This window comes from Apteryx mantelli, chromosome 14 (assembly GCF_036417845.1).
Source record: "Apteryx mantelli isolate bAptMan1 chromosome 14, bAptMan1.hap1, whole genome shotgun sequence".
NCBI lineage: Eukaryota > Metazoa > Chordata > Aves > Apterygiformes > Apterygidae > Apteryx > Apteryx mantelli.
This window is the reverse complement of record NC_089991.1, coordinates 3486567-3558019: the sequence shown is the minus strand read 5'-3', so window position 1 is coordinate 3558019 and position 71453 is coordinate 3486567. Positions and strand designations below refer to the sequence as shown.

The window sequence follows — 71453 nt, the reverse complement described above, 5'->3', positions numbered from 1 at the left end:
CATAGGCGGGCTGTGTCTATAGGAGCATAACTAGTATTTGCGACAGAGGTCTTTCCAAGAGCTTTTCTGTAAAGAAGGCAGCTCCACATCTTTATTGAAACTATAGGTGCTCTGTACCTGGGGAAAACAGCGAGCCGGCCCACCCAAAATCTAATACCCACCTTTCTTTCAAGGAGCATTTTGAAGGGTACAAACCCAGGATTACCGAAGCCTGGAAAGGAAGAGACCCCATAAGCTGTGTCTTCCCGGAGGAAGGTCCCAGCTCTGACACAGGCGCTGCGCACTGACTGCTCAGGGCCAGGCTGCAAAGGTGCTTAAGTGCTGGTCACGTTTGAGAGGCTGGTCTCTAACCTCTTAATCTTATTTTCATAATAAAATGGGAGCAGTGGCAGGAACTTGCACTTTTTTGTATGTGGATTTTGCCGATTAATTCAAATGCTTCTTTAACATGCGTGGATATTTAAGGCCTAACATATGTACTATTAATACAAACTACTTGTAACGAAGTGAACACCTTTGGATAGATCAGTACTGACACCAGGACACTGCTGATTCCAGGAGCTTTAAAAGACTGGTCACAGTGTCCAGTGCATGTTGTGGTTAGATTTTGAAATGGTGAAACTGCAAGCTTTACTGCTGTCCGGTTGTTGACAAAAAGAGCAATGGTAGGTGGTAACAACAGACAACACCCCGCGTAGCAGGGTGTAGCGGGAGTCCCGTGCCACTCGGAGGGGCATTGGGCACCTACATCTGTTACTCGGCTCTGAAACACCTTGTTCCTGGACGGTCCCTCCTGACGGGGCAGACCCAGGAGGAGGTGGTGGTGGCTTCCTGCGCTCTGCTTGGACACGTACCGTGGAGCCCTGGCTGTTGTCCAGGGAGAGGATCTAATGCAATAGGATTTGCCTCCGATAGATAGATGCTGCAAAGATCAGAACAAAACAAGTCCATTTATAGCAGCGGTTGTTCTTTTGCTCTGTATCTCGTCCTGTCTAAGGCTGTCATGTATGCTGCGGAATTGAACCTCTCGGCATTCCTAAGTGCCCGCTGGTAATTGTTGCCTCTATAAATAAGGAAGCAAGTACGGAGAGATAAATGGCTTACCAGAAGTCACGCTGCAAGCTAATGGCTCCTGACGTTCGTTACTAAGTGGCACGACACAGCAGAGAAGGGCAGTGGGACCTACTTCTCTCGGATCCAGGAACCAGATGATACAATGACTAAGTCGTGGCTGGTAAATGCGTGCTGAGTACCTCAAATAGACGTCGGCAGTGCTGGCCTCGGCACAAAACCCAGCAACCACGGTGGAAACTTTTCTTGTAACAGCCCATTTATTTGCTATGGGTTGGGAGACTTGGTTTCCGTTCAAATCCAAGTGCCCGCACCTAGGAATACTCTGACCAATAAGAGGTACAGATGCAGACTGGCAAGAGATGAGGGGGATGAAAGGCAGCCAGAAGGAGCTCTTGTCTTCCTATTAGCACATGTGTTTTGAGTCGGGTGAAGCAGCCTGATACAGAGCCGCTCTTCTGTAAAGACTACAGTTGCACCCAGCCCTGCTGACCTACAGATGGGCCCTATTTCTTGATCAAATTGAATGGAAACTGCTCGGTAGCTCCTAAAAGCCTGCAAAGACCGTGTACCACTTAAGTTGCAATTACTTCTCCCACTCACAAAGGTAGTATATATAAGGGTCTCGACAGTTCTTCGCTAGCTAGTTTAAAGGGAGAAGCTGGATTTGCTACATAAATAAGACACGTAGTAGATTTCACAGACTGATTAATTCTCTGAAGAAGATTGATCTCTGAGCTTTTCTCCATATCACTAGAGATAGTCCTATTACTGTTAAGCACAGAAAAACAGATCACTCCTTTAAGTACTTAATTTGAATATTCAGAAGCAAAAGGAAGAGTGGGAGGATGATGTAGGTCAAATGCTTCAGGAAGATGCCAAGTGAATGTTCAAACAGCTGCAAGATTGGTCTCTGTTAATGTCAAAAGTAACTTCGTGCACTTCAACTGTTTCTATGGAATTTTGCTCCCATTAGAGGAAATCTTGGGTGAGGGAGGAATAATAAATAATAAGCTCAGTTCCTCTGGGACATGTTGCACATCGCGTGCATGCCCAGCAAGCCTGGCCCTGAGACCAAGAAACCTCGAGTCAGCACAGGGTTATGCAGTTCTCGCTGCAGTCTAGCTGGCCTCCCTGTTCAGGAGTCCCCACAGGTGAGGACATCTTGCAGTGCAGCCCTGCAGGGCTTTCTCTAGCTCAGGACGAAGCTCGTAAATGGAAACAAGTGTAGCTGCTATTCATTTCAAGCTGAAGCAGACCCCCATTCAAAACCTTGATGCAAACAGCTCTTCTTCCCAGAGACCCTCATGGCAAGTCCACCATCCCATAAGGTGTCATACACCTAACCCTGGATATGCTGCCATCACTGTTGTTCTTCTTGACCACCTTGGTCACAACCCAACTTGGTGGATTGCATTTCCTACTTTAAGAGCTTCAGTAGCTGAGGCCAGCAGTTGGCAGGAACAATTGCTTTCTCCTCCTTATAAGTACTGTGAAGGAGTAAGACTGTACGACTGATTTCCCTGATTTCAGAGGTATTAAAGGATGTTTGTAAGCCTCTGTGTGACAGGGGAAATTTGGAACGCTGGACAAAATCTGCTCCTTAATCGTTTTTCTAAGAGGCTGAACAAAAGACCTTTAAACCTTGTGGGACAGTCAGAGTCAAGGGCACAGGAGAACCCATCTCGGCCGTAATGTAAAGGGCACTGGCAAGCAGGACTTCAGCTTTGCCTCCATGAGCTGGCAGTCTCAGCCTATGGAAAGCTTCACAAATGCAATAATTTTACTTAGTGGCTGGAGAGACCTGCTGTTTATAAGGGAACTCTGCACAGACGCTGCTGTCTTTTTTTTTTTTTTTTTTTTAATGAGGAAACCCACCAAATAACCATCATCAAAATGAATTGATTTTGCTTAGTCTGACTTTAAAAAAACACCTTCTTGCTATAAAGCTAAAGGCTTCTAGCCTCTTCCTTTTAAGATGGCATTTCCTCTGAAAATGGTTGCAAATGTAAGTTTTGCCTGGCAAGCCTGTCATATGACGTACTATGCTGAAAAAGCTGCTTCCACTGTGTGTTCCTTGCCCACATAAAGAGCACACAATTCTTCTTTCGAGAAGAGAAAAATCTTGTGTTCTTTTTCTTGCGACCTACTTGAGTTTTAGAGGCTCTGTGTAGAGCAGTGTTCTGCAGGTTCACTTTGATGTTATGCAAGTTACATGGCTTGCAGAGTTTCTGGGGCATTTTTGGGTGGCTCTTGCAAGCCTTTTGACTACTGGCTGTGCTCATCATAGTTTCTAGCTTGGAAGTCCAGCCCAGTGGGGCGACAGATCAGCAGCAAATAAAGGAAGTGGACTGATAAGGGAAGTTGGGTGAACAGCTAAGATCACACGTTGTGCAAGTCGGATGATATAGCTGTGTGCTAGCTGAGTTTGAGGAAGAGGTGTGAAGAGTCAAGTCTAGAGGGGAGGCTGGCCTAGAGAGAGATGCTGCAGAGCCAGCCCTATAGTTTGAGGCTTTGGGATGGAAGGAAAGGACAGTAGGTTGGGAGGAAAAGAAAGAGAAAAGAAAGAGAAAGGAAGACCTAAACTAGGTCAAACTTGCCTTCAAAGAAGAACCAAATGCTAATGCCTTGTGTGTGATCTGTGCTGGGAAAGTTCACAACCTGTTTCCACTCTTGGGTTGAAATAGTAACCTATATGCAGAGCACATGTTCACTGCCGAGCTCCTATTGAAGGTGATCTGTGAGAGCCTGTAAACAGGATACCTTCCAGGAAGGCTGGGGCACAAAGTTTGATGTTGGTGTCCATCTCCAAAATTTGTCTCAGAAGGTGCCTTTTGCACAGTAATCTTTGGGGGGGGAAAAGGTTAGGTTAGTCTTTCTTCTCTCATGCACGCTATAAACTGAAACAAGGAGGAGTTTGTACCTCCTGGGAAATGCCATCCACGACTCTGAAAGTGGTGAATGTGAGTTTTACTCTTTGGGGAATTTCTAAATTGACAGCTCTGAATTATGAGGGCTTCTATTTAAACTCAGAGCAGATACGGAGATACCTAGCAAATGTGGGGAGCTGGCAGTGCAAAACCTAGTCTGGTCTTAAAATGGGAATGAATTCATTTTTTACTCGTGTCTCCCTCTACTCAGAGCTTAATGAAGGAGAGCTATGAGAGCTAATCTCTCCAAGGGAGGTAGGAAAGCTAAAAGCAAAGTAACGTTTTCTTCCCAGAGCATGAGTGGTTGTTAATTGGCAGGATATACGGCTCTGGTCACAGTTTTTCAAGGCCTGGCTCATTTTTACAGTTCGTCTTATCACATTCTTGCATTTCATAGTTCAAGAGACAAATCTTCTTGCTGAAGTCTTGAAATCGATTTAAAAAGGGACGAGACCTAATAAAATCTGGTGACATAAAAATATTGGCTGGAAGTCAGAAGTTCTGGGAGTCATTCTTGCTTCATACCACTTCGCACTCCAGTGAAGGTCTTGCTTTGCCCTTTTCAAAGCATTTTCTATATCCCAGTAATGAAGGTAGGAAGCTAGACTAAACGGTTTAATCTCTTCTGTGACAAATTTTAGGGTCCAGCATATGTGGTGTTGAAAATCAGGAAGGGAATTGCTAGAGTTGCAGAGGGCACTGGTCTCTGAATAAATGAAAAAACAGGTAACAGCTCCACTGGAGCTAAATCTCTAGAAACGTGGACTGCAGTTGGAAGAGATTTAAGCAATGCTTCACTCTACAAATGATGGCTGTTTGTGGGAATGAATCCAGTCACAGCATGTCCGGTTCAAATGCATTTTATGTATTTAAAAATTAACTCAGAGAGTGATGTTGAACATAAACCTGTAGTACAAATATTTGAGGAATACCAGCTACCACTGGAAACAAGCAGGATGTTTTTCCTCAGAGTGCACAAAACGAAAGAGAAACTATTTCTGAGTTTGTGGCTAGCCTGTGACAGAAGGGCCAAACTTGCAGTTTTATGGGTAACCCAAAGCTCTCCACTAAGAGACAAGATTTCCGCAAGAGGAGAAACCTGAGGCAGAATAGAGCAAGGTCCCAAAGTCTAAGTCAAGCAGCAGTGATGTCATCTATTGCTGCGCTGACTGGGTAACTATCACAGTCAGAATAATGTCTGATGGAAAGAGAAAAGGTATGGTCCCGGCCCCCGGCGAAGCAACGGAGCATAGACCAACAGGGTGCTGACAGAGCCACGTTTTTCAGAGAGGAAGAGACACCACTGCAGCAGAGATGGGTGGCCTATCAAAATATGAAAACAAATGGGATATTTTTGGCTTTTAGGTTGGCAACTGCCGAACACCTTAATGTCATGCCAGAAACAATGCTCTTTAATGTTAAAAGTAAAGCTTCAGCCTATGAAAAGTAAGCAAGAAGAATTTAGGCCTTTCAGGGGTAAACTTAAAGAAATATGAGGGTAGATGTACAGAGAAATAAGTGATAAAATCTTTAGTTGTTTCAGAGAAAAAGGCAATCATCTGGGGTTTAAAAGTGAGTCAAACTATTAATCTTACTACTGAAGAAGCAGAGGATTAAACAGTTTAGGAAGAATCTGGAGGTGTCTTCCAGGTCATGGGGGAGTTCTCAACAAACTACAGATTCTGAACCAGCCAAGAGCGAGGTCAGACCACATCCCCAGGCGCTTCTCGGGAAGGCCCTAGTCCTAGTGCTAAGATAGTCTGAAAGAGGACTTGAATAGGCAAATTCCTCTGAGACTCACAGACCGAGAAGAAGAACAAGTGGAATACGTGTGTGTGTGTGGGGGGGGGACAGGGACTTGTTTCCCTTGTGTATGAGCTCAAAATTATTAAACATTTTAAAAGGGAATATTTTCCACTGCTTATAAGGGAGGAAATTTTGCAGGATGTGACCAAAGTCTCTCAGTTGTGCAGGTCATCAGGGTGGTGGCAAGTGCTCTTTCTAAAAGAGAGCTTGCATTTGCCCTTGGTTCAACTGCTAGTTGGGCTGTGGCTGGCTCATGAAGGTATTTCACTAGAAAATACAACAGATCTGCATAGTTTGGAGCAACTGGTGGCCTTGGGGCCAAGTTGAACAGGAATGACCAACTGCCCACACCCACGGCTGTAGGAGGATGAAGGAGCAGTCTGGGCTGGCCTGGGGAGTGTCTGCCCTGCTCCTGCCACTGTAGGGTCTGGTGTCTGCGCTGGTCCAGGGCTGCCTCGCTCTCTGAGGCTGCTGCGTGGGCTCCAGCCAGCATTTTAGGAATGCAGTGGGAAGCATGGATGCCGGGAGGCACTTTCCCGCTGAGTCTGGAAGCTGGTGGTAATTCCCACATGGTGACACGGCTTCAACCCAATGCAGCAGCATGACCCCAACACCTGTGGGAAGAGATTCCCCTCTCCTGTTCTCCTAGGGTCGGGACTAGGAGGTTCCAGGCAGGGCTTAGCTCCCCCTCCTGCAGGGGACATACCTCCCACTCCGATACCCACACTCCTTCTGGTGGGGCTCCAGGGAATATAGAGCTTCCCCTCCCCTCTCCCATCCTGGAGCTGAGACTAGCCTGTGAAAGGCTAGTCCAGATCATTAAGGAATAGAAAATAAAGAAGAACTAGATAATCTTTGCATTTAGTTCTGGCCTCAGATGACTACCAGTCCTGAAAAACTTAGCTAGGCTTGTCTTAAACGCCAAAAAATAAATGCCAAGCCAAATGAAAGATCCCACGTCAACAGTTTTCTCCCCTTCCTCTATTTGTAAAAGGAAAAATACTGGGAATGGTATGGGGTTAATGCCAAAGTGAGGAGGTCTAGGGAGAGGCTGGGACAGCACATGTCCTGCTACACAGAGGCCCCCAGAGCCAAGCACTGACCAAAGAAAATTTCTTTTACGCACTCTGGGTCCAGAGGGATTCCTGAAACCCCAAGTTTCAATAAGGCTGTATGGTAACCATGGAGTGTCCCATTCCTGATAGAAAAATGGAGTTTTCCTCCTGCTTGTGTCAGAGAGAAACTATGTCAATAGAAAATAATTAATGAAGCTTTTTGTTTCTGAGCTGGTTACATGGCGAATGAGGTTGGGATAAGCCCATGTGAAGAATCAGGGTAGCTAAAGTCATGTGTGAGAAAGTAGTTTTCCATCCTTGAGAGGCAAAAATTGAGTACTACTTGTAATGAAAATCTTTGAGAATGTATTTCGGAAGGTAAATGTTGATCCATTATTCTCCCCTTGCCTTGTGCTTTGAAAAAGGTATTTCTTGGAATAAGAGGTCAGCTATAACAATTAAGCATGAGACATAACTGCCTCGACTAGGGTTGAAAATATCCTGCAATAAAGGAGGGTAAATGGGAGCATGAAACAGAGCAGTTATAAGTAAATACGTAAACTTGCTTAGACAGATTGGACACACACACATTCACACACAAAAAAAAGCAATTGTGTCACAGCTTAAATTAATTTCGGGGATTAGAGGAGCCCCGGGCAGGAGCCTTGTCTCCGTCCCTTCAGCGTAACTGGCACTCGGGCCGACCTGCACGGCTCGCTCCCAGCTTTACCACCCGTGAGCAATAGCGCCCGGGCTTGAATCCGGATCGGACCGAGCTTCCCGAGAGCCGGCGTTTAGTGGCAGCTGAACTGACCGTGCAGATTCACTTCCCTCTGATATCTGCCCCCGGGCGAGCCCGAGCCTGCTCTCATCGCCTGGTACGGGGAGACTCCCGGCAGCTTCGTGGGACGGAGCCGTTCCCTCTTTCTCCTCCCTGCCCTTCCTGGCTCCGTTCGTGCGCTCCTGGCTGGGCTGGAGCACGCTGCTCGCCCCATTGCTTTTTAATAAGCTCTTGAGGAAGCTCCTCTTTGCCAGTGCCTAGCACGGAGTTCAGCGGTTCCCCTTCCCTTGCCACAGTGGCATAAAATTGTCCTGAGAACATCCGCATAGGAAAGCGCCCTGGCTCCGTGGAGTCTCTCCGCCTGTCTCCCTCCAGAGCCCAGATGGGAAACTCTGCTTAACTCGTTCTACATCTAAAAGACAAACACAGTAATAATAATACTGGCACAAGGCACTTCCATTTTTCTTTAACGATTATTAACTCGTCCTCCTTCAAACCGTGCCCAGGGATTGCCTCTATTCTGTGCCCTTAGAACCAACTTCCAGCAATTAAAATGGTAATCAGAGCTCCTGTCATTAGTTTGCATTCTCTGTTACTTTGCCCTTATAAGTCCTATACAGCCCCAAGGCTTTGATCTGCGTGTATCCTCTACCCCTGGATAATGGTCCCAGAACACACTTAACATATTTTTTTAAATCTTGTTTTTTCCTCAGATTTGAGAAATGGTGCCCTCCATGCTATTTCTGTCTAGCTTTTCCAGACATATTTTTCATACATGTGCATGAAAAAGTTGTATGGATTTGAACACAAGCCTCGTACTATATTTGTGAATTGAGTTTTGTCTTTCTTGGTCTAGATTCATATAACTTCTATGTCCAAGTGCAGCTTGGGGGTAGACTGGCAGCCTGGCGCCTGTCAGATAGGGCCGGTTGCTTAGGGAAAGCACCGTGCGAGGTGGGACCTGCTCTCGGGCAGCCTCCCCGAACGGTGTCCTAGCAGGAGCAAGCCAGAGGGAACAACGAGATCTGTAGGCTCAACAGCAAGCTATCGAGGGAGAGAGGAAGAGGATAAAAGTTGCCTGTGATGACGCTAGGAGAGAGACGAGGCTGGCAGCGATATCGGTGCTGGAATACACGGGTCCAGAGAAGGCAAACCCAAGGTGGCTTCTTCAGCAGAGGAAAAGGCTGTGTGCAAGACTTGCTAGCTGATGGAGGCTTTGATCCAGGGTGATATCAAGGGCTGAAAGAGCATGAAATGCTGGGCCCTGCATCTGTTTCCAATGAGCCTGTTCTTCTCAGAGAGAGTAAGAAGAAAAGAGCTGGAAATGGACTCTAGTTTGAAGGACAAATGAAACTAGAAATGCTGTGTAGGTGAAGAGGGAGAACTCTGACTGGGGCTGGTTTTCCTTGCTGAGGGAGCATGGACGTTTTGTCTGGGGGGGTGACCATGTGGAAACCGGAGAGAGCTTACTTATCTGTCGAGGGAAGACATTTCAGGAGACATCCCAGGGCACCAAAGGGAATGTGATCCTAGTACAGGGTCCCTAATTTCAGTGCTCGAGACGGAGCACCCACATTCCCTGCTCTAAAAGGTTTCACTCTGATTTCATTTTTTAAACAGGTAGAGCTAGTTCAGTCAACCGAAACAACAATTATTCCAGCAGAACCTCTCCCTTCACTCTGATTTTTATTTCTTGGTTACATGAACTGAACCAAACTGTTTGAGATCTATTCCAGAGCCAACGAGAACCGTGAGAGAAGGGCTCATTATGCTCTGGATCAGGCTACAGTTGCACGGAGTTGAAAATATTAGGAAAAATGGTATTAAACCCCATGAATTTCTCTAGCAAAATGCTTCACAATAGGGGAGGACTAACTTCGTCTCTGCGCATCTGCAATACTTAAGAATGGGAGAAAAGGAGCAAAAAAGAAAGATGGAGGTGAAGAATCCGAGATATGGATAAGAAAGTGGTAGAGACAGAAGACAGGTGAGATTCTGGTGTAGGCTAAGTGTAGACACTTATCTTCTTTGCTGCTACCCAGTTTAGGAATAACAGTACTTTCCTGTTTCAGATGGGATCAGGATGTAACCTGGCTAACACACAGGGCTTTCAGACTCTGTAGATGCAATAACGAAAGCCTGCATGTATGTTCTCAGTCCTCCCTTACAGGGAAGAGCTGGCTAATGGGTTTGCCCAGCTGCTCCCTGTCTTTGAGACGTCTTACGCCTGTTGCCCGAGAGGTGCTAGGAAGCTGCTGCGCCGGGCAGCAGGTCCTGGCGGAGGAGGCATTGCCTTGAGTGCTTGTAGGGCGCTTAGCAAAATTGAGACCAGTCAACTTTTTTCTCAGCACCTGTCGCGTTCAGACTGTCAGCAGGACTCGCATTGCCTCCTCGGGAGTCTCCCAGCACAGCTCTGCAGCGCCCTGCCATGGGCCAGGGCTCTGCCTGTGCCATCTCAGAGGCTTCTGAGGGTTTTTGGTCCTGCTCTGAGAGCTCACGCTGCACGAGATACTAACTCACTAGATGGCACATGTGAGCTGTTGTCAGACTAGTGCAGGCTAAGCCAAGCATTAAGGCTGAGCCCTTCAACGTTATTTTTTATACTTCTGTGACTGCTTCTGGCAGCAGGTTAAACACAGCTTGTCTGAATCTGCGCTGTAGTCCTATTAAATAGCATATTGCTCATCAGGGTGGTCCTGCCGCGTTCCTGTTCCTGCACTTCTGTTCCAGGGAGGGACCAGGCTGCAGCTATTACTCTGCTGTCCTTTACAAGCACTAAATATAAGCCCAAGAAATACCATGAATGAAACAAATGCTTGATCTTTTCAAAGACAGTCTTTAGCATATCTTATTAATTTTGCCTTTGTATAATAACTTTCTGCAAAAATACTAGTAATCAGAGGCTTTTTGCCACTACGCATATGTTACAAGCAAAGCTGATAAAGCCCTTCTTGGTTGGATCATCTTGTATCCACTGCCTTCCAAACAGCTTTACGTTAGCTTCAATTCCAACATATGGCCAGTCGTTCGCATTAATTTGAATCATACAAACAGTTCCAGTGTCAGAAAGTGTTTGAAAAAGTAAGGAATCTCAGTTTTAGAAGTTTTTTTCCTTTTTCTTTCTTTCTTTCTTTTTTTTTTTTTAACTGCAATGCAATTAAACCAGGGATTGCATCCTCGCGTCTGGCTAGTGGAGACCAGAGCTGCGCACGTCATTGCTTAGGCAGCCCAAGCTGGGGGCCCACGGAGCTAAGTGCAGTCAGAGGCACTGCTGGCAACAGCGGGGCGTACCAGCGACATCCCCTTGCCTCCAGCACACCGCTCCTTAGGACCTGCTTTTCCCTTGTTACTCCTGGAAATCAGGCCTCCCAGCATTCACCCATTAGTACCTATCATCTTTTAGGAAGATTAAGAATTAACTGGGTGTGAATTATTTTGGCCCTTTGGGATTAAAGCCAGGACTTCAGAGTTGTTATAAAACACAGTGTAACTGTGGCAAAATGGTCTGTGATGGGCATAGGAGTAGGGACCTGTCCCTGTCCCACCACGTGGCCCTAAGGAGCTGGGACTTCTTTTCCCCCGTCGCTAGGGGTGATGATGTGCATCTGAGTTATGGCTTCAGGTCTGTGCCTGAAACCAAATGTGAAGTGTGCTCCTAGACTGCACACAGGCCAGTGTTAACATCTCCTGATTAATGGGATTTTTGTCACTTCCACTAAGAGGTATTATTCTTTTTATTAGGTGCATTTTTCAGGGCTTAATGTGCCAAGTGCTGAAGTATTGGACAACTTCTCTCACTAAAGCTTTCAATCAAAGTTTAAGACCAAAGATCAAAAAGATGCCTTTGGACAGGGACATAAAACACTTTGATGATCAAAAGAGAATAGCTACTGGTAGCACTAATTATTATCAATGAAATAAAGAGCTTAATATATATGTGTGTGTGTGTAGTCTAAATTCAGTGGGGTTTTTTTGACTTCTGCCTTATTTTCTTTCAGTATTTTCACAGGAAAACATTTTATACTCTGCTATGTGTTTTTTGGTATTTGGAATTTGCTCTGTTTAGGCTTCTGTTCCCTTTTTATGCTCCAAGTCAGAAGAAGCAATTCAGGACTTTCTGAAGCCTCTCAAACTACTTTAAGGAGCACGCTGTGAACGCACAGTGGCAAAACCATCAAAGATTTTCCCACCTCTTCTTGGGGTACCGTGTATGCATTGAGTCTCTTATAATAATGTAACTGTATTTCCACACTGCAATTGATCTTTCTCAGAGCAGAGACGAAAATTGGCTTTTCCTTCTCTGAGGTGGAGCACATCAAAGGGCAGTATTTCTTCCAAAAGAGGAAACCCACATCCTTACAGGATGCTCTGCAAGCCGTTATTAGTGTTCTTCTTGCTGGATTTAATCCAGGCTGGATGCAGAAAGGAAAACAGATCTCTGCAGTGCTATAGAGGTCGGCATCCCCCGGGACGAAGGGCTGCTCTCAGCTTCAGCAGAAGTGCCAGACATCAGGTAATACTTTGACTTCGGCTCAGGAAGTAACGTCTGCTCCAAAACCCACTGGGATCAGTGAAAAAACTGCCCCTGAGCTCAGCTTACTGCGTTGATGCCTCTGAACCATTTTCTTACCTGTTTCTGAGCGAGTAGGTGGAAGTTTTGCCAAAGGTTTCTGTTGCTGAGGATGGTGCAGCAGTGGTCCGGGGGTCTGACTTGCACTTGGTCTCCAGCTGCCTCAACCAGGGCATCTGCCGGAGCACGTTGTGGCTCCTCTCTGCTCCCACGGTAAGTGACCCATGGCACCAAGTGACATATGGAATAAATGTGCACCACCTACTTCCCACCCAGTGGTTGCCTTCATTTTTGCATAAACAACAGACCACAAAACTTAGCTTCAGGCTTCATGGCTTGAGTCACCCCCGATCATCCTTGTATTGGATGCACATCCAGCATACTGTATTGCATGCGGGTACGAATGCCTGTGTACGCTGGGAATTAAAAAAGAAAGAAAAAGGGGGCAAACAGAGCTGCAGCCAGGAATGAACACAGCTAGCCAGTAAAAGGGGAATGATAGCTGTTTCCAGAAACTGGCTAGAGTTGGGATAAGATGGCTTCCCATCAGGAAAGGCTGAGCTGGCTGGACCGAAAAGCTTCATGGGAATGCACCAGTTTTATTGACTTCCTGGGGAGAAATTACTGTTAGGTTTTGTTTAGGCTTTATCATGTTAATTTTATACATTATAAACAGAAGAGCTGTTGACATGAAACATTTAAACTGTATTGAATCTTTGCGCTCTGAATGCAGTTAGGGCGTTAGCATTAGCTACCCGTCTCTGCGAGGCTCTCGAGCTCTCCGGGGGAACAGCATACCTGGCGTTAGCCAAAGGGTTAATGTGGTTATCCACAAGGTGACCGGCAGGTCCCAGCAATGCTCATCACCAGCTCTAGAAAAAAATTTCTTTAGGAATAAATCCCTTTTCGATGCAGTTCTATAAATTCAAATAGCCGGAAAGGGAGAGCTCCCAGCCAGCACTTTGAGTGGGAATCTTGGCTGCAGAGCGTGGATTGCAGTAACTATAAAGAGCTAATTTCTGCAGAGTCTAGAGCAGATGTGGCGACAGACTTTCTCAGCAGCATGGCATGGCCTGCTCCTCAACAACGAGGATCTGTGCCCTCTGAGGAATACTTCTTCACAGCTGAGCCATCTTTCATCTTGGAAAAAAAAAATCCTTCACAGAACAGCCCCCCAGCTTTGATTGCAAATGGATATTTGTCTTGTGCTAACGTCGTCTTCCCACTCCTGCAAGGGATATGGTTACAAGGGCACTTGATACCTAACTTTAATCCGGTGCCAGGACTTGTTCTAAAGACCGTGAAAGGTATTTTTCTCTTGCAGTCTCCTGACTATATAATCCTGCCTCTTGAGTTCCTGCTCTTACATCTGTACTATCCTTGCCAATCAGCTAAAGCTTTAGTTGGCCAGTCATAATATTTTGAGTTTTTTTGCCCAGGAATACTGTGTGCTGTGGAATTAGAACGAGAATTTGGGCTAATCCTCTGTGAGGACATCGGCAGGCACAAAGCCACAGCGAGGCAGGAAGGACTCCAGGGGCTGGCCTGTCCTCCCGGGGCACTTTGCTTCCCTGCAATACTGTGTAGGAAGGAAACCAAAAAACACGGCTCTTTGGCCATAGCCTTGCTTCCTTAAGACATAGATGTTCCTTTTTGGCAGGGGAAGAAGTAGCTGGAATGGAAACTATACATTAAATAATATACACCCCCATGTACACCCTTCTGCATGGGTGCATCTATCTGCTTTAGGACAACCAATAGTTTAATGAATGCTATTTAATACTCTAAATAGCTCCTGTTATTCTGCTATCCTCTTCTGGTGGTAGTTACTCTACTACTTCAGTGCCAATCACAGTCGTATTCACTCAGCAAAAGCAGAAACATTTTGTTGCAGCTCTTAAAGATACAGAAGATCTTACGTTATATAGTCGTGTCTGTCCAAAAGAATTTAAAGACCTGTAGACTAAACCGTGTCCTGTTTTATTGGCTACTGAAACTGCAACTCCATTTTAGGCTGAGGATGCAGACACATAGTCCAGTCACATTTAAATTAGATCTCATGAATTCTGTTAGGCCTTAACGTGCAGAGAATAAACACTGCAGCTGATGAACAGATGTTTATTTTGTTTTACAAAAACAATGTTACATTGATTCAGTGGTTCAGTCAGGCAGCCTAAATATGACTTGATTAAATGATCACTTAAATACAGCTGAACCCCTTGCTCCTTTCATTTTTTTCGGCAAATCAATCTATCTGACGTGAATATTTTGGTGACAAGCCCATATTTGTTTCCAGCAGCGTTCTAGCGCTTAAATTTTGCTTGCGAAAATGACAAAAACGAGCAGCCTTTTGGCTCCAGTAGTTCTTATTTGCCAAGGTGAAGCTTGACTGTCCATTTTACATAGCTCTGAAATCTTCTGCCCCGCCAGAGGCAGCGTCCGGCGGCGGGAGGCGCGCGGCAGACCCCGGCTGCCCTGCGGCGACGGCACGGCGCTCTCAATTTCTTGCCCATCAGCTGCAGCTCCCTGGCAAGCCCCGAGCATGGTCCCTGCCGGAAGGATGAGGCCGGCAGAGGGTGAGCCACAGTTGTGCTTGGTTTGCAGGATTCTTCGCACTTCGCTAATCCTTGGTGTGAGGGTTGGTTTTTCTTAAGCCAGTTTTCAATTTCAAATGCTGGATATCTTCCTTTCCACGCCAAGTCTTGCCTGGGAACATCCGAGTGCAGAGCATCTAGGTGCTTCGTATCTGTGTTTTCTCATCACTACAAGCACATTTCCTGATAGGTGGGAAAGGTTATTTGTAGTTTGGTTCTCCAGATATGTTCAGTAGCTAGTGATTATAGAAAAATCTTTCACCCAGAGGCCAGATTCTGCCAGCCTCACTGACTACCTTATTTGACAAATAGTTTCTTGGGGCTTTTTTTCTATCCACAGGAGTCTGGGCCTGGACAAATAGTTGGAGTAAACGAAGTGTTACACTGTCTTGCTATTAATCACATTGATTTGCAGCTCTGTAACCACAATGTGGAAGACTTGTCTGCCAAATTAATACCTATGCTACCTTTTAAAGAAGCTCTTTAAATTTAAATAGCCTACAAATAATGTTTTGCTTGGCATGTATTTATCACCTATTTATCTTACATACCACATCTTTGCTGCTTCTATAATCTTGCTTTCAGGACAAGATAATCATGTGTATTTAGAACATACCGTGGCTTGTGAAAACTTTGCCTTTGATTCCTTGATTTTTCCTGAGAGATGAAGAGGACTGTAGTGTCCATCAAAATCTGCAGGGCAGACATGTATGCTAGGGGGGCATGGCTTCCTCTTCTTTCTCCTGGAGAGAATTATAGGACGATTTCAGACACTCTAAAGGGTCTTTTAAATGATCGTGGTATTAGCAGCTCCAGCAACTTTATCAGGAAAGCGTGTCTTTGAGCAAGCCTTCACGATAGCTTGTGAGAGAGGCTCTAGTTTGAAGCATTTAACAGAGGAAAGTGACTCTGCTAATCAAGTCACTTACAGGGTGGTATTTCCAGAAGAGTTTGCCACCGGTTTTGCCAAGAACTGCGGGTATTTGCTACCCCGGAGGTGCCTGTGTCTCGGTTGCTCACCCGGCAGACCACGACTGCCGCTCGTGGCTGCGGGAATGAGCAGGGCTCTGGAGGGCCGTGAACCTCGCCTGGCCGTCGCAGTCCTGTCCCTGCCTTGCTGCCTGCTCGTCCTGCCGCGGATCCCTCGCCTGGCGGGAAGGGGAAGGCAGAGAGCAGGGAGTTGGAGGCATACACTCATGCTAGTGATTTTTCACTGCTATTTGATAAAGATGAAACAGGATCTGCTCCTCAGCCTGTACCGCTGTCTTGCCCTTTCATCCCACAGGCCCAGGGAGTCTCTCTGCACCGAGCTGCAGTGAATCCTGCCCTTTGTGCAGGCAGAAATCAGCTTCCGCGCGGACACGGCCGAGGTCGTCTTCTGCCCTCTGCGTAGGGTCCCGGGAGGCTGCCCTAGGGTGCAGGGCTCAGGGTGGGGGCACGATCCAGGACAGGTTCTTCTGCGAGGCAGCACTCCTAGCCCGTCTTGGCCACCTTTGCGCAGAGTTAAAGGCCTGTGGCGTGCTTTTCCGAGTCAGCTGTGTGTTGGTTCTGCTCTTTGTTCCCTCTGATTTATTAGAATCAACAAAAAGCTGTTCACCACACCCTGCGTGCAGAAGCCAGCTTTGCATATTTATTTCTTCCTCTTGGTTTTATTTGATCTTTCATTCTCTGAAAAATCTTTTCGGTACCTGAGGTCACAACTGCTTGCAATGGTAGCACACCGGCTCCGTCTCAGTGTCGATCATCACTGCTCCTCGTGGTTACTAATGTTATGCATGGCCTCAGAGAGACAACAGCTCCAGACAGTCATCTCCTCGCCTGGCATATTGAATTTCAGACTCTCCCAAAGTAATTCAAGTTTTAAAAGTCATGATATCTGTTTTGACACCCTGCATCCGAGGCGGCAGGATACGTAGCACATTCTTCCCTCGCACGCCCAGAGAGGCATACGTTTGCCTCTCCCGTGTGAAGATGGGGTTACTAAAACCACAGGCGTTTGCTCTCTCCCAAACAGCCCTGTTTGAAGTAGACTACTGGTCCAGGACAGGCACACGAGAGAAAGCGTTGCGCCCTTTGCAACTTTTGTTCGGAGTGAAAAGGAAAATACACAGCGACAGAGAGAATCTTGACTTTGATCATTGTCAGTTACAGGAAATAAAAACATAACCCAAAGGGAGCGAGCGCGAGGCGTCATAATGTCAGGTCAATCTCTTTGTTATTCTCCGAGATCAAAAGAAGCTGGGGGAGTTTAGGTTTTATTGCATTCCCCGTTTGTTTTCTGCTTTTGGCTTGCTTTCCTGAAAATCAATACAGCCCTCTCTCTGCGCGTTACACCCATCCCGCCCCTGCCCCTTCCGTGCACCTCGCGCCAAGCAGGCTGCGCGCGGCGGGGGCTACCACGGCGTTTGCAGAGTAAGCAGCGCATGGACATCTATCTCTGGTTGGCCTGGTAGGGGCTACTGTGGTAGAAAAGCTAATACAAGCCTTTCTTCTACGCTTTAAACTGGGATTTATTCTCCCAGGGAGACTCGCTCTGCCACGTGAATGAAAATTGCTCAGATGCGGCCAGGAGACAGCCTAAACCCGGCTTCATCACGCAAGAGGTGCGCTGATTCCCACAGCATCAGAGCCACGGAGATAAATTAATAACATCTTTCTTTTATTGCTGCCAGTGTGTCTTTTCTGGTGACTGAGAGATGAGTTTTGCTAACAGCTATGGTAGTTTTATTAGGATTGCAAAGGATTGAAGTCTGGCAGGTATCAGAGCCCTTGTCCCAGTAAATCAGAGCATTAATCCAGGCTGGTAGGGGACTTTCCATGAAGTGTTTAGGGGGACCATTTCTGGATTAAGGGAGCTCTGCAGGTTGCTCTGAGCAAAACAAACCATTTAGTATTACACAAAACGTCGTAGCTACAGCCTGCAAAGGGAGCAGATGTTATGAAATGGAAGTACTCATGCTCTGCCAAACACGGCTCGGTGCGGAGGATCTCCTGAGAGCACGCTGCTGAGGCTCCCGGTGCACGGCAGGCCCCGTCCCCTGCTCCGCAAGGGTGAGGGGTACAATAATTAGCACAGCTCTTTTAGCTGTGGTATGTTAGGAAAATAAATGTCAGCGTTTTTTCAGAGATTAAGACACAGGGTGCAGACTAGAGCCAACCTGGAGCCCCTCTGGGCTCTGATTTGTGAACGAAGTATTTTGCAGCGGCTGTACTGTCTGCTCGCTCATGCTGACCACCCACCTGTACGGCAGGATGCAACTTGCACATTCACGTGCTAATGAACTGCTCCAAATTACAGCCTGGCGCACTGAGGAAAACCAAGCTCTGGGCTGCTTTATCTTGACAGGGCAAAACAGAAACTGCTGTGAGTCAGCCATATCTGATTAGCAGCTGAGCAGTCCCTGGAAACTCCAGATGAGGGAAGGACCAGACAGGCGGGAAGAGGAACAACGAACAACCATCCTGACCTGAACCATCTCTACTGATCACCCAGCTGCTTGTCACGGAGGTTGTGGATCCCCAAGGATAACTTGCGTGATTACTTGCTTCATACTTGGTTTTGTGAAAACAACGGTGGCTAAAACCACTGCAACAACTGTTGTCAAGAGTTTTAAAGAGGGCTGGACCGTCTTGAGAGAAGGGGGAATAGGAAGCAATGACGTGCAAGCATGGAGGGATATACGCCCAGGGAGCAGGGTGGTGGTGGTCAGGGGATGGGCTCATCCCGGCTCGGCCGCATCCAGGCCAGCATATCAAATCGTGCGTGACAGGTCGTGTCCGACATGCTGCTCTGGCTGCAGTTGAGGCCTGTTGGCTCAAACCTGGCAGCAGTCGTACTTTTGCATGGTTAGTGCAAAGCCATATGGCCCCACAAAACCCAGAGGCATGAGTGGCTGTTTGCTGATGCGAAGAGATACACGGCTGTGCTAATGATGGCAAGCAGAGAGCTGTTTATGCTCATTCGCAAAGACTAGCAGCAGTCCATTTACACTGGGCAAAGCAGAAACAGTTTCTTGTGTTATATAGATGCCACATGGAGCACCAGAGCTACGTAAGCATCCTTGAGGCAGCGTTTTCTGCAATGCAGTATTGCTGGAAACAGCCTCTCCTCTAGCACGTGAACAGCAGGCGGTCAGGGCTTGCATTCGTGGACAAAACTTGTTTTAAGTTTATGAGTGTAAGAGGTGAGAAGATGTTTTTATATAGTGTGATACCAAACAGCAAGGTGTCCTTGCTCGTTTTATCATTTACTCCACCAGTGTGTTCTTGACTGATTATGAATGAATTCCTTGCAAGTTCAAAAGCTGAAAACATTTCTGTTATTAAAAAGGGCCAAATCAAAGTCTACCAAACAAATATATCTTGGATCTATGGGTAATGAGTTTTTCAGCTGTTCAAACATGTCATGTGATATGAATGAAGCTGTATTTGAACTATATCTCATTCTTAAAATAATGTAAAATTCATGAGCTGCAAATGAGCAGCAGGAAAATTTTTTCTCATAACTTTAGTTAGATAAATTATGTTGGGAGACAGAGGGAAAAATGACAAAATTTTGCATAGTTTAGCTATATAAAACTGATTAATGAAAATAGTATTCACTGGCCCCTTTTGATGAAGGAATTGAATCAGAATCATACTTTGAAATACAGAAGGGCTGATCCTCCTATGCCTTACACCTTGTCACCACTAGCTGTTGTACAAAACAAGTGTAAAATTCTGCCAGGTCAGAATGAGCACAAGAAAGAGTGCAGTGGGGAATCTGACCCCCAGAGCTATAATCTAATGCTATTTGTGCCATTAATGTAACTCTTTGATTTATTCCCAGGTCATATGGTACGAAATAGTATCAGAACAGGGTCACAGCTATATCCATTAGTGATACAGGACAGAGCTTAAAAATAATCCTTTGCTAGCATACAGATTTATATAACAAAGAATGGTTCAGTTCCAGATTTTCCAGCAAACTACAGTGTTAAACTGTAGCTGATTCAAGCCTATCCAAGCTCAAGATCCAAAGCTTGTGATGGCAATGAATATTCAGATGGACTTGGTATGCGGATTATTTCTGGCAGTTATGGATTTCTAATATTCCGTTTTCACCTGGCAAAATAAATTAAGACGTAACATTACCCAAACCAGAGATGGCCAAAATAAATGAGAGAACTGAAGTTTAGAGCAAGTTGGTGATTTCTTAAACTGTTGACGGAGTCTATTTCTTTTAAACTGAAGTCACAAGCATAGATTTTCTCCTTTGATAACACCTGCTGTAATCCTTCAGTTCATCTGCTGCTCATCAGAATAATCAACAGGTCACAGCGTGTATGAAAAACAGAGCAGAGCAGAACAGAACAGATGACACGTGGCCAGCTCCCATAGCAGGAGATTTGCTGCCATCTTTTGGTAGATACACGTTACAGAAAGTAATTAAAAATTACCTTCCTCTCCACACATATTAAACATCATCTCTCTTTGTTCTTTTTTAGCCCACCCACTGCATCCTCAGCTCCCTCCTTTCTTTCAGCCTGTAGCCCAGACAGATATATATATGTATAAAATATATATTTTATGTATGTATATATAAAAAATATATTCTCTATATATTATATACATAAAATATAGCATTCTAACTAACTAGCAGCTAGTGATACTGCCAAGGGAGACCCTGAGCATTTCAAGAGTGATTATGGAGCTTGGAGAGCTAGAGAGCAGGACATGGAGCCCAGATGGTTTCTTCTTGACCTTGCTGGCAAAGGGGAAAGACTCAGGCAGAAACTGCATGGATGAAAGCCCAAAAGGAAGACTCTGAACCCTGGGGAAAACAGAAGCAGCAAAAGCAGGGTAAACTGCATCCATGTGCATCATGTAAGACTGATTTTCAAAACAACAGGGATGAGGGCTTGACTGCTGCCTCCTTAGTGCTATTGCAGGTGCAAACCAAATGTTTTCATGTGCAAATAGCTGACTGGACATCCTCTTGGCCATCTGCCACCCCACCTCAGTCTGCACCTGTATTCACAATAGTAAGAGAGCAGGCCCTGAGCCAGGCCCTGGGATTCCAGTCATGTAAAATTCAGCTTGAAATGTTGACAGGCTGTCTCTGATTTCTGCCTCGGCCCTGCCCGTAACTAGGTACCAAGTCCTTTCACATACAAAAATCTTCTGAACCAGAGCAAGGAGGTGGGAAACAGGCTGTAGTCTCTGCATGCCATTAAGTGTTTTTGATGCCTGGAGGCAATAAAAGAATATATTTGAGAAGAGGGGGTGGCAGCAGGGATCATACTGAGGGAGAAGGCAAGGCTGGGAGGCAACGCTCCATCAATCATCAGGCTCTTTGCTGTGTAGTTTACCTCCAGCACAAAGCACAGGGCAAGGAGCTCTGACTGCATTAGCTTTGGCACGAGGCCAGCCTGAGAAGTTGCCACTCTGGGTGAAGATGCACATGGAGGCAGAGCCAAAGTGATGACGGGGACATCGAAATCCCCTTCTCCCCTGTTTCCCTCACATGTCCTGCTTCAGCATCTGCAGTCGCTTCTCCTTCCTTGCTCATCTGACTTTTAGGTAAACAGATTCAATTCACTACCCTGGCAGAAAACTGTTGTTTTTTTTCTGCTGGGCTAGTCTTTTCATGGAACAGCACGTGAAATCAGCCCAGGGGCAGGCTCTGACAAGCACCAGAATACATGGGAAAAGGAAAGGCACCCACCGCTGGGAGCAGGGAGAACCAAGAGACTGTCTAAAGCCGTAACTTCACCTTATTTCTGAGCCCGTGCTATGGTTACAACACGAGTATTCGTAGGGTTGCCTTGTAAGCTGGATCAACAAAATGACTGTGGTTAAAAGCAACTCTCCAAATTTGAAAAAGATCTTTTGTTTCTGTAGGTTGCTATTGTGGTGGCTGGCTCTTCATTTTATTTTAGTGCGGAATTGATATTGGTCACAACTGCTTCAGCTTTTGTCTCCGCAGATACTTTTTCAAGGTCTGCATGTGGCCACATGCAATCCTTTCTCCTCTATCACCTTCTCAAGAATACTAAGAAAATTCCTCAGTTCTCAGAGTATCCCCACTTACTGCTTCATTTATATGGTTCTGCTCTAATTTCTATAGTTCTAATTTCACTCATAACACTGGAAACAGGCCAGCTCTCCTCTTTAAAAAGCAGTGATCACAGACCTTATATACTAGCTTTTTTATTTATGAGGCCTCAGATTTTTCTCTAGCAAGATTACAGTTTTTTCCAGTTTTGATTTGTAGTATTCCCTCATGTTCTATATTTCCTTATCCTTTGAAACTCCAGACAAAAAATTTGCCTGTTGCCAGACATGAAGTGTGATAGATTTTGCATTCTCACATCCTGCTGTTCTGTGGCTATCTAAAAGACACTGAATCCTACCTCTTTAATGTTTTGCAAAGTACATGCTCGAACAAGGAGTCTAACAAACCTTCCATCATTAGGCATCAGTTGTATCTACTTGGGACTGATAGAAACAACAGTCAGGAAATGATCATCCACCTGAAAAAAATGGGGAAGTGAACTTTGAAAACTGAACCTCTGGATCCAAGTAAGAAGACTGGATTACTAAAATACTAGATGAGCTAAACTGTTTCTGAACTTCTGATTCTGCGCCCTAGCTGTATCTGGCCTCTGCTGCTGGGCAAGCTCTGGCCATGCACCAGTCTTCCTCTGCCCTCGATTCCTGCGGTGAGGAGAGCTGGGTGCGTGGGTTCAAAGTGCTGCGTGTGTGCTGCAGTCATGTTTCCAACAAGGATGACGAGGAGCTCTGATCCTGGGTTGTGCTGTGGCATGCACCAGTTACTCAGTGCACATACAGCGCTAGAATGAGAGCAATGCCAAAGAGAAAGCCTTTGGGACAGATAGCTTTTGGAAAGCTTTTTTTTTTTTTTTTTTTTTGCTAGGAAAAGGAAGGCATGTGCAAGGCAAAAAACATGAGCAAGGAAACATCTCTTGCTATCCATTCCTGCTGTGCAAGGGAGAAAGACCAGGAAAACAGTCCTTGTAAACCATTGGGACTGACTCAATAGGACATGGACTTTTAGCATCAATTTCTTCTTCTAGCAAAAGCTGCCCCCCAGATACCAGGTAACTGCCTCGGCCAGAAGGATAACTATCAAACTCAACAGCAGTTTCCTAAGTGAGTAATTCTGCTTATGATGTGGGGCAATGCTTTTGCTGAGCTCTCCAGGAGTCTCTGATAGCAAAGGACTGGCTTTATATCTCATCCTGAAAGCAGCATTATTTCAGCCTCTGTTCTCCGATAGCAGAGAGCTTCCTATTTGACTTTCTATAGCCATGAGAATTTCCTTCTGGATTCAGTCAGCCCCAATTTCCCTTTAAGTCATGAGGTCTGATTCATGTGTCTGAGTAGGAGTTATGAAAGATGTAAAGCTCCATAATTTATTGGTGCATCTCTGAGCTCTGTTCCTCCTCCCTGCCTTGGGAGGCTTGCTGACTCACCGACTCACAGGCCACCACTCTGCATTTTGGCCTGTCTCTCCAACAGCTCGTACTTTATTTAGCCTGGGCAAAAACTCTCCAAAAGTCTCGCTTACTTCTCTGCCGCTCTTGACAGATCCCTCCATCCGTCAGGTGAGCTGGACCACTTTTATCTCTCTTCCCATGTTGATCCTCCATCTGACTCATTTCCATTCCTCCTCTCCCAGGGCCACCTCACTTGATTGCACGGAGATGCAACCTGTTTCTGACCGGCCTCCCCTTGTCATTCAGCCCCTACACCGCAAGCCTGACCTAGCGAACCTCGCCCGCCCATGCACGGCTTTCAAATAGTGCCACGTGCTCACTGCTTTTCCGTGCTGGTCACAAATCAGTTTTCACCTGGGCTGGGGGCAGATTTTCCACGGAGCTCCGCTCCGCTCCGCCTGCCTTACCGGCCCCAAGGGAAATAGCAGAGATCGGCCAGGCTGGGGTGGCCGGGAGGGGATTTTAACTAAAAGGAGAGTTTCCGCCGGAGCTGGGGATGCCGGTGCCCGCGTTCCCCGGGGCCGGGGCCGCTCGCGGAGGGCGGTGGCGGCGGGCAGCGCTAAGGCCCCTCCCGTCCCGCCCCCTCCGCGCCCGCCCCCTCCGCGCCCGCCGTCACGCAGCCGCCGCCGCAGAGTCCGCGGAGGCGCCGGGCAGGGGCAGCCGCCGCCGCCGCCGCCGGAGGAGGCCGGGCCGGGAGCGGGGCCCAGGTAGGGCGGCGGGCGGGGGTCACCCTGCCCCGGGCCCCTTCCCCCGCGGAGACCTTCCCCCCCCCCCCCCTCCCCGGCCGGCCGTGCGGGCGGCGGGACCCGGCCGTGGCCTCTCCCTTGGGTCGGGGCGCGACCGCAGGAAATTCGCAGCCTCCCTGCAAGGCTTTCGCTAGCGAATGCCCCTTAAAATAGGAATAACTGTTGTCTTATGTAATGCATGGCGCCCTCTTACGAAATCGTGGCCTCTGAGGCATGGGGTGACCGCGACATCTGAGACGGGCTGGGTTCTGGGCCTCTGGAGCAAGGCGGTGACCTGTGATAATGTCGGTTTTCCTCCGGTCTTCCCGCGCCCCCGTCTCGCTAACGCGCCGTGCAGTGCTCCGGGCTTCGCTGGAGCAGGCCGCGCGCTCGGCAGTCCGGGCGCTGGCCCCCGCGCTGGGATTTAAAGGTCATTCAGCGCTGCAGGTGCCTTCGGGTGTCTCGGTAACCCTGCTTCCGGAGGCAGATATCATTTCTCGTATTCGCAGAGGGCAAAGATCGTTGGTGGTGTGCGGCTGCACCTGCGAAGCTGACCTGATTCCGCACCGTTTTGACGCTGACACCCCTTCCACCTTACTCGCTTACATCCCTGGGATGTTAAACGAGTTCTAGCAGGTTGGCAAACTCCTCCTGAGATGCACCAAAAACCCAAACCCCACCCCAAGCAGCTAAACCACCTGTGGTTTTTCTTTTTTACTATTCTGCTTATGCTCAGAATTTATTTTTTTATTTGGGGGAAAAAAGTCAGTTTAAAAACCTCAAGGACTGATTTTTTTTCCCTCCCATGAAACAAGCAGGGAGCACCGTGCAGCAGGAGCAGCAGGAAAATTGCTTCCATTCTGCCTCATCACAGCCCTCCCTTGGAAAAACTCTTGCTGGAGGGTGATCAACTCATTCAGTCTTTGGCCACTTGTAAAAGGTAGTAACAAAAAATTCTGAAAACGAAGCAGAGCTGACTCATCCTATTGACCTACGCATGGTTGTGTCTCCAGGGAATATTAGAAGCGAGCCAACTCAAACAGATTCTGTCTTGTTTTCAGGCTGAGTAGTGAGGATCAGAAGTGTTTTGCAGTTTATTCTGTTTGGTGCAATGGACAGTTGAATAGTCATCTACCTCATGGAACTTCATCCATGAAATTTTGTCCAGGGCAACAGTCAGCAGTTTTGCACTGTTGGAAGGATATCTTAAAATAACCCCTCCCGCCAACACTTTACATTGGGGATCAAATATACCACCTTCGATCTTCTGTAGCTTTTCTTCTACCTACGTGTAGGTAGCGTGTGTCGGAGTGTGACTCAGCGTGTAGGATATTGCTGTCTGTTGCCATAGCAGCAGGAGCGCGGTCCCCCGGTCTAGGACTTTCCTGGGGGATGCAGTCAGCAGAACGTGGAGAGTGAGGAAGCAAATCTCAGGCGCACATGTGTTTTGATGCTGCAGCAAAGAAAAAACAGAAACCAGCTCCTTAATATAAGTCTCAGTGTAGTGGATGCTTCTCTCCTGTGTGAAAGCAGCAAGCAATCAAAATGTGCTGGCAGACCAAATGCTATTTGAATTTGTCATCCCCACTGATTTGATCCCTTACTGTGAGTGGAAAGTGGCCTGGAATGAGACACGCACCTTCTCGAGTGCTCTGCCAGTGTGTGTCTGAGTCTTATACCTTGCATGGTGCTTGTGATACAAGGGAGTTATTGCCCTTATTCTGGCTCTAGCCTTGCTGTGAGTGCCAACAGCACTGATCATTTCTTAGTAGTCATGTATTTGAAAGAAGCAGATAGTTAACCTGCATTTTTAATTCTGCTCGTACGGTGTGTGGTTCTTTGTTCGTCTCTTACAGTTTTAGTAACTGCAGTAGCTAGAGCAGACAAATTATATCCCCCAACTTCTGTTTAACTGTTATTTATATATGGTAGTTTAATAAACAGCTTCAATGCAATGAAGTTGCTCTTAAGTTATACTCATGAAACTAAGAACAGACTCTTTCTTTCTTTAATTCCATAAATATTAATATAGACTAAATCACAATATTTATATTTGCTTTAAGGTGTTTGTAGCCTAATAAACTAAAGTATAGGAGAGATAGAATATATCACATAAATAAATCTTTTAAAAACTAAACATGCTACATCATTTAACTAGTTTGAAGGCAAAGTTGTAGTAGGAAGGCTGTGATCCTAACAACTGTTGTAGACCATCAGTGGGACGTTACGTGGATTTACTAATACATCTGCGTGAAAGAAATTGCAGACTCCAGAGTCTTACATTTTGAGTCATAATGGCGCATGGATTATATGACTTCTGCACAGTAGCAAGTTAGGGCAAAAAATGTTGTTAAGTATTCTGGTCCATAATGCAAAGTGTTTACAAATTGTGTGCTTATACTAGCTTTGGAAAAGACTTGTGAATGTGATTAATGTGGTGTTTGACCTCAGTGGGACTCCTCATGTATTTACAGTTAAGCACGTGTTTAAGTCTCTGCAGAATTAGTCGTCTGAGTCTGATTCAAAGCAGTTGGTGATTGTGACCAGCCTGTCATGAAATCTGAAAAGAGTGCAGATTTTACGTGTCGTATTCTGGATGAGTGCAAAAGCACTGTGTATTTTACTTATTGATATAAAATACATTGATTTGGAAATGACATTGCATAGGCCAGGAATCCAGAAGGCATTTAAAAGTTGCTTCATGCCAGGGAACAATTCTTCTTTTAATAAAGGAGATAAATAGGAAATAATAAGATTTTTGGATCTTGAGGCAGAAGGCCCTCATGCCAAATTTCCTAGGAAAACTTGGAGTGAGGTCCAACTGAGACCCCATTGTCTTCGTGGGAGTTTGACCCTTGATGTATTTCATTCTTATCTTAAATTTTTAAATAGATCCTTCCCCTCATGTAAATATCATAAAGTTGATAAGTCTGTGTAGGGAAACTTTAACTTAGTCATGAAAAAGAGAGATCAAGCAAAAAGATGAATTTGAAGGATAAAATCTCTTGTCGCATCTGTATAAATGTGGTCAGCGTGGCAGCTAGCTCTTGTCTCATCCCAGGAGAGCTGGTGCCTAACAGCGGGCCGTGAGAAACCGAGTGCGTGTGAGCTTGTGTCTGGCTCAGGGCAGGCGCGTTCCAGCGGCAGTTCAGGGTGCAGGTACATCGCAGCACAAGAAGGGAACGGGCAGCAAGGCTTTCCCTGTGGTTGCAGCCAGTTCTTACATTTGCTAAGGGCACCTCAGTCGTCTGCTGCCTATTGGACTGATTCTGAATTAATACCCTAAAACTGTATTGTGGAGTGAGAACTTTGCCATCTTTGATGCTTGAAAATATTTAGAGTCAAATTCAGCCCTGCTGGAACTGCCTTGTATTCAGTGCGGTTTTCTTCACTGGGGCTGGCTCTTGTGTCCTGCAGCTCCAAAGAAAACTCCACATTTTCTCCCTTTTGCAGTTATAAATCAAGTGTTCACCTGGGTGATGTTCATAATAACCACTTTGAGCTAAGTCATTAGTTCAGGTTTTCTGAAAGTTGTTTTGCAGTACTTCAGTCATGATGCGCGGTACAGTACTTCCTGCTCTTTAAAAACAAAAATCTTTTCCTACTTGGAACATAGGTATATATTCTCCTTGGTCTGCTTTGTGCAGGAGTTGAGGTATGTAGTCACTCTGAGATATCTGCACTATTGGACAGGATAGAATCAATGAATTCATTTCACTCTTAGCCTAATAAGAGTTTATGTCCTGGGATTCCGCCAGTGAAAAGCAAGGGCGCTTGGCCATGTGGCTATTCCTTGATCCTTTAAGAATATGAATCCCTGTTAAGCATGCTTGTCTTACAACCTGTGATTGCACAGAATGTAATCAGTTTTGTTTTCCATCTGTTAAACAAGAGGCTTCTGAATATAGATTAGCTAGTGCAAACAGAAATAATTATTTTTGTTCCTTGATGGCAACAACAGTAAGGTTAACCACCACATACATATTTCATAGAGTGTTTTCCATGCTCAGCAATTTTAAACGCCTTGTTCTGTGTGCATTACATGATTTGCCTTACAAATAGCCTTACAATGGACATGGATTTAACTTTCAGTATGGTCCCTTAATTATAATAATTGCATAAGTGGAGATCTAGACATCTCCCACTGTCCTATAACCACAGCCTCGACTGCTGCAGTAGAGCAGCATGTCACAGCTGATTCATCCTGCAAGCATGGTTGCCTCTCCCTGCTGATAGCTTGCTGCTAAGTACTGCCCTACGGCTGTGCGCTGGGGCTGGGCTGCGTTCTGCTGCGCTCTGTAAATCCGGACTCTGTGGTTCAGTGGAGATATGCAACTGTTAGTGAGAACCTGACTTGGCTTTATGGACTTTGATAAAGGAAAATTAGTCAGTCCCTACCTCGAAACAAACCCAACAAAACCCAAACCAAAAGCATACAGTATTCAGTTTTCAAGAAAATATGTTGACTTTAAGAACTAACTCAAAGTGACTATTGATGAACTCAAAATACACCTGGTAGATTCCAAAATGCAGCTGATAGAACAATGCATTATCTTTCAAAGCAATGCTTATTTGCTTTTTCGATATAAGGTTTTTTAACACTTTTATTTATTGATGATGCTTAAGTGGAAACACCCATCGGAGCGGTCTAATGAGACTGCATTGCTCTGACTGGAAAGAAGCATTTCCTGAATACATACAGTCCCTGGTGAATCATCTCAAGATGGCCTGGGCTGTGTCCTCTCTTGAGTGCTACCTTAGCTCTAACCTTAAGGGTGGCATTGTACTTTATTTTTAGTGACCTTAATAAAAAGCAGAGGAATTACTTAAAAAGAAATCTATTAATGCCTTTGTTGTTGTTGTTGTTAAAGGCTGGTTTTATGTTTCCAGAACCACATATGACCACCTATTAAAATGGTTTCTCCTGTAGAGGGTAGTGTTTATAAACTTTCCATTCTGGCTTTCATGTTGGCATAAAAATGAAAAGAGACATTTAGGTCTTAAATAAGCAGCTGAAACTGCTTTGGAATATGGAATATGTTGTGTTTTTATTTAACTGTTTAACTGCTTAGGTATTTGGGGCTGCAACTTACTAATGAAGTATAGCAAAAATTACAGGACTTTTTGATGCATCTGAGTAGTCCCAGCAACTGAAGCTACACCATAGTAGGCACCCTTGTATCCTACTTTATTTGTGTTCTAAGAAGACTTTCACTTTGACTGAGCCAACAGATCTGTTTTGCACCCTCTAGGATAGGGATTCTTCGCTTATGCAATAGCAATATCCTGCTTTAACAGGCAACAGCTTGTTGAATTGAGTGCCTGAGGCATTAAGTGACTGCTGAAGCTCCTGATCTGATAATCATGGGGTGGTGTGCTTGAATGAAGAACTGAATCCGAGTCTACAGCCAGACTAGATGCTCTGAATACTATGAGCATCCCCTCATGTTTAGAGCTAGCTGGTTTGTTTGTGATTTAAACAAATAGTTTTCTGCTAATGTTGAATAGTTTGGAATAAGGGTTAATAGGCAATTCTTCTCAAAACATTTTTCACTTGTATGTAATAAGCTTATTATTAATGCTGCATAACCAAAAAGTGAGAATATAGAATTTTAGTGCAAAATCTGGTATTGAGAGAACCAGCTGTATGAGGATGATTTCCTTCTTTTGCTTTTTTAAAATTATGAAATCTTGTACATAAAGGTGGTTTGAATATGACTGGTTCCATAGAACAAATGACTATACTTGAATAAGAAAGTAGATGTGGTTTGTTTGTTTCTTTCAGGCTCATATTCTCTCTTCTGTATATGGTGAGAGTCTTGGTGGCTGAGAAAATGGGATGTATTCTCCTTTCTTGCAGGAGGCCATTGAATTAAGAATGGTCAGGGTCTGCTGGATGCATGAATCTGAGGATCTAAATAACAGTGTTGACATCCTTACTGAACAAAACACGAAGTTTGAGGAAGCTGCCCCTACTGGGCTCCAGTGTCCTTGCTCTTGTGCTGATGCCTCACTCCAGGTTTTGCACAGAGCTCTGATCTCCATTTGATTGCTGAACAGGGGTAGCACCTACCCTCCTGACTAGCTGACTTTAGGTACTCACAATGTGGCATCCTTTCAGTCTTAATTTTTCTCAGCAAGCTCAGTTTTTCCCCCTAGTTGATGAACAGAAAAAAAATAAGGGTCAGTGTCTAAGGAGAAATCTTAACACATTAACAGCTGTATCAGAGTTAAAGAAAACTGAAGATGAAGAATGACCATTTGTTGCTTTTGCTAATGTGTTATCCAATTGCTGCTGTGAAGCAGGGGCAGAGAGGTGTTACTGATGCTAGATGACTTCCTGGTTAGATTTCCTGAATTAAAGTTGGGTGACTTGGGGTTTGAATTCTTTGCAACAGGATACACAGATTAATTGCAAGTAACAGGAGGAAAGTTTGCCAGAAATAGTTAGTCATTCATGCAGCTTTCCTGTTAAGGAAGCAAAAAACTGTTTTGAAAGGCAGAGGAAGTTTCTTCTTTCTCATATTTTTCTGCAACCTGTTTCTCATCCTCAGTGGCAAATGCATGTTAATCACTAATGCTGGCTAATGAAGGAAATCAAATCACACTATTCGCTATAGCTAACTTTCTTCACATTATATTAAATTGATAGGTAGTGGATAGAAAGCAAGCTGCTTGAGACTTAGGAATTTGGCTTAAGTTGCCAGTTGCTGAACTGGCTTAAGTAAACAAGTTTCCAAACACTGTAATTTCTCTCTCTCTCTCTCTCTCTCTCTTTTTTTTTTTCTTTCTTTTTTTGTTGCAGAAAATGGCTGTTCCACCAGCTTATGCTGATTTGGGAAAATCTGCCAGAGATGTTTTCACCAAGGGATATGGTAAATAAAGCCAAAATAAATTTGGTCTTTTATCATTTACCTGATTCCTGAAACTGATTTGTTAAGATTTTACTGCTTTTCTCTGACAAAAATTCCAATAATTTTCATTAGAATCCAGAGAATTTTATATCAGAGCTTCACATTGTCCTTACTGCCTGGAAGGGGAGGGTAGCCTATTTTTCTTCTGGCAAAATTTTTTGTTTTACCCATAGGCCTGTTGTCCGTTTTGAAGTGTACTATATTTTCACTGTTCCCTTGCATCATGAATAGGACCACTGATGTCGGTAGTTTGCTTATGAACAAAATGCTATTCAGTATGAATAAAAATATTATACCTAATTTGGTCCTAGTGATATTCATGAAATCAGCTGGACTAGTGCAGTCAAGTACTGTCTTTAGTGAATATAAGCTGCATAATCTGCTTCATAGGAAAACATGTTACAGTAGCTGTAGTCTTGGTCTATTTTTTGAATAGTTCACAGGAGAGCTAGAAGGGAGTTTTAAAAGATAAATCAGAAATAATCTTAAAATTAACATATAATTCTTTTTTTTTTTTTTTTTACTCATTTTCTAGGTTTTGGGTTAATCAAACTTGATTTGAAAACTAAATCTGAAAATGGACTGGTGAGTTGGACCTGAAATGTCTCAATGTTCTTGTGTTTAGTATCTATTCATTTTAAAAGTGTAAATATGTATCCCTTACTCTTCCCTTGCCAATTTTCATGTATATTATAACCTTGCAAGACACACTGTATTTACATTATAATTCTGTCATGAGACTGTACACAAGTGGGAGTGGAAGATATGGTGAAGGGCTCCTTTGCAGATGATTGCTGACTACGAAAATTACAATCCTTTTTGAGGCCATCTCTGTGGCCTGTGCTAGAAGAAGTGACAGTGCCTCCTCCTGCACACCAATTTCAATTTATTAAGGGTTGTGCTCTCATAGATTTTTTTTTTCTGTAAAGACTTTGATTTAGCTGTGTGCTGGCATGGGGCGCAAACTCTCTGCAGGCTATTAACCAGCATTTCAGAATAATGTTTTGCTTAAGGCTGCTTATCAGTTTTAAAAGAGAACTTACACATAGGTGTGATTTGTGGTTTTTCCATTTCCTGCAGTCAGAATTTCTGAAAGTATGATTTCTAAATATGCTGTATGCTATTTTTCTTATCTGTTAATAAACAAGTATAGTTGCACTATAACTGCTTACTGGGGCTAATCTTTATAACATCTTTGTGAAGGAAGTATTTGCAGACTTGCATGCTGATTCACAGATACACCTTGTACACTAACTTATCAGACCAGCACCTTATTTTGTGTTATGTTACCAGTAAGAATTATCCACATCCCTGCCCCATATCCATTATTTTAGTGTGAAATATTTTTGATCACTGGCACACTGAAATTTTTGTGGGGCAAGCATGTGTCGATATTAATGACTAGCAAACGCGTTCTTAAAGCTTTTAAGAACGCTGCAGTATTAAATATTATCCCAAATTATAATGACATTGTACATTCTACAAATGTAAGTATTTACCTGTGCATGCATATATATTTTTTTTCTTTTTAGGAATTTACAAGCTCAGGTTCAGCAAACTCGGAAACAAGCAAAGTTAGTGGTAGTTTGGAAACAAAATACAGATGGGTGGAATATGGATTGATGTTCACAGAAAAATGGAACACTGACAACACACTAGGCACTGAGATTACTCTCGAAGATCAGGTAATTTTTGGCTTAAAAGATACAATTTACAAATTCTCTTATGACAATCTCCTTTTTAATTCTAAATGCAACTGTTGAATTTCTTTTCTGTTCAGCTTGCACAAGGACTGAAGCTGACGTTTGACTCCTCATTTTCTCCTAACACTGGGTAAGAAGTGACTAAGCTTGAGTGACAAAAAAGGCATTTTTGGTTTTAGTTGTTCAGAATACCATCTTATTCTTTTACTCCTTCTGCCATAAGATATAAAGACAGGTAATAATCAGTGTATGATAAAAACCATGTCGCATGTCATTGAAATCTTAGTATTAACAATCTCTTTTTAAACATGAGTTATAGCAAGCAAAATTTTAAATACAATATCTTGCAAATTATACTAAGAATTGGAGAAGAAAAGGCTCCCCCACTCTTGCTTATTTTTGACCATGTCAGGAGATGTTTACTTAGCTACTGTCTGAATAAAAACTCTGAACAAATCAACTGTAATTCAGAGTTTAACAAGCTCCGTAAGCCAGTTGGCTACAGCTCTAATAGGTTGATGCAGTAATTGGGTTCATCTCCCAAGCTGAATTTATCATTTAAATTCTTTCTGGGCATAATGTGACTTGGTAGTGGATGAGTATTTCTGACATTGTGATTGGATGCCACATTTTATGTGGGCCAGAGGGATTAAGCAGCAGCTGTAGGGCTAGAGGTTGTTTTATTTTTTTTTCCTGATTATCTTTTTGCAAGCAGTGTTGCCAGTGAGTCAAAATAGACAAAATATTCTGGAAATTAGCTTTCCATAGGAATACACTGCACTGTAGGCTACCAGGGTAACAATCTCATTGAAGATTTCAGCCTGTTTTCTGGATTTAGTATCCTCCATTGTAAACTGCTTTCACTTCATTCTTAATTCTAGATTAACTAGATATCTACAGAATAATCTCTAACTTTTTTGTTGATAATTTTGTTTTATCTGATAGGATTATTAAAAAAAACGTATGAGAGTGACAAGTTACAGCTCTATAGCTATTTCTCAGGAACTTCACAGACAACATCTGACTTATAACTGAATTCTCTCCTTTGTGGGGAGACCATTATAATCTGAATAAATGGTGTGAGATTCAATCCTGTGTGACCAGGTTTAAGTTGACAGCGGTGCATCATGTGTGAATATGACACACCTTCTCCCCCTTCTTTACTACTGTCCTTGATGAGTCTTTTAACTGGGAAAGTCATTTTCAGAAATGCCCCATGTTAGCTTGCATCTGTCCCCATGGACACGGGTAGGAAGATGTTCCACTGACTTTTATGGAAATTGCAGACAAGGTAATGTCTGAGTGCTTTTGGCATTCCTGCTCTTTATCTCTGATTTCCTCCTATACTGCTGCAGAAAAGAAGTATTTAGGCATGAACAAAAGAGCAATGCAAAATACAAGAAATTCTCGAGTCTGATGTTTAAAAAAAAAAAAAAAACAAACCCCAGAAAAACCCAATAGATCTGATACAGCAAGTTTTGCAGTTCTTGGAGACTTTTGCTAGCTGAAGTAGAATGTTGATTTGCAATTTAAAATTAGTCTGATTTTTCTGGGAAAATTTCAGAAAAAGATGTGGTCAAAGACAGAAGAGACTTGTAAGTTAGAAAGAGAAGAAAAAGGAAAAAAAATTTAAGAGTAGCTGAATATGCTAGATGCGACTCTCCTGCCTTGTGAGGATCTGCTCCCTCGATATAAACAAACACACAGACGCATGAGAAAATACTGTTCTGGCCAATAATATAAAAGGAAGCAAATGACTCAGAGAAGTTTATTTGTATGTTTATTTCAAAAGAAAACAAACCTAGCTGTAGAAAAGGCTGCCATAACTATTAAAATTTATATATAAAGCATCGTAAGGACAAAAGGGGGTGCTAGAGCCACTGAAGTAGCTTACTTCCTTAGCAGCAAAGACTTCCCCTCAGGCAGCTGGAGGCAAAGTAGCATTTCTTAACTTTTCTCACAGTAAAAGAAATTATCCCATTAACTAGGATTGTCCAAGAATTGTTTGTGTGCGACAGCCCAAGGACTGTTGACTTTCTGTGGTGAATCTGTAAACTGTTACAGTTTCTACTACTTCCTTCTCTCTAGCAAACTTCAAAACCAAAAAAATTGGATGTGTGACACGACAAATTGCTTTTGTCACCTCAGGTCTAGCTTATTGTCCTGCTGCCTTTTCCGAACACAACTCAGAAGTGCTTAGTATACCACACAGCATTTTATTGCTTTCTTGCACATAATTTACTGCAGATCAATTAAGTTTTTGCAAGTCTACAGTGTAGAAAGTGACATATCATGTGGATCTCCAGGTACGTATACTTTGTTCTCAGGAACTGTTACAGTGAGCTAAAGTAACTGACTTGATTAAAGTGCTACATTAGAGCCTACCTTTTCAAAGATATGTTTTTTGTTTTGTTTGTTTTTTTTTTCTTTTAGGAAAAAGAGTGCTAAAGTTAAGACAGGATACAAAAGGGAACACATCAACATTGGCTGTGACATGGATTTTGATATTGCTGGTCCTTCAATACGTGGAGCTCTGGTGGTTGGCTATGAGGGTTGGTTGGCAGGTTACCAAATGACTTTTGAGACAGCTAAGTCTAGAGTAACCCAGAGCAACTTTGCTGTTGGCTATAAAACTGATGAATTCCAGCTTCATACTAATGTGTAAGTATTGGCAGACAGGCATTTAAAAAAAAGAATGTAAAAGGATTTTGCTGTTTACTAGAAGAATGATAGGAAAAGATTTTCAGCATTAGTGAAAGAGGGAATGGTGGATTTGACATTGAAAGCTGGGAATGCAAACTGCAATTTTGCATTAGCTTTTGTTTGAATTATATGGGTGAGGGAGCGTATGATGAAAAAAAACTGGAACTCAGTGAGTACTCAAGCATTCAGAGTCTATCCTTCTAAAAAATCTTTAGTGGAATAATAAAACAAGTAAATTACATAAATTTTCTTCATGAAAGAAAAAGTAAAGCAATACCTCCCTTTTGCACATGCCAGGATCAATTTGAAAATAGTAGTTTGATCTATAGGAGAAAGAACTGATCAGAGGGTGAACAAGAACAGGAGAAAAAGAAAATGAATGGAAGGGCTGTGGACCGAGTTTGTGTTAGTATTGGAAGAGATGTGGTATAAAAGTTTGTCTTAGTACTGAAACTCCTAATAATCTATTTACACAAGTGTTTGTCTTTTCTGCATGCGTGTGCAGTGGGAAAACAGGCCAAAATGTCATGAAAACCCTCATTTTTCCATGTCCTGCATCTCATGAAAAACCAATTTATGCTTTTTGACAGTTTTTTAAGATTAGGCAATCCCTAATCCATTCCCCCTTCTTCCCTTCCCCCCCCCCCCCCCCATTCCCTTAGGTATTTGGATATTTTGCATGTAGCAGAGCTATTGCAGGCTGTTCCCGTTTGGGGACTGAACAACTGTTCTGCTTTCTTGGAGCTGCTTCTTCAAAGGCTGTCTGTTCTGTTTCATGCTGTTTTGCAGAGATCTGGTTTAGGAAGCCCATATTGCCTTACAGAACAATTGAACCTTCACAGGCCCGAGACTATGTTTGAAGGATTGCCAAAGCACAAAAGTGTCGGCAGAAAATTCCCATCAAATATGTGGGATCCCCTTCCACGCAGTAGTTATGAGCTATTTCCTCAAACACAATGACTTTCAACTCTGTGATACCGTAGGAGTTAAAACATTGTATTATGGGCCTTTGCTATAAAATGCTGTAATTATTACTACTTTTAATTAAGGCAACGGCAGAAAATAACTTCAGAACAGTACTGTAAGATCTGAGCTCCTCCTGCTATCTCTTTGATCCCTGAAGGTCTGTTTCTTTGGTAGCTATTACTGTACATAAATGATAAATAATCTTTAGGAGGAAGCCTAGTTTGTTTATTATTCATACTCCACGAGCTGAAAGGCAAAAACATTAATGTGTGATATGAACAGAAATTTTAATTATTGGTATTAATGGATTTGTTAGGTACTTTTAATATGTTTCAGCTCTGAAACATGACAGTTTTTGTAAAATCCAGGAAACAGAGTTGTATTTGGAATTCCCATCACTAGCATGCTGGCTTATATCTAGACAGTTCAGTGTTTCAAAGAAATATGGCATAGTAGATAAATTAACTAGGTGGGGCTTGAGAAATCTGGTTTTGTTTCTGGCTGTTTCACAGACCAGTTGGTGACTTTAGCAAGTTACTTTCCTTAACAGTGCCTAAATATCTTCATTTGCGTAGGGGGATAATATTTTTGACATACATATGAAAAGTGCTGTTATTATTAGAATTAAAAGGAGCTTTTACTTTTTTTTAATAATACATGATAACTAAAGGGAGGTAGGGCTGGATAATTTCTACTTTGAAATATGACTTTCCTCGTTTTTTGAGCATAGCTCAGACCCCCCCTAATGTTGCAGGTCAAGACAGAGCTGTATGGGAAGCTTGCACAAAACCTGCCTGTATAACCAGCTCTACTCAGTCCTTTTTAATCCCTCCTTTTCTTGAGAACCAAGCACATGCAGTTATATGTGAGCTTCAGTCTTATCTGAAGTAAGTATTGTAGTGTTTTTCTGGAAGAATTGCTCTAACAATTTAAAAGGCTGCTGCTATTGCTTGAACTTTTAAATAGGCATATTACTATTGTCTGTGCAACTGTTATAAACTAATAAACATTGGAACAGATGGGTAAAACTGGAGAGGTCCTAAATCTTCTTCTTTTTTTTTTTTTTTTTAAATTATTAAACGTTTTGTATACTCTAATAATTGGAGCCAGTTTATTGCACAATTTAGAAATAATCAGAAGTATTTTATTTGCAAAGGTCTTCATGTGGTTTAAAGCCTGTTTTATGCAATGTGTTTGTATCCTCTTTTAAGAAAATGAGCTAAAAATGGAAATTCAAATGCTCACGATTTTACTAGGAGTGAAAGGCTTATAGAAATCTTTTGCTCTTGTTTTTATCATCTGGATGGCTTCTAAGATTCTGCGTTTTATTTACCACACTGTATTCCCGTTGTGACATTGGTGTAAGTAGTAACTGAAGTTCTACTACACATTAGCAGTCACTGAAGGTTCTCATCATTTAACTGTTAGCTAGTGCTCTATGGGAACTGAAACTAGTTTCATTTCAGTTTCTAGTCCAGAGATATCTATAGTGCAAATATATCAATAGCACTATTGCAAATGGTATTGATTTACAAGAGCTGATATACTTGGATATTAAATTGTCATCCTCACTTCTAATGCAGTTCATCTATGTCTGGTAAAAACGTGCTGATGAGGCAGTGTTAGGATGACTGCTCTTCTGTAGATGAGCGCTCAGTCTCTGTGACTAGGTTACTGCCCTTTCAGGGCACTGAGAAGATGTATGTCTGGGAAAGTAATTATTTCACAAATGTACAGAAAAGACTGTCTCTCTCTACTGCAAAGACTCCCATCTACAGAGAAGGGAAAATTGGAACCTTTCGTCATTATTAGCCTATTTCTGATAGTTTGTCCTGGCTTTTCTTCGGTTTCACAAGTTGTTTGTTGAAATATGGTAACCGTCAACGAATTTAAGCATTTATAAAAGACTTCTTAATCTGGCCTAATGTGTCAATCACAGGTGTTACAGATATTGAATGAGGTATAAGTGAATGCTTTGCAAATAACATCTTTTTCAGTAAGATCTATATTTTGGGGGTCCAGTTTAAAACTAGACTAATGTATTAATTTCAGGAATGATGGAACAGAATTTGGAGGCTCCATTTACCAGAAGGTGAATGATAAATTGGAAACTGCGGTGAATCTTGCCTGGACAGCTGGTAATAGCAACACCCGCTTTGGAATAGCAGCCAAGTATCAGATTGATCCAGATGCCTCTTTTTCTGTGAGTGCTATACATGTACATTTATGAGCATTTGAAAACAAGCACTTGTAATGGAAATGTGAAGCAACCTTATATCAGTGAGTAAAGTACATTTTTGATGCAATTCCTTGGGGTGTAGTTGGCACATTCTCTCTATTTTTCTTTTTTTTTTGTCAGCATGACACCATAACTATTGGATTTACCTTGAAAGTGATACAGAATGCTTTATCATACTACTGGGTGCTGTTCTGAGCATTCCTCATGTCAGCCTTGTTGATAAAAATTACAAATTTGGTTAATAAAAACCATTGTTGTCTATAGCATTGTAGATTGGTTGAGATTTTGGATGTAAGTTATGGCAAAATTAACTCCATATTATGTTTGTTATTTGAAACATGAAATCATTTGCCACACTTAAAAGGCATTATTCAAGAAGAAGAAATACTCCAAATTATTTACATTCTGTATTTTTTCTCTTTTAGGCTAAAGTGAACAACTCCAGTCTGATCGGTTTAGGATATACGCAGACTTTGAAGCCAGGTAAGTCTATGCAGAAGAAATTCAGACATCGGATAAGCTATATATTGGTCTTGAAATATCGAAGAATTTCTTGTGACAAAATGTGACTAGTTTTATAATGCTGCTGTCCTACTTAGCAACCTAATAATGAACTTTTTGAGGGACTGCTCTGTTAATTTTGGACATCATTAGAAGCAGAATTTTTAGAGACCACCATCCACTGACCAGTCAGACACACTTTTGTGTTCATATGAAGTATATCTACAATTAGGTGTTTCACAGATAGGTAAATGAATTTTTAGTACTTTCAGTTTTCCTGCCGAGTTTCTTTTGCTTGAAAATGTGACACTGCCAAGGTCCACTGGTCCAAGGAAGAGGAGAAATCTTATTGCTACGCAACTGGTTTTAATGTAGTCAAATAAATCTGCTGCCAGAATACCAAGCAGATTGTCATGAGATATTACAGTAGACTGGGATTAGGCCTTTTCATCCATAGATTTTAAAGTGGCTTAGAAAGGTGGGTAAGTACTGAGGTCCCAATTTTTCTATTATTACTGTTTGATTACCTCACTCTAAAATTAGATTAATCAGTGGACTAACAGGAGTCGACTGACTCTTTTTTAATTACTTGGAATGATAAAAAGAAGCAGAGTCTAGCCTCATGGTTTATTTATCAAAACTTTCAGGTTAAATTCAGAAAGATTTCCCATTCATAGCTCTACTACTCTGCAAGTTGTTTTAAAATAAAACAGTCATTACAAGTATAGCCACCAAATTACATTTACCTAGCTCACCAATAAATGGAAGCAGCAACATACGCACTGCAATTACTGAATCTTAGGCTCGTTCCAAGTTTTAACAGTTATCTTCTCTCTCACTTCTGTCTATTTTACAGGTATCAAACTGACATTGTCAGCTTTGTTGGATGGCAAGAATGTTAATGCAGGTGGTCACAAACTTGGTCTAGGATTGGAATTCGAAGCATAAAAAGTGATTCTACAATTGCTATTTTGAAAATACTTCAAAGCATAGCTACCTTCAGAATATAGTGTACCTTTCAATGTTTTATGTATGGGATGCAAGTTATTGCTAAGTATCAGTCATGCTAGTGCTGGTTAAAGACGGCTAAGCTAAAGATATTTCAGAAATGAGACAAAACCAAAAAAAATCCTAATTCCAGGCTTTTTTGGAATGTTGTTGCCCATCATATCTGCCAACTGCCACATAAGAAATGTGAAGGTATTGATTACCTTTACTGAAGTATTGACTGCGCAAGGAATATGCTGATGTGGTATAAAAATGATGACTTTAAGAATTGCAGACCGCTATAGTGAATTGTGAATTCTGTAAGCTGAATTTCCTGACACCAGAGGTTCAGAGTTTCAGTTCATGATGGAATGTGTAAATTTGTCTGAGAAAAAAGGATTTTTTTTTTTAGATAGGTATTTCATAAATGTTTTGTCTTTAGTTATCTTACACCTACAGCTGTCTTCAGAATGCTTTAGGCTGTCCACCTTGTATAACTCTGTTGCCGAGGAGGTTTAATGTGACTCAGCCAATAATACTTGTCCTGTGCTGTGGTTCCTTTCCCTTGCACTGAATGGAAAGCTTGTAAGACAGAGCCATAATCAGGGAAGAGTCTTTGTGACTGCAATCACATAGTTGTATCACTTTAAATTTGAAATGAACTTTTGTTTTATTACCACTTTTTTTTAGCAATTAAATGGGTACATTTTTAGAGAGTCTTCCATTTTGTGTGGAACTAGATCCCAAAGTGCTGTACTTGACACTACTAAAAATGGATAAAAAATGCAAACCCAACTTGAATAAAATATTGAAATGTCACTTTCTACTTTGTCTTATATTGACTGTAGAAATAACTTCGTACTAATTCTTGGTTCTAGAAACAGAGCGGCATCATCTTATTGCACATTTTCTAGCACATATTAAATAATTCAGTACATTTATTGAGGCAGTCCATTTTGCAAACCTCAGGAAAATGTTTCTCAGGACACAGCCATAAAAATCTACAGTACGCGAGATGATGAATGACCAACTCTTCAGTCTTCAGAGCCAACAACATTATGAGAACTAAGGGCTGTATTCACCTTTAAGGCCTTCTGCCTAGTGGCGACTGCCTTGTGTGGGTTGGCCCCTTATCTACACCTTTTAAGTAACTCCTCAAAAGGCTTCAGAGGCAGGTACCTCTCCCTGCTGCCTAGGCAGAGGGACTTGAAGCCATCTAATACAGAAAATACAAAGTAATGGGACAAGCTCATCTTTCTTTCACTGCAGAATTCACTAAGTTGAATCACCTTGCATAAACAAACTAATGGGTGAGAGCACGGAATGGGTATGAGCTGGGACACGTCTCAGTCACTTCAAATATTCTTATCTTGTTGTATGTGAATAATTGACCTCGTTGGTATGGAGATGGGAGGAGATCGTACTTATGATAGGATGGGTGGGGCCCTCTTCTAGACTTCTACCCTGATAAACCACCTGCAACCAGCTCACACGGTAACCTGGCAGGGAGTCAGAATTAATTCGTGTGTGTGCGCTGCATACGTTGCCTCTAAGGGAGAGGAAAACTCCCGTTCCTGTCCGCGGGTCGCGCCCGCCCCGCCCCAACGGTCGCGCCCGCCCCGCCCCAACGGTCGCGCCCGCCCCGCCCCAACGGTCGCGCCCGACCGCGGCACGCTTGCGCGCATGCGCGGCCTCCTCAGCGGCGCTTCCCACGCACGCGCAGTTCCCGCCCACCGACCGGCCTCCTCTGCCCCCTGCTCCCCCCACCCCTCGCGCGCATGCGCCCGGGCAGCGCGGCGCCGGGGGGCGGCGCTATCGCCACGTCGGTAGGGGGCAGCCCGCGATCATGGCGGCCGCCAGCGAGAGGGGCACCGCGGCGGCGGCCCGCGCTCTCTGCCTGCTGCTGCTCTGCGGCTGGGCCCTGGCGGCCCGCGGCGACGCGGCCCCCGGTAAGCGCGGCGGGGTGCGGCGGCGGCGGCGGGGTGAGGCGGCCGCGAGCGTTGCCCGCCGTCGGCGGCGCCGGGGCCCGAGGGCGTTTCGAGGCGCCGCCGAGCCCCCCTCCCCCCGCCGGTGCTTTACCGGCTCTTTTTCAGCGCTTCGGGGCCCTCGCCGGCCGCGAAGGACCTCTGGGCGGCGGGGAGGCGGCCTCGGGGTGCTTTCGCCGCGTGTGGTTTGAGGTAGCGGCTGGGTAGGCCCCGGCGGTGGCGGCGGGCTGGAGCCGGAGGCGCGGGAGGGAGGGCGCGTTGCGGCCGCTGCCTCCGCTCTGCTCCCGCCGGCCTCGCCCGCCTGCTCCCTCGCTTGCGGCAGCAGCTTCGCAGCCTGCTTAACTCATCGGACTTTCAGTCTTGTTTGCCTAATTCCTCTGGCTGCTTGTTTTTAGCGCCCCTCTTGTTTTCTAGAAAATAAGCTGGTGTTAGTCCACGAGTTGAGTCGTGAGTCCATTTTCTTTCCCTTGAACCTGTTGAGCAGCTTTAGCCAAATGCCAGTAAGAGGTGCATGTTTCAAGTGCAATGAGTTTTTACTCGTTTCAGGTAGATCATTGGTTGGGCAGTGGAGAAAGAAAAAGAGAAGTTACTGGAGGAAATAAAGGGACTATTTAACCTCTTGCAAGCAGACGCTCCTTGCTTGCTTGTCGGTCTGTGTTGTCAGTATGCGACTAGGTCCAGCCAGTTCCATTTGTGCTGTCCCTCACCTGGGGAAATGTTCAAGGAATAATGGAAGAAGAGATTCAGGATGAGGGGCAGAAATCTGTAGGGCAAACCAAGAACTTTAAATTTCAAAAACTGTGAAACGGCTTTGTTGTCTAAAAAGTAAGTTTTCCTAGAGGATAGTTTTGTCATATAATTCTTACTAAGAACACAATGTTAGTTCTTCTGTCACCATGATTAAACATTAAAATCTATTTATTAAGTTGAAGCATCTCTGGAGTTCAGGTACTACTGTCTTACATCATCTGACAGTGTTGTGTAACTGTGAACAGTGCAGCCTTCATTTAAAATGCCAGAAAGGTTTGAGAAGATGCTATAAATCAGTTATTGTTTAGTTGCTAAGCTTGCTACAACTATTAAAATAAAAATTCAAAACTTATTTCTTTTAGGGATAGGAGAAAATTATTTTTTCTCATTAATGTGTGATCACTATATATATATGAAATAACTTTATGTTCATTGTTTTATTGGACTGTTTTTTGATAGTGTATTTTTTTCCTTGATATCAGTATCCTTCTAAAGAGCCAGCTCAATGTGACTGTATCTAGAATCTGAAATATCAGTCATGAGATGTGTAGATGTTATTAGGTAGTTATTATCATGTGATTTTTATGGAAAAGGTGGAAAGGGTCTTTGTTTGATTTGCTCCCCAACTTTCCTCCTTTTCAGTGAACACCTGAATGAAAGATATTTAAGAAACTGTTTTCTTGACTTGCCCATTTTTACCATGAAAGAAAGAGCTTTTGGAAAAGATGCTTGTTTATCAGGATTACTTAGGAGTTCAGAAATTGTAGTTGAAAGTTCTAGTTCTTTTTATGAGAGAGAAAGAGAGAGAGAATGATTGTAATAACTCCTGGTGAATTATTTCAGCATATATTCACACTTCTGGAAAGTTTTTAAATTGAGTAAAGAAATCCTATTGACTTGACTGTTAAAAACTTCTAGTGTCTTTAATGTTGGAAAAACTAATCACTGTTTTTCCTAAAGGCTAGATGACCAAGTGTGTGAGTGGAATAGAAGCTGCAGCATTAGCTGTTGGGAATCCCTTACATTTAAGCATATGTCCTTCTAAAGCTTTCAGGTTAAAATGAGTACTTCTGTGTTTCCTTAAAAGATATTTGTATGGGTCACTTGGGGGGCAATCGTAATACTGCACTTCTATTTTTATTTGTAGCATCTGTTGGAATAAAGAACAGAACTTCTCAAATATCTTGTTAGTAAGAGAGACTCTCTGTATCCAGTATGCTCTGAATAGTCAGTATACTTGTTATATCCAATACATTTCTGTTAAAGAGATGTATAGTTGGGTCATTTGTAATATTAACTCTCCTTTTGAGTCAGCCGAATATTCAAGGTAATATTTCTTTAAATGTCTTTTACATGCTCTTTAAAAAGAAATATATCTTCCCCCCTCAGGATAACATTGCAATAAATTTTAAGCTTTAACCACAGTTTATAGAAAATATTTTGGGGAGATACTTGCTTCACCTTTCACCTTTTAAGGTGTCTTACATTCACAACTCGCTGTTTTGATTTCACTGTAAACTTATGGTGTCATAAATTCAGTTTTACTTGATCATCTTGTGCTTCAGTGAATTTGCTCATTGGCTGTGTACATTGAGGTAAACTTGTAAGATTAATTCTACTGCCTTTGTAGCCTTTTTTTTTTTTAAGTCTTTAGGTATGGTCATTATGCTTTTGAAGAATTCTCCTAAGAGGTTAACTTTCTGCATTAAGGCTGTTCCTTTTAAGTATGTAGCAAATAGAAATCGGCCATTCATGGGCTTGATGACTGAACATAATTTTGGATGTGTGATACTTTGGTAGTCTCAAAAATACTTAGATTCTCTTTGTAGAATAAGATCTGTCTTATTCCTACCCAATTTCTGATACTACAACCGTGGTTTAAAGTGGTAATTGAAGTGGTAGTTTCCTTATTTAAAAAAAATAGTATTGCTATAAATATAACAGAGATTATTATGTGTTCTTTGAACTTCAGGTGCAGAGAAATGTCATGTCAAGCTCACTGGGATTAGTTAGGTCTTTTCTGTTTTACAGCTGGTTAAAGTCTATTTCATGCTGGAAAAGTATACCATGTAAACAAGGAGAAGTCTGTTGTAACTGATCCTCTGTAAATATACATACTGAATCATGTTATTCATGAAATATCATTTGTATAATATTTTACTTATGAGTAATTTGACACAAGCAATTCGCTGAATGCTTCATTTCTAGAATCTGTAACTTTCCAGTGAGCCGTGGGGCTCCTTAGGAGCACTCAACGAAAGTACTGTCACTTAAAAAAAACTCGACATGCCAAAAATACAAGGGAAGTATGGTTCTACTATTTAAATTATGATATCTACTGGAGGTCTAAAATGTGCTTTTCATTTTTAAGGTGCCTCCTGATTTGAATCTAACAATGAAGTGCTATGAAAAAGTTTAGTTTGTTTTTTGCTGTTTCTTAGGATTAAGAAACATTGACTACTTATAAACTCTCTCTGCATGTTTTTTTCCACTTCCTTTGGATAGAAAAGAGGGGATGCTGGGTCCCGCATGTGGTTTTAATGTTTTTCTTGGTTTTTATGTAGTTCTGCAAAGCTATCCTAGTACTGGACAGATTATTCATTTGTTCTAAGGGTGCACTGTTGCTGACTTTCTTCATTATAATAACTTGCTATAGACAAGAGCCTTTCCTATACAAGCATATGTAAATGCTTGGGAAGAGAGGCACTGGGATCCTGTGTCCTGACTGAAGGAGCTGTTGCAGTATATTCTCATTTTCTTTTGGCAAAATAAGCAAGGGAGAAAGATTTTAAAGCTCTCTTAACTGCAGGAAAAGTTTTAGTGACCTCAGGAAAATCCCTGGGACAAAGCATGTGATGATAGAGAAAATACTGATCAAGTATGATCCTACAAGGCATCATAAATACACAGAGGGTGGGAGAAGTCTCTGAAGTCCTAACTCTGGAAAGTAAGCATGCTATATTTTTGAGGGACACCTTGGCATACTGATCCGGTAAGAATGTATTTCCAAACTTAAATGCCTGTCCCACTGAAGACTTCTTTTTGAAGTTGCCAAAGTACAGTTCTGCTTACAAATTCTAAAAAAGTTTGCAGTATGAAATATGCCCACTCCATCATGGTATGATTTCTTGGCTGTAAAGTACCTGCCGTGCAATCGTTTTCATTTATAACTGAAGTATTGCAAGAGAAGTTAGTGTCTTGTGTTTAATATTAAATGTTTTTCATCCCTTTCTCAGAGTCTACAAAAGTGGAGGTGCTTCAGAAAAATATTTCTTCTAGAAGTGAGAATGAAACACTTCAAAATGTGACAGACCGCTTGCACAGTATAACGCCAACAAGAAAAGAGGTGTCCCCAACAACAACTAAAATCACTTCTGTGACTGCAGTAAAACCATCTACAGCAAAAGGTGATTCTCTGCTCAGTGTTCTCTCTCATGCGGTGACTGTTAGTCCTGTATCTCAAATGGATGTTGATGCTTCTGAAGACACTAAAATTGAGGAAGAGGATCTTCTAACAGATTTGAAAGACACGCTAAATAGTTCACCACCCATAATAAAAGAAACTATGGAGTCAGATGGAGATGACTATGGTCCTTATGAAATGACATCGAATTCCAGATATAGCCTAGACCTTCTAGACATGCCAGAAGACGAGGACTCTGACACCATTAGTAATTATAATGAGGAGGTTAAGTCCCATGAAGAAAAGATAAAAGATGCTGCTATCACAGGTTTGGAAGAAGACAGCCATTTCTTTTTTCATCTGGTTATAGTTGCCTTCTTAGTAGCTGTTGTTTATATCACCTATCACAACAAGAGGAAGGTAGGTATACTGTTAAAAGTTAAGAGAGATTGCTTTGGTAGTTAAAATAAAATTGCTTGGACATTGTAAACGTGGTTATAAGAGGAACATAGCTTTTTGGAGAATGAAACCTACTTTGACTACTTACAAAACATTTTGTTATGATCATTAATGTAATTTTTATCTGTACAATGAAAAGGAATTTGAATCAAACATTTTAGATTGGAAAATTAAATGATCAGCAAACAATCAGTTCAGTAATATACACTGACAGTGTATGATATGACTTCTAGAAATAGGACCTGAGTGAAGTCATGTGAGGGTGATTAACTTATTTTGGTTCTGCCCAGGACTGTAAACAGCAAATTAAGAAAGGTTTAATCTCAAATGATGGGAGAATGTTCTTGATATAAGTATGATAATACTTGTAAGATATACTCACTTTTAGGTGATCTTTAGGTATTCCTGGGGCTTAACTATGAATTTGTAGGAAATGGTTAGCACTTTGTTTCCGGTTTTACACAGACAGGCCCCAGCTTATTAGTGATTTCAGGTAAATGTTTATTCACTATGAATATGTATCTCAAAAGTTGCCTGATTAGTGTTTTTTTCAAAATATATTGCTACAACAGTAATATACATAAACAAATTAGCAATTAAATCTTAGGTTAGTTCTTAGATCTGAGAAGCTTCATTATTTCTCTGTATCCTTGTAGAGAACACTGGTCCAGGATTCTGGGGAGTCTGGGAGGAACACAGCTAAAAAAATACTTCTTCTTTACAGTACAATAACATGTCTAAAATGTGTGTTGCTAAGTGTTTATAGGATAAAATGTTCTAGAGTGCCTGTGTTACTTTTAAGAATTTAACTTTGAGGGAAGTTTGAATAAATGATAAAAATCTTCCCCTGCCTTTCCTACATAAGTGAAATAATGTTTGTAACATCCTCTGGGTAATGGAAAAGTGATCTGTTGCTGTTACTCTTCAGCACTTAGAAATAATTCTGTGAGCAGAAAATACACTAGTGCTGTAAGTGCATAGGATAGTGGCATGTATGTACGTGAGACAACAGTCAAACTGGCTTAAGTCCTTCTCCTCCTTTTTTTCCTCTCCCTGTGCCTGCTTATATTATCCTGTTTACCCTTTTGCCAGTACAGCTGTATCGTGCTGTAAACTGGATTCCTAATACGACATGGGTAAGAAACAATGCTAAATAAGGTGAAGATAATAGACATTCTTAAATCTGATCACTTCAGTGCTTGATTTATCACGTAGCCTCTGTAAGTGCTCTACTGCTGTTGCTGAAGGGGGTACTTGAGTTATAATGCAGAAACAGTATATCAAATTGCACCGATGCTGCTTCTCTTGCCTTTGTTTCACCACCAGTAATACAAGTAACTTCAACAATAGTGAAATGCCAGAATAGGTAAGATGAATAAACTAACAATTGTCACCAAGCTGGGCATAATCTTAATAGCCTGTACATGCAGTACATTTGAAGCTACATACATATCCATACTAAAAGAACTATGGGTGGGATGCTGTGTTTTTGCCAAAACTGCAATTGAGGTTGCCAGTAAATGACTTGATGACAAGGGCAATATGGAAATGGCTGACTGTTAGTGCCATGTTTTATAGTAACAGTAATGCCGTTGCCCAGATCACTGGATGGAACTGTGGTTATGCATACAACTGTTAAGCTGGCTATCAAAGCCAAAGTATTTCTTCACATCCTTATACAAGTTGGCTATGTTTTCTTGCAGATCTTCTTGTTGGTCCAGAGCCGAAGATGGCGGGATGGCCTATGCTCTAGAACAGTGGAATATCATCGTTTAGATCAAAATGTTAATGAAGCAATGCCTTCCCTGAAGATAACCAATGATTATGTATTTTGAAAGCACTGTGATTTGAGTTTGCTGAACTTTTCAGTCTTTGCCTGCCTGGTCATGTAATGATATTCAGGTATTCTCAATATGCTGCTTGTACTGAAATGAGGGATACCTTCTCTGACCTGGATATTTTTGAGATTAAATCTTACGCAAGATCAAGGGCATAATACATCTGTTTGCTACTTTGGTCAGGTTTTAAATCATCTGTACAGATACAGGGTTTAATAATTAGTGCCCTTTCCATTTGTTAAGCATCTTCCCTTCTGTCTGGAGCAGTCTTAATAGTGGTAATGCAAAAAATAAGCCTAAAATATTTTAGGTCTAATAAATTAACGTTTGGCATCGCTGAATCAAATTAATGATCTCTTTGCTAATCACTTACATGGCTCATAAATCCTACTGTATTACAATTTGAAAAATAATTAGTTTTTTTCCATGCTTAAATCCTGGTGCTGCAAAACTTTCATAATGTTTTTTTTTTTTCGTTCTTTTTTTCTCCTTGCCTAGCTTGATCCTGTCTTAGGAAGAATAGCTAGCATGACAGCTTCATAATTTCTACACGTGTTCATGCAGTAAATCATTTAAAAATAATTATGTTTAAAACACTTTATTTCAGAAGTTATACACTGTATATTTCTTTAGAATGTTCAAGATTTATGAGAAGGTATTGCAGCTTCTTGACTGTCTACTTTTTTCTCTAATTATATTTTACTAAAATTATATCATAAGGCTTATTTTCCATTCAGTAATTATAAAGATAATGAAAGTCATAAATATAGATAGTTGACAGGCTTTCAGTACATCAAAGCTTTCCCTTTAATTTTAAGACAGTTGGGACACAGTTATATGGTTTGGTACATTATGAATAGGAGAGGCCTAAGAATGTAAGAACAATATATTTTGTTATTATTCTGACCCAGGTAACAGGCAGATGAAAGTAATGGTGTGGGGGGCTGCCAATCTATGGATAGCACACTCTCATTTTGGACAAATATTTACGCATCACTGTAAAGCAAGTTACTGGTACATTAGTTCTGTTTTTTTTGCCTTGTCTTTTGTACTTTCATTATTTATGTTTTCATGAGTTGTAAAATTTAAAATCTCTTTAGTTTTCTATACATTCTGTTTGTGATTTAGTTTTCAAAACTGATAAATATGTAAATAATGGTGGATCAGAACCATAATTAATGACTTGGTATTCAAGTAATTATATTACCTTTTGAAACAAATCAGAACTTTACAGCTATTGGCATGAAGAGTTTGAAGGCATGATACTATCTTATCGATGAAACACTAAAACTTCTAAATCCTACTGTTAACGCTTTCTTTTCATAACCACAAGAAAGTAAAGCACAAACAAAATATACCAAAACTGTTTTCTTGCAGTAATTTTTATTATATTTGGACTTGTATCACTTAATATTTTGAATAAGGTTTTTAAAATAAATGGCAATAATAAGCTTGTGTTTTTTTATCTTAAGTCTTTCAATGCTTTTATATAGTACATTACTGTAAAGAGCTTATTTATGCTTGGGATTGAACAAACGATTCAAAACCATCTTTTCCATTATTGATGAAACTCACCCTGTGCAGAGGATGTGTGCAGTTTGTGTTTTATGCCTCTGTTGAATGATATGTAAGGGTAGATAGCGAAGCTTGATTGAAATCTTTTAAGCTGAAAATGTTAAAAAGATCTTTAAAAGATAATTTTTTTAACCTAAGTTGTATAATTAGCAACACATAGTAATTTTCTGAAATTTTAGTACAACTTTTTCTCATGGAGGTACTTGAGACTTTCACCTGAACACACCCATGTTAAAGCATAACATTGCTTTGGTCAAGATCCAGAGGGTAAGATTAGCTTGCAAAGCTCCTTTAGAAATGTTGGAATTGGAGAGAAGGGGGCTAACAAATGTGTTCCCACCTAGGAAGTTCAGTAGCTTTCTTTTTAAATACCATTCATAAAAGTTTAGTGTTTTTGACATTAGATGATAGTATGTTCAGAATTTGCAAAACGTTTGTTGTTCCTTTTGGCTTGGTACTACAGCTCTTACACAGAATACTGAATGAAATATTAAAGTTCCTGATAGCATAGAAATACAATGAAATCCAAGTTAAAACTTTTACCTTGACTGCCATTTTCTCTTCATCCCATCCAGGGAATTAGGTCATCATTTTCAGCCTCTTGACTCTAATAGGTAGAATACTGTTTAAAAACAAGTAGCAAATTTATTCCGATTGAAGTTAATAGAAATGAGGCATGTTTTGTTGATTTCTGGAGTTCATAAATGTATTACCTTGTTCCATCTTGGATGTCTTCCCAAGCTCTTGAAACATAGTGCAGTTGGCTGAATCAAACCAGTCTAAATGTTTTTCTTCCAGACTTTCTGAACTATTTACAATGCCCTATTTAAGACTATGTTAATGTATTGGCAGAGAAACCTTGCTTTCCCTTCAGATGTCCTCCCTCCCTGCAAAGACCTTCTGTAGGGAGGGAAATTTATTAGCCTTCCAGCTCCTGAGCTGTTATTTCCAACAAACCCATTCTTTTAAAACCCCGTAACTTTTGAGGGAGGAAGAATACGCACTGTTAAGCTAGTAATAAGATTGCTTTTTTGTGTGAGTTTTCAGGGAAGTCTGTCTAAGGACTAATATCAACTCATTTACTAAAAGTACTACTTTGGAGTTTGTTTTATCACATTTTAAAATGCTCTTATATTTTAATTCTGCTGTGACAATACTTGTCCCACAATCTTAGTATTCATCAGTTGCACCTAACACTGTTTAGGCCTAATGGAGTAAAACTCACTTTGACTGTACTGTGAATGTTAATAAATTCTCTTCTGAAACGTCTATTTAGCTGTCTTCTCTGAAAATCCTCTTGCATGAGGTAGACTTAGAGTAGAAGTTTGTATCTTGAACCTTTTCCTCTTGATAGTTGTATCAGTCGTGAAATCTTTTTGAGGGGGGTGACCGATTTTTGAGCTTGTGAAATCATGGCTTGCAAGTGTGTTTCTCTACCAGCGTGCGGCTGGTTCACCCGCAGTACTTACGAGCAATTACTCTTTGCTTGTGCAGCGCTCTGGCTATTGTGCACATCCTCCATCTCACATGTAAGAGAAAAATTTCATCCTTTAAATATTTATACTAATATTTTTTTAATAGGGCTCTCTTCCAATGGTACATAAGGGAAGGTTATCTGAATGTTTTTAAATTCACAGGAAATTAGCATGCATTTCATATCCTTGAAGTTCTTTAAACAGTATATGCCAGTGGGTTTCATTTTCAGAATTCTCTAAAATTATTCACTTTTAGAATGTTAATGTATTTTAAATACTTGAGGTGAACCTTGCGCCATGAAGTTGGCAGTGACTGTAGCAAGCTGCCGCAAGAGAGAGGCTTTCAAGCTTGTGATCATACTGTTCTGAAAAAGTAGCAGAAAGTTAGCCCTTGTTTGCGGATGCATCTAAGCAAATTAATTTTAATTGATGACGTTTGTGGAATATCACTGTTTTAAAAACCTGCCTGCCACCTCTCCAGCATTCAGCTAGCAATGCCACCATAACGTAGAGGGTGTAGTACCAATTAACACTGGCTCTTCGCGTCCCGAAGGAGCGAACACTAAATAATCAGCTTGCTGCTGACGGAATCCTGCCATCCAGTCCCTCAAACGTGGTGGGGAATCCAGGCTTGAAGGTGAGTCGATATTCATACAAGTACTGGCTCGCTTTAACTTGTAGCGATGCAATGCCAGAAAAAGAGTTAGAAAGCAGTGACACTGTCGCCTTGACCCTGGAGGGTAAATATGCTGAAATGCTTCTCCAGTGCGCTCTTGCACTGCTCTCCCCTCTTGGAACCGTAAGAAAGGGACCATGCTCTTGTACAGACAAAAGATGTGAAATGCACTCAATGACTTCAAATCTCTTTTTTCTAGGAAATTGTCTCTTTTGCCATAGCCTTAACAGGGGAATTACCTTGCCAAATTGAGCTGCGTGGTTTGATATGCTGTTTCCTAATAGTACCAATAAAGAAGGAAAGGTTTCATATGATCCAATTTTATAAGGACTCCACCAGCACCTGGAGAGGGGGGCATATGTCATCCATTGTGTAATAAAAGAGCCATTTGCTGATGAGGTAATTAGGATTGAACTACTGTTTTTTAAATTTCTTTAATTGAATTTGCTTGTGGGAAATTAAGAGCAGGCAATCAAAAATTCATAAAGTGCTGAGATCAAATAGTAGAGGAAAAAGCAAGCAAATTTATGTCAGGTCTTACCAGCAAGAAATGTCTTGATGAATTTCTTTACTGAAGAAAAGAAACTTTCTCCCATTAAGGTGAATTATGACTTCCATCAATATTCTGATAAAAGGAATAAAATATTCCTGAAGAGCTTTCTGATTAAACTTCTCAAGATGAAAGTTGAAGCTCTATTTATGTAGGTTCTCGTTAGTGGTTTGATTTTATGAAATGAGGAAAGAAATAATGAATAGGATAGTTTAAACAAATGATACATTTCACTTTTACTATCCAGGAAATCAGGTATTCTAAAATATTTATGGTTTAATTTTCATTTAGTACCAGTGGATATTATTCAGCAAAGTGAACTGTCCTTGGCTGCTGCTCGGCTGTATACAGGGTGAAAAGGGAAAGGTTTATCTGAGCAGGGTAGTTTGAGTTATGGGAAATTCATTTGCAACATGGAGATGAAAAATGTAGTAGCTCTTAATTTAAATGCTACAAAAATATTAGAAAGGGAAAAAGGATATTTCTATAGCTGTAACACCGGTTATTACTATTATAATAGGTGTCTGCATTACTGAGCGAGCGCTGGCACCATGGGAGGCAGCTCGTGCTTTCATGTCTCACCCTCGTCCTGGTCCTGCTCCCAGCCCCGCCAGGCACCGCGCTCTGGAAGGTGAGCAGATTACTAACCTGGCAGAACAATTCTTCTTGGGATTTTTTTTTTTAAATTCTTTTTCTTCCTGGGTTGATTTTGGTGCACCGAACGGGTTTACCATGCAGTTAGAGCTGGCTCAAGGTAAGCAGTGGGAGCATTTAGGACAGGGCCATGGGAACATTCCCCTTTCAGTAGCAGCAAACTGTTAATTTGGCTTCTCATAAAACTGTAAAACCATTATTAAGCTATCTCATAAAACCATCCCTGAAACGAGCGTTTTACGCTCTGGATCCTAGGTGAGCTATTGGTCCCTGCAGTCCCAGCACAGCCTGGGTTTTATCGCTGGAAGGCCAGGCTGACCTGAGGCTCGGGGGTTTGTTGGGTTTTGGTTTTGGTTTTGTCGTGTGTGTTGGGAGGCAAATCCCGGGTGGCCTCTCCGGGGAGGCCGAGGGGTGTCGCGATGTGGTGCCACGCGGTCCCAGTGCCGGAGCAGCCGTGGGGCTGAGCAGCCTGCTCAGCCTCCCCGTCCCAAACCTGACCTGAAGCTGCGGTTAGCACTCCCGTAAGGCTGAGTGGCTTTATGGGAGTGCTAAATCCTCCTGTAAGGCTGATAGAGCAGTAATCTTGAAGGCCATATATTCTAGCCACCACAAAGCAGCAGAATTAATAACATGATTCTTACGCTTTTCCTTTTAAAATTGAATGTTCTTTAAGGAGGAGCCCATGGTACTCCTTTTCTGCTAAACTTTTCTGCTACAGAATATATAAATATCCTCATTTTAACAAAAATGGTTACTATCAGAACTTCTCAGCTTCACCGTTTCCAATATATTTAATTAGAAAGTGAAGAGTGAGATCTTTTCTATAATTGGTTCTTGAATCATTATTAAAATCACTTAGCAGCCTCCTTAAATTTATTTTTAATTACAAGGTCTATTGCCTTGTTAAATTATTAACACTGAAAATCACTTATCTTGGCAATTTTGTATCTTTATTAAAATGAAAATACCAAGGTCATGTTATACTTATTGAGGTGCACTCATAGTTTTATTTATTATGGATTAAATGAAACCAGATCTAATCATTTTACTTTGTACGATTCTGTAAACAGTGTTGAAATGTATGTGATTAGCTATTTAAGGAAGTCAGTGGGATAAGAGCTTCATTTCAAATTCCCAGATATACTGAGGAGGCTGAACTATTATTTTAAATACAGATTACATGAATTAGGGGAATAATTCTTCATTTCACAAAGCTGATATTCGTTGTCAGCTAACTCTGCAAAGGTGTGGATTACGCTGCATATTCTTTAGCACCTTATGGCCTTTCATCTTCCAGTGTCATATGGTGACTTGTCACACGATTAGTGAAGGTCCTTTTTGTCTCTGCCATCGAGCTGCGGATTGTCAGAGGGGAAAACAGTTATGCTCTCTGTTCCCCCTCTGCAAGCGAGGGACAGTGAATAAAACTTTCAAAAGTACCTTTGTACCGGAGTTCCCTTTATCACATTGAGCCCCGATGGCTCCGGTCAGGCTAATGCATGCTTATTCTTAGTAGTTCTGTTAAGTTTCCACATGGATTTGTCCTGGGGTGGCTCTTCCTGAGCTGCAGTCACTGGGACAAGGAACATCAAGTAATTCTTTATGCAAAGTGCTCTCAACATCTAAAAAATTCTCCTTACTATATTGGCTGACGTCTGGGAGACAGACGCTTCTTGCACCATGTCAGTGATGAAGGTACAATCCTGAAAATTTTCCCTGGAAATGGCATTTCATGGTTTCCTAAAGTCTGGGAAGGGCAAGTTCATCTTCAGCTCACTGTCGATGCACACGTTAGTCAGCTGAGCCTCAGAAACGGGAAGAGTCTTTCTACACTATATGTAGACGGATTTGGAGAAGGAGCTCGTGGGCACTTTTTAGAAGAAAGCCAGGGATGAAGGACTGGGGAGGTCTCTGACTTCCCCGCTGCAGGGAAGCAGTAAGCCAGCCCCTTTCCGTTTCAGCAGTACAGTAGGGATGAGTCTTGCTCTGCTGGGAGCAAGGTGGCATCTGCGGTGAGAATAATCAGAGATTCCCGTCGTCCGTGGCACTTCGCCAGAGCATTATCCGCTCCCATGCCTGGCACCCCATTGGTGGGTGAAGAGATAAAACACTACATGAAAGTCGTGTTATAGGAAGGATTGAGCGGTGAGACAGAAGAGGGTATTTTAACTGGCAATCAAGCTTGCCTTGCTGACGCTGGGAAGCTGTCACCGCTGCAGACAAGTTTTCTCTAAGTAATAGCCAGAAGAAAAATACTCACCAGTTGAGATGTTAAAATAACAATTCCCTTTCCGTGCTTCTCCTGTTGTACCGCTCACCTGAGCAACATCCAGCAGGGGGTAGTGTGCCCACACCGTACGGCATGGTCCCGCCGCCAGCAGAAAGCTGGAGCGGCGCAGAGCCTGTTGGAAAACGAGCGCCGGGATCCCTGCAGCCAGGCGCCGGCCCGGTGGGACCTGCCGCGTGATCCCGCGAAGCACATGCCTTTCACTGCAGTTGCTTGCTTAGGAAATGAGGAGCGGTGTCTCTGTCCTGCACTGCGCACCCGCTCGTCGGGTACGGTTGGCTTTGCACGCATACGTGCCGAATTCGCACCGGCGTGCTGTCAGCGAGGCGGCAGCGGGTGCGAGGCCGGGAGGGAAGGGGACGCTGGGTGCATTCGAGGCCCCGCCGGGCTGGGGACGGGCTGCGTGGGCAACGGTCCCTCCGCGACAGAGTTTTGCTCTTGTGATATTCCTCCCACCAAAACAGTAAACGCTCAGATTTGCACGCGCCAGCACGTAGCCAGCAGTCTGCGGCGCCCAGCGCTGTACGGGGACCGCCGAGCCCGGGGTGGACGCAGCCACATGGGCGCTGGCTCTCCTCCGGCAGCACCCTGCCGCGAGCTGCTCGCCCAGGCTCTTCTCTACAAACCTCAGGAAATGGAGATTTCCCGTCCTTGCTCAGAAAGTATCTCCGTTGCCTTCTCCTTGTGCCGCTGCGCACAGCTGCAGCTTGCTGCCACGTACAGCTCGGGAATGTGACTTGCTCTCCGTAATGACGCCTGCTCGTGCTCAACCCCGTGGGCTGTTGTGCAGCGCTGGGATATTACAGTACTTTGTGGTATCCTGTAGGGCTACTGTCCATCTGGGTTTCTCTAGGGCCTCTTTTGTCTTTTTTGTTTGTTTGTTTGTTTTTTCCTATTTGGAAACTCTGGTTAGATAAAATGAGGAACTGGGGCGTTTTTCCAGGCTGTCCCATCGTGATATCTGTAGATGTCACAGATCTGCATGTGTGCAGCAGCTGCTTCACTGTTCGGTGCTTATGCAATGATCTCAACACGCCTTGGATATGGTGGACTTGCTCTTCTTACACTGAGTTACACAGGCCTGTATTTTCCTCCTGAAAAATTTGGGGCTCTAACATCATGAACGCTGATATATTAATCTATATGAGCTATTATAAGAGGTTTATATGAATAAAAATGGTCTTCACTCTTGTGCTGCTCAACAAAATAACCTCCAACTTCAAAATCACAGATATCTTCCCTAACCCTGGGGAAAACAAATCTGCTTCCACAGCCCAGCATACATTTCTATTATTGTGCAAGAGGAAAACACTGAAAAACAGACACCAATCTCTCTAGGCGTTACTGCGTGGTAACAGAGAAATAGATATAAGGAAAAAATGCTGCTAATTATGGGATTATAACATGATGAATTCTACCTGACAGCATCTAACCTTTTCCAGAGCAATATACAAATGATTGCTATGTGCTTGAGCAAATACAGATTTAGAAAGATGTCACCAAAACACCAGTTAATAGATTAATTACATTCATGCTGCTAACACCCATTTCTTTGTTGGACTTCATGTCTGAAGAGTGGTTATTTTATATTTGTAAATAGTTTGCTTGTCTAATTACTTGCTTAGCCATTTCTCCCCTCGAGTACACGCAGATGTGCAGTCATTGTACAGGAGTTGCTAAGGCCTGCGGAGCTGTACCGCTGGGCGAGAACGCTTACTAGAAGAGGCAGGGAGACTCAGATGGGAAAGGAAAACCTTCCTCCATCTCAGAGAGGCGTAAAAGTTCTTTGGTCGACTTCTGCTTGCTCTCAGATAGTCTCCAGTTCAATTCTTCTTTATCTCTCAGTTCTAAAATAAATGCAGTCTCCATTGTCTAGAACAGCTGCAGACTAGACGCCATCACTGTGGGAATTTTACATTTTTGGTAATACTCATGTGTCACCCTTTCTTGTTCAAGGCTAGACATGCTGTGTAGCTATTTGAGCCATCAAAGGCCATAGGAATCCTTCTTAGGGCTTTAGAATATGTGCAGAAGCCATATATATTCAATAAATAACAAATGAGAGCAGGTAAGTGTCTCTCATATCTTGCCCTCAGAAGCCAGGCTTTTTGATCCCAGAATGTCTAAAGCAAGCCCTGTATTAGAAACTCTTTCTTCATGTTTACAGCTCCAATTAACTTCTCTGATTGCAATTCCAAATACTGAGTGCTCAAAGGAGAGCTTTGTTAATGCTCAAAGGACTCCAATGTATCTCTGAGGTGTGTCAGTCCTTGATACTATTCTTCTTCAAGCTGTATGCAAAAAATAAAACTGAATGTAAAACTTAAAACACCCACTAAATTGATGCGGTTGTTAACATGCCTTCTTTCCAAAGATTAAGGTGATTGATTTCCTAACAGAGGTTAATCAGAACTGTAAGAATAAAAGGAAAATGGCCATTATGGCACCCACCACTCCTCCTGGTTGACTTCCCGCTTTTTTACTTTAAAACACACCAGTCCTCAAATGTAGATTCTAGTGAGGTGGAAATATCTGCAGGAGAGATGGCTTCCCATTAAAATGTGCCAATGAAACTCTTCTGGACAGTTTGGAGCTAGCATGTTTTTTAAGAAGTGGTGGTATGACAGTAGCATGGGAGTGATATTGGATGGCAACTCATGATTATTTTTGTGCATGTGTTAAATATCTGAATGTACTTTGCATAAACTAAATACCTTTAGAAGTTGTGGACTGAATTGAATGCTTATTCACTTATTAAAAGTGCTGTGGCTCCCTTAGGCCTCTCCGACTTCTATCAAATATCAGAGTGGTGCCACCGTGGTGCATGCAGTAGTGATCTATTGTTTCTTTCTCATAGTAAAGTCTTGTAAAGCTTTGCAGTTCTTGAGATTAATAATGGTAATGACTAATGGTCCTACCAAAGGTCCTAGATGGTCTAGCTGGGGTGCTAATAAATAACCGAAGATAGGCTAAGTTCAAATGGTAGAACTGAAATGTAAGTGAATATTGCAGGGCAGCATTGCTGCAGTGAACATAGCAAAATTAAATTAGTCTACATCTTTCTGTCTAGTTTCTTGGCATGTTGACCGGTGTTTTAATCCCTCTCTAGAGTGAATTCCAAGCAGATGCTTGTGTCCGAGGGCACCTGAGGGCTGAGGCTTTAGAGATGATGGTCCAGGCTCTGATGCTGTTACTCAAGCGGGATTATACCTTACTTCATAAGCAATCCCACCAAACTCAGTACAATAAACTGAGGAAAATTCAAGGCAATAAAGGTTCAAATTAAACTGAGCACTCTCTGAAGTACTGTAGATGAAACTTGTTCCTGTTGAAATGCCTTTGACAGCATGTGCTGGAATTACAGGAAGGACAAAGTGAGCTCAAAGTCTTTGAACGGGCTTTTTTTCTTTTTGCCAGATGGTCTCATTCTTGTCTGGGCATACAGCTATCTTTACCCCTGCCTCCGAATAGCCACTGGGATTAATGTCAGCAGTTACTGCAGGGGATCCATGGAGGGTGTGGAGCAAAAGGGAAAAGTTCTGTCTAGCCGAGAAAATAAAAGAAATTGCAGAAAATCAGAGGGTGTTTCTGGCTGCTTGGCCCCTGGTTTGAATGCAGTGAGAATGCAGTTTCTTCCCCTTCTTCCAAGGCTTGTTGTTTGAAGGTTTTTTAATACCTTACCCGTCTGGGAAAGGGGAGGGGAGTCATATATTAGCAGTGTGGATGGGGAGCTGCTGTTGTGTGAACATGAAAGGAGGGAAAAGATGCCACATTTTCTCTAAAAGTGAACAATCCCTTCTCTTCAATTTGCGGAGCTTGCTACAAAGCACGGCTTAAAATGACCAGTTGGCTAAGGAAAGGGGTTGGCTGCGTTCCCCTTCAAGTTAGAGACGTCTCTCTCTGAAGCTGGAGCCACATTCGTATTCAGGGCAGGAGAAGGGGAGTCAGCCCTTGCATAAACGCCGAACGAGTGAATGTCTGGGCTTGGGCTCGCGGAGCCGCACCAGCAAACCCTTCCCAGGCTGCTCCCATGCCTTCGGTGCCCGTGACCCAAACCGGCCTGAGCAAGCAGCCAGCCTGCAGCTTTTACAGATCAATGCCAGTCCTCCTGGTGGCTTCTCCATCCTGAAGGGTTACAGAAACGTCAGATATTCTCGCGATGGAAATGTGCTGTTTGGGTCATCACCCAAAGAGCAGTTGGTGCGGCAGTTAGTATTTCCAAAACCATTCACCCTGTGCTGGAGGAAGGGTGCCTTGTGCAGCCTCGGCATACCCGTGAGGACATGTGCAGGCGGTGAAGCCGCGTAGACCAGAGCAGCAGGGCGCTGGTAGATAGGGTCTGAGGCAGCCCAGCTCAAGCAGACTGCTACATTGACGTTTTGGCCAGGGTTTCCAGCCCCCGTGGCAGTCAGAGGGGGTGAATGTGGGCCGGTGTCTTGGCTGTTGCAGTTCACTGCCTTGGTGTAAACTTCAGCCAAGCTGATAGTGAAATCTGTGCTTTCCTCCTTTACCTGCACGGGAGCTGAAGGAGGGCTGGAGCACTGCGTCTGCTCACTGCAGTGTTTGGAGAAGGAGCAATTGGCTGATGCCTGAGATAAATCCTGCCTCGGCGGTCGGAGGACAGACACGGCAGCTCTGGTTACTCTCTCTGGGCTCCTTGTGTAGTTGGTAGCGAGTGACAGACATTTTTGTATGACCTATTTTAGATATCTACTTTAGGGTGAGATGAATGGTGCCTTAGAGGTGCTTCTCTCTCGACTAGAGGGAGCCTGGGGCACTGGCTCGAATGCAACTGTCCGCCTCCCAGAGGTCTGCCGTTCATCGGATGAGCCCCCAGTAGCTGCTAGGTGGGAAATGCCACTTACATGAAGGAATGATCTGACATCATCCTACTAATCCCAAGTAGTTTATTCCCCAGCCTTGGAATTACATGGCTTGACCAGCATTGCTGAGCCTTAATTAGCTGTTAGGAATCCAACAGTGATGAAGGCGTTCAAATAATATAGCTGGTTTACGTATTTCAGAACAAGATCATCTTGAAATATTTACTATAGAAGTGTTGATGGAACCAGCATGTTCCCGTCAAAACGTCTGACTGATGTGTTGGTTTTCCAATAACCCTTAGCTCTGACATATTTAAAAGTTCTTCCAAACAAATCCTTCTATCTTTGGGGACGTCATCTGGTTCTTTATATCCATCCTGCTAAAGACTATCTTCTTCCTTTTGAATATTTGAGTGTTGCAGTTTCTTTGGTTTGGTGAGTGGGGACATTTACAGATTTCTATACAAGTATTTACCATATTTGTGGAAACCTCTTTGGACAGGTAAGAGTTCTTCACTACAAAAATGATGCGTGCAATGCAGTTATTACCTGTTACCATCAAACCTCTTTCAAAACAAAACAGACCCTCAGATATTTTCTTCTCAGTGGACACACAATACCCCAGGACACACAATACCCCAGCAGAGTTTTGACCTGAAAAAAGAAGTGCAAGAGACAACAGTCTTCTAAGTCTACATAGTTGCTACACTGAATTTATAATTCAGAAGAGATTTTTGGGACTTTACTGCTTTGAAGTGGCCCAAAGAGCGGGGAACATAACAGTTGGGTTGAGGTGAGAGCAGTCACAGCTGGCGTGCATCTCGCGTCGCAGTCCCACAGCAATATGCTCTCCCGTACTTCCCCATCTGCCCTTTGGGTTAGTAATTGGACATTTGAGAGCCTTTCCAACTGAAATTTAGTGCGTCCTTGACATCGACTGAAAATACACGCTACAATTATTTTGTAGCAGTGTCCTTATTCTGCTCTGTGCCCGTGGCCTGAGGATTTCTTGGCCAGCAGCGGATGGGAGATGTCCAGGGGCACAGGCAAGCAGGGAGCGACCGCCCGGCCCCTGTCCCTCTCTTTCCATGGCATGACGCAGCCAAGAGTGCTCATCTGGTGCTGCGCGCTGTGGGTAATTACCAGAGCAGTCAAAACTTTGGGAATCTGTGGCATTTGAAAGCAGAAAAATGTACAATTGAATCCCCTCCTCTTCAGTTACATTTTTATTATTCTACCACATTTTAGGGCTTACACGTGAACTTTTGTCTTTGCCTTTTTAAAGTAGCTTAACACTTTATAAATAAAGATAAGAGACCTATGAAAACTCTGGCGAAAGACAGTATTTGTGGTGATAAATTATGCAGTGGCCCTGCCAGTGATGTGTGTGTTCATTAACAGCATGATACGACACATATTTCATTTGATGCCAAGCTGAAAGACAAGCCTTTCCTTGTCTCTGTAACTGATCCACACATCCTAATTAAGCAGTAAGAACTTAACCCTGTGAGTAATGCAGCTTGGGCTTGTCCAAGCGTGGGTACACGGGCTGGGACCGCAGCCCCATGAGCTGGCAGCCCATCAGTGTTTATTCCCGACTAGTGCGCTTAATGACGGCCATCTGGGCTCCGGCGTGTTGACACGTACCTAGACCAACTTGCAACAACACAGCAGTAAAATTGCAAGATGCCGACAATCTGTTTGTAATCTTCTCAAGAACATCACCACCTGCACCCCAGGACTAAGAGGCAGTAAATACTGCCTTCTGGGCAGGACGGCTAAAACTTCCCCCAGTTTCAATTGCAAGGGTTGAATTTTGCAAATATTGTAAAGCTTTTTCAAGAATGCAGCATTTGCTTTTGCTCTTTTTTGTTTGTTTGTTTTTCTTTCTGTGACTTGCTCTGCTTTCCTGGGAGCCTGTTGTTCAAAGCTCAGCCCAAGGATTTATAGGGCCCTGCAAGAGCCCTGGGTTACAGCTGACCTCATGGCCCTAGGATCAGGTGAGATGCTTTGCAGCAAAATTGTGCATAGCACCTGACTTGCTCTCTATCACAGAGGGAAAAAAGAGACTCTTAATTTAGGCACGTGTTTCCCAGTCCACAAAGATGTCTCTTCTGGCTGTAACAATATCTCAGTCTGAGGTAGGCACCAGGTATGAGCTATGAATACATCTGTTACTGAATGATAGCAATGAGATTTGTAGAAATGCCCCTGCAATAAAACATGGATACTTTCCAACTACTGTTGGCAAAACCCTTGATCTGGTTAAGAGTTTATCATAACAAATCACCTCTGCTGGAGGTGGGCTTTCACGTGCCTGTGTTGCTCTACATGCTGTCTCCTGAATAGCAGCGGTCGCAGCAGTGGGGCTAAATCTGTGACAAACTGCAGAACAGACATATCCTCTATGACATTAATAAAGTAGCGATGTGCATTTACTTTGCAGCTCTATAATTTCCTGCAAATAATTTTATTACAGTGCTGTCCAAAGGCCTAAACCCAGTCCAGAGCTCTGATGTGCTGACAGACATTAAAAAAGAGTTAAGCTGACACAACACAGTGCTTCTCTATGACTTTCTCACGACCATTAAGACACTTTCTAGCCTGTGTATAATACTGCAGCAGTTGACTCTCACTGCCTTTGAATATGATGTTTATACAGCAGTTTGTGTTTTTGGGATGGCTGCAGCAGTTGATTTTTACCCACTCAGAATAATCTTAAAAGGAAATTAACACTTCTGTGGCAGCATCATTTACAAGGAATAGCATGCTCCTTATCTAGAAGATCATCACTGCTGTAACTAATTAACACAGCAGGCCTAATTGCTTTGTGTAATTGAAGGTGGAGTCCCACTTACCTCCATTTAGCCAGAGAGGAGAGAGAGATGTGGGGTGAGTTTCTTAAGTATATGTGGAGAGTGGCTCTATCTAATTCCAGTGCTGTTAGACCTCTCTCTATTTTTGGAAAAGAGATGCTATTTGACTTGCACTGCTGCCAAAATGGAAGTGTAGCAAGGATTACATAATAATTTGGAAAATGAATCTCTGGTTATTTAGGCAAATGCATGACTGGTGGCCATCTGCTTCAGCCTACAGCACCGTAGCGGAGAAGAAGGCTTGGGAGACTTGACAGAAGAAGTACTTGTCTCAGTCTGCCTTCTCCAGGATCTTCAGCCTTGCTGCAAACTTGTAATTCCTGCTGGAGGATCACCTCCGAAGGGTGGACCTGGTGGGCAGGAGATAGACACGCTGGCTGAAACCATTTTCATGACGAAGCCAGAGGTAACGACACAGTGCCGCCTCCTTGGGTGGCGTAGGCTGGCAGAGCAACCATGCGGTGTGGCTGCCGTGCAGTGAACCAGACCTGGAGCTGCTCGGAGTTGAGTGCCAGTTAACATGGGGCGTCCAAGTTTTGTGAGGCCGAGCTGAACTTTTTTTTTGACAGTGGTGTTATTACGGAGGAACATTGAGGTCTGATGTCTGTAATTATTTCTTTCAAAAACTCTCCATCGGCTGAGTATTCAGAATATTTAACTAGCTGAAAGCTGTGATGTCTGCCAATCAGTTGCTGCCTCAGATTTCAGGCTTGAAGGGCAGAGTTATTCCTGAAGACTTATTGTTAAAGGAACTTACTAGTACAGTTGCCTCAGATCTCACTAAGAAACAAGATTATAGATGGGCAATGTTACCATGGAAAGCCAAACACCTTAATCGTACCCAGGCACGTAGTGATAGAGTTTTGAAAGCCATGCTACCAGAAAAGCCTAACAAAACCCTGGTGTTAGATAGACATTTAAATAGTAGCAAGTGCTTAAGGGGACTTCTAAGTGGCTGAATTTGTCGTGGAGCTTTGCAATTGCAGCAGCAAGTTTTCACATCCATCTTGCGCGTATTTGACATGTAAATGTCTACACAGCTTCAGAGGACAATCATGAATTAAATCCTAGGGAAAAAAACTCAGATTTCCAAGAACTGGGAGTTTTAGGCCTAGGAACGCATTGCCCAGCAGAGGCTGCTGCATTGTCAGCTGGTTCCAGTTCAGGACTGCAGTGTGTTTTGCTGGTTTGGCTCAGTCCCCTAAAGAGCAGGGCTCCAATAGGTGCACTTCCTAGTCTAAATCTGGACTAGACAAGACTTGCTGCGTGAATGAAAACTGCGAGCGTGTCATCTTCAGAGATCTGTTTTGAGGACGACTGTGTTACTCAAGTGACAGGATTCTCTTTGGGGAGCCGGGAGGTAAGAGGATGTATTTGAATATGCCCTTCTCCCTTCGGAATAGCGCTTCAGCACCGGCATCTCTTCCCCACATGAAATCACAGGTTTCATGATCAAGAAAGGTGAAGTGTCAGAGATTTTGTGGGGTCTGTTAGAAATACTGCTCTTAAAATATTGTACAGGGAAGGAACCTGGCCACTGAGCCAGATTTATTTGTTCTGTGGTCTCCGGGGGTTTAGGTTGGTCACCCTTTCTTGCACCTGAGAGAAGGATTCACTCTGAGGAAGACGGAGAATAAATTGTGATATCTTCCCCCTTGGTGACGCAGGTCTTGGGTCCAATAACACTCCCCAGGAAGTATTTCTGCTGTTATGGGCTCCCCAAGAGTTGTGAAGACACTGTGTTTTCTTAGCTCACTTGGCTCCAGCTAGCCAAGGAGAGGGCAGAGCTGGCTGTGTTTGCAGTCCAAGTCTGGTCCTTTTTGGGAGGGTAGCAAGAAGTTGAAATGGCCAAGTGCCTGCTCCTGAGGGACCATTTTCAACCACAGGGCTGCAGCCTAGGCTCTAGGAAGAAAATGGTTGGATCTAGTGAATGAATCTGTCTTATCCCATAATTGCTGGGAAATAGATGCATTTTGCCCACAGTGGCTTTTACACTCCTTTGTGTTTGTGCCTTTTTTTTTACTCTGAGGGAAACTGGAGGAGGGGGATTAGTCGCTTGCCCTTGACCAGGAGTTAGGAGATGCTGGAGCATCCTCAAGGGTGGAGAAGTCAGAAGTTAGGCTATGCTTTGGAGCAAGAAGCCACCCCATGTGGGGCAGCAGCCAAGAGGATGCAGCAGAAAACTGGGCCTTTTTCTGGAGGAAAAATGACCAATATCCATGGGCCTGATCTAAATATACACAAAACCATGATAACCCACAGTCCCAGCTCTATTTAGCACAGCCAAAATAGTCTCAAGTGCCAAAACTTATGATGCAGCCAGAATAAGAAAGCTTTTACTGTCCCCCATAACTCAAGCAGAGTGAAGAAATCAAGTCATTTGGGGTTTCCTCATGTTGTGGAGAGACAATGAAAATGACTCACTTGGACATTTTATTATAGCCACTGGGAACCAAATGTAAATTATGCAGTTAAAAAATGAAGCCAATAAAAAGCAAGGAGATTTAAATAGGAAAGTGGCACATGGCAGTCAGATTTAAAGCCAGCTGGAGGTTATGTAGTGGCAATGAGATTAGGAAAGCCAAAGAGAAAGCCCAGGGACATAATAGAGCTGATTTGTTACAGGTACATAGCTGAAATAATAATAATAATAAAAAAAATTCTATTCTGCCTGTTGCCACACTCTCCCCCGATCTCATAATGTTAATAAGATCGTAATGAAATGCTGGCAAATTTTGGTCTCAGTCATAAAACTTGAAGGGCACGCTCTGGTCCTCTCCTCTTGAATGTCATAGGACAATGCCTCTCAAAGCTGCAGGCTGATATTAGTTTTTTCTCATGCAATCAAGTTATGAATATTTTGATGCATGTTCTCTTAGGCAGGATTTAGTGCCTGAACTGTGATCAGTGTCAGTAATGAGGTAATACCTTTCTTTCCCCTTCTCCTGTCTGCGCATAAAAAACAAGTATTATGAAATACAGCAGAGTGGCGAGTTTGATGTGAGCCAGGAGAACTCCTTCAGTGTATCCTCTGGAGAAAGCCTGATGCTCAGACCTGACTGCGGACATGGACTCATATCTTACGGATGCCTGCTAGTGTCACAGAGGATAAGTAATTTCCATGGTGGAAAAAATCGTGATCTATTATCTTGGAAGATGTTTCTTGGCCCATTTGAATTGCGTTAGCATGTTTCCTGAGCTTCAGTTTCTGAACATCATGAATCTCGGAAGCAAAATGAGAGCTGCTGTAAATGGATCAGCAAAGAAACCAGGCTAGAGAAAATGGGTAAACTCCTCTCAAAGAGCTAGGGTGGTCTGTAAAACCCAATTCACAACCCAACTATGAGAGCAAACCCGTGAACAAGCCCTGCCTCATCCAGACCCTCTCAGAGTCCAGGGAACGGTAGCTCATGGGTTGCATGCTTTGCGTTCAGATGGTTATTCTCTCATTGATGTTCACTAGTGAGTTGACTCAGCTGTTTCCTCACTCATGTCTGAGTAATCATAGTTAGGTCAGAGCAGAAATCTTTAGCTTTTAATTGCTCCTTTTATTCCTAACTCGGGAGGGATGTCACTAGCCCATCCCTGCTCTTGCCTCCCTCCTCTGCGGTATGTGCCTGTCCAGACCATGGCAGGACCTGCATGGGGGAGGCCACAGCCCCATCCTCATCTTCTTTCTTCATCCTACTCCTGCTTGCAATTAGAGATCTTTGTATTAAATCAAGCTTTGTAAAAATAAGTAAGTATACTCCATTGTGGTCGCAAGACAAGCTCATCGCTTATTACCTTTGCTCTGGCGTAGCAAGGACGGTTGTGCGTTTAACTTCAAGGCTTGTTCAAAGGGAATGTAGCGTGGTCACGGGCAGTGGTAGTGGTTGCTAGCATTTTTAATGCCTCCGTCTGTAGCTCTGTTCCCAGAAAGGCTTTGTTCGAAGCCAAGATCTAACAGAAGCTCCTGCCTTGCTGGTACCAACAACGCTTTTCATCCGACGCTTTCGCAGCCTCACTCTGCCAAACTGCCTGTGTTGAGTGTTGCCATAGAAATTCCAGCTGCGCTGGCTGGCAATCTTATTCCCATAAAAAGTTCATAAGTTGGTAGCATTATTGCTTCAGAGGTAGTTCAAATGCTTCTCCCGCTGCTCTTCTCTTCCTTTACTTTTTTTTCCTGACTGTCCGCAACTACTTTTCTTTTCACTTATTTTCTCACCTCTCTCTCACAGTTACTGACCTCTGGACTTATTGCTGGGCAAAGTATTTGGGCCTTCCCAAATAAAGTACGCCGTCACCTTTCCTCCTTTGCTTTACAGCCAGTTTGCACACTGAGTTTGTTGGTTAAATCCCAAACGCATCGGAAATAGCATTATATCCCAGTACCTGGCCTGTGCTGACTCTGATATGCCTGGGAGGGAGGCTGCCTCTTTCTTCTTTCTTCTCTGTAAAACAACCATACCTACATGCTGAGCAAATAATTGTTTTTTCAGGTTAGTCTTTCATTAACAGGTAAATAAAAGTAGGAAAGTTTTCATTTTGACCCCTAAAGATACGAGTAAACAATATCTTGCTACTTAATTAGATGTGTGCCCATTTTTAACAATTTTTTTTATGCCTCAGGCATGACAGAGGATAAGAAAACAAATGATTAGGGAATAATAGAGCCAAAAGCTGGCTCTTAGAAATAGGTTGTCCTTCTTTGACGTAGCTTTTTAGCTTTAATTATCTACGTAATATTATCTCAAGAAAACCTGATTTTTCTGACTAATTAGTTAATCCCTGGCTGATACTGGTGGAAAACTGTGTTTCAGGGAGGTCTGTTGTTGCACATCTGAAGAGTAAGGCAATTAGTGGTAACATACACTAAAGCTGGGTCTCCAGACTTCTACAAAATGTGTAATGAGACAACTGGGATAGATACAATTGGGAGCCAAATGTGTTGCAAGTTGCTTACTGTTATTAAACCAAAAGCATGCAGTTTGGAGAGTGTCCCTCTTATCTGCCAAATTCCTTCACATCTCCCCCCCAGCGGGGTAGCAAGTCTTGGAGGAATGGCTGCTCTAAATGGGATGTTTTGATCAGAACAGAGCTCCCCATCCAGATGTTTCCAAGGGCCTTTCAGGGCTTTCTCCTACCACCCGATTCCTAGCAAGGTGAACAGCTTTGTTGTAAATACTGGATTGCAGCATAAATAATTGATTTTTCAGTTTCTACTGAGGTCTTGGCAACTGAATCCCTGGCAGCCTGGCAAATCTCAGCAGTGAGGTAGGAGGTCTTTTGTCTTGGAAACTTATGTTTTCTGAAGGTGTATTTTTAATTGATGTGGCTATTATTTCAGTTGAAAGAAGGCATTTTATCAAATAAACACCCATCTGCTGCTTTATTCAAGAGCCTTATGAATTCCTGTAATTCCAGTCTTGCATAGACCAACGACAGGGTCCCCTGTGTATCTCTTCCTCAAGCCATCATTCACTTAGTTGATTCCCCAACACACACTTTAAGGGCTCTGTTTCACAAGTCAGCAAGTTCTCTGCAGACCTCCTAGTGCCTGCCAGGCAGGATTTGGGCTGAGAAGAGCAGGGTCAGGCAATGGCATGACATGCTGCTTGGCCGTGGTGGGCTTTGGGTGAGGCTTCTCTACCAGGGTTTCATCTTGGGCTGGAAGGAAGCTATTGCCCAAATATTGCATGCAGTGGAAGGGAGAACCAGGTCTCCAGCTGCTCGTGGTGATGACACCTAAGTTGCGTTCACTGATATCACAGGGCTGGGAACTGCTCTTCCTGGATCGATCTGAACTTGTGAGTGAGAGATACCCACGTCATCCAACGGAGTCTTGGACAGCAGTCCAACTCCTGGGCCTACTGATGCAGGAGGAGGTTCACATGGGTAGTAGGGTGAGGATGTATGTTTGGGGTATTCTGTTTTTTTTTGGTTTTTTTTTGTTTTGTTTTGCTTTATTTTGGAGAAGCTGGATAGCACTTGGACACAAGACACCTGCTCAGTGTCTGCAAGAGGAAGTCAGTATGACTGAGATCTATGTGCTTTCATCTGTGTGATTTTTGCCATTGAGCATCATAGATGCTTATCTGAAAGAAAACATCCGTATTTTGGACTTCCCCATGAGGGTTTGTGAGCCCAGGATTAGCCGCTGGTTTCTAACTGCTTGTCTGTGATGGCCTCAAAAGTGGGTTAAAACTAATGCTCTCAAATTTCTTTCTTGTGTGTAACTTCCACAGTGGAATAATCTTTTTCTTTTAATCATAGAGCGAGGGCTGAGAATCAGTGCAGTCCTAACAGCCACCAGGAACTCTTTCTGCCTAACTTCCATCATCTCCCCCAGTTACCCCCCAGTAACATTATTATCAAATGCAAACAAATAATTTTCTTGAAAGAAATGACATGGCAGAATGAATTCCCAGGGTGTCTGTCTGGCAAAGTGGTTGGCTTCCTGGCAGCAAATTGCACTGTAGTAAATTAGAGAGGCATTTCATAACTTCAGAATTGATCATTTTTTAAATAAATGTTAATATATTCAAAGGAAATTCTGTGATCCAACTGTGCCAGCCAATGCATGCATTAAGGAAAAGAGTCAATCAAGACATAATTTTGTGATCATATAATTCAGAATGGCTGTGTATTCTTTCTAACTCGCTTATTTTTTATTGCTACAGCTCTATTAGAGAGAGCCATAAAATGCTGTTTATGCCTGTTCATTTGTTCACTTGACCCTTATTTAAAATATAATTTTTTTAGAATTCATTTTAAACTGAAAACATCGCAAACTCTGCAGGTAATAAGGGTGTTAACAGGCAACAGTGCAGACTTTCTTGACACATTACGCATCAGTTGCTAATTGGACTTGGAGGAATTGCTGAAGTGTCTTACAAGTGTTGAGTCTGATCCACCAAAGAATCCTCTGCATTTATGTCAGTAAAATCAATTACCTGACATCTGGTCCCCTTCCGTTTCTTTAAGGTGAAAATAGCCTCTGTAGAGTTTGGATTTGTAGAGTGCAGTATTAAAAAGTGACTAAAACTTGACATAAGTGATACAGGTGACAGCAGGGCACAATGTCTGTGTTTTAGCCTGGTTTCCTGGAGAAATGGCACTTAGGTTATCAAGCTGCCAGTGCACGCGGTTGTGGGGGGACATATCCCTCCTTCTTGCAACTTTTGAACCTGCCAACCAGTTATAACCATAGTTTCCAAAGGCAGAGACCTGGAAGAGATTCCCACCAAAGTGGTGCGGGAATTTCTCAGTCACAAGACCTGTCATTTCCTTAACTGCCGTAAGACGTCTTTCACGCTCTCTTTTATCTTTGGATTCTGTTGCCTTGGAGTAAACCCAGGGATAGACCTGCATGTTTCTAGTATTACTGGTCAGATGTGCAAGGTTGTATTTCTGGCTGTAATATAGTGTATTTGGTGCCTATCTCTTTCCATCGGTATATCTATGCAGAAGCTGTATCAGCCGGCAGATTGCCTTTCCATTCATCTTCTGGCTTTATTGTTTCTTCTAATGTACTTACAAGGCTGCCGGTTACTTTCATCCGGCCTTTTTACTGCCTTGCTTATTTTTATTTTCATCCCGTTGTCTTTTAAGAGGTCTTTATGAAACAGTGTCTATCTGCTATGCATATCTCTTTTATTAATAATTCATTAATCATTTTATACTAGAGAAAAAAGGCACGAAAACCAACAGCTAGAAGTGATCACAGCTTGGGAGCTGTGCTGTGCATATTTTGCACCTCGGGCTGCATACTCCTGTCAGAGAAATCTGGAGGTCTGTCTTTGTAGATCTGCTCTTTTAAAAATTTGTGTGGTTTTTGTAACACGGAAGAATGTTCCCTGGAAAATTGATTGATATCAAGCAAAAATGGCACTATGTTTCTAGATCTGGTGTCTGATTTTTGCAGGGAGGCAGACATTTGCGTATGTGCCTGCAAGAGTCTTCCGGGCAAAGCAATTACAGGTTCATCAAGGATTAAAATTCACCGGCAACTCCACAGTCATTTCAGTGAAGCTTCTGGTAATAAAGTCAAAATTGTTTCGATGAAATGTGGGAA

General features: G+C 42.7%; 2 protein-coding genes across 2 annotated transcripts; both read left to right on the top strand.

The window, feature by feature from the left end:
* The first annotated feature begins 23968 nt into the window (after window positions 1-23968).
* On the top strand, window positions 23969-40865 carry VDAC1 (voltage dependent anion channel 1). Its single transcript, XM_067304554.1, has 9 exons — window positions 23969-24015; window positions 30839-30908; window positions 31483-31532; window positions 32480-32632; window positions 32728-32780; window positions 35084-35311; window positions 38372-38522; window positions 38984-39041; window positions 39916-40865. The coding sequence occupies exons 2-9, from the start codon at window positions 30842-30844 to the stop codon at window positions 40005-40007; spliced, it is 852 nt and encodes a 283-aa protein (XP_067160655.1). The 5' UTR covers window positions 23969-24015; window positions 30839-30841; the 3' UTR covers window positions 40008-40865.
* Window positions 40866-41862: 997 nt separating this feature from the next.
* Window positions 41863-49931, top strand: C14H5orf15 (chromosome 14 C5orf15 homolog). Its single transcript, XM_067304835.1, has 3 exons — window positions 41863-41995; window positions 46018-46604; window positions 48347-49931. The coding sequence occupies exons 1-3, from the start codon at window positions 41893-41895 to the stop codon at window positions 48476-48478; spliced, it is 822 nt and encodes a 273-aa protein (XP_067160936.1). The 5' UTR covers window positions 41863-41892; the 3' UTR covers window positions 48479-49931.
* The last annotated feature ends 21522 nt before the right edge of the window (window positions 49932-71453 follow it).

Excerpts from the sequence above, each read along its gene's own strand:
- VDAC1 (XM_067304554.1), top strand. The coding sequence starts at position 30,842 with ATGGCTGTTCCACCAGCTTATGCTGATTTGGGAAAATCTGCCAGAGAT. Across the intron at positions 31,533-32,479 it reads CTAAATCTGAAAATGGACTG|GAATTTACAAGCTCAGGTTC; the intron begins GTGAGTTGGACC and ends TTTTCTTTTTAG. Across the intron at positions 38,523-38,983 it reads ATCCAGATGCCTCTTTTTCT|GCTAAAGTGAACAACTCCAG; the intron begins GTGAGTGCTATA and ends TTTCTCTTTTAG.
- C14H5orf15 (XM_067304835.1), top strand. The coding sequence starts at position 41,893 with ATGGCGGCCGCCAGCGAGAGGGGCACCGCGGCGGCGGCCCGCGCTCTC. Across the intron at positions 41,996-46,017 it reads CCGCGGCGACGCGGCCCCCG|AGTCTACAAAAGTGGAGGTG; the intron begins GTAAGCGCGGCG and ends TCCCTTTCTCAG. Across the intron at positions 46,605-48,346 it reads CCTATCACAACAAGAGGAAG|ATCTTCTTGTTGGTCCAGAG; the intron begins GTAGGTATACTG and ends GTTTTCTTGCAG.